Consider the following 72,089-nt stretch of genomic DNA (forward strand, 5'->3'; position numbering starts at 1 on the left):
TCCAAAGGCTTCAGTCAACTACCCATACACACACACACACACATCTTTAATCCTATACTCAATCCCTTCTGCAGTCAAAGCTTAATTCCCATTGTCCACTTACTTGCAGCCTTCACCTGCATGTTAGCTCAAAATGACAAAGCACCAAGGACAACCAGTAACTATTGGATGTGCCCACCACAGCTTTCTCCAAACATGTAGGAAAACTTCTGGTTTTCTATTGTTAAGAAGACAGTGTAGAAGAGCTTCACTCTTTCAACTCTGAAACTGCATCTAGTTTTCCTTGCCACTCATATAGCATGTTTAACTCCCGTTGAATACTCCTTGTATCCAACCGCATCTCACGTCAGGGCAACAGCAACAGGAGTTGCAATGACCTTCCTGAACACTCTGTGCAGATGTCATTTTCAGAGGTCAGAACATGGTGAGCTGTTAGTAATGGCTTACATGGCGCATGCCCAGGCTGCAAACTAACAAATGTTGGCCAGTGCTTAATCATGCACGTGTGGGATTATTGAGTAATCACTATGTTGATAATATAAGAGAACTGAATCTATAGGAGTTCATTATCGGACTCAGATGGGGGCCCAAATTCCACACCCTCAATGCCCACCACCATTGAAGCAACTAGCAGCAAGATGGAATCCAGGACGCTTCCAAATTGTGCAAGTGAATATATATTTACAAGTGCCAAACATATATACAATATGTACACCCATGCCACCTTTGTGCCTTCAAAACTTCTTTATCTTTCTTTTTCTGTTATTATGTCTAGGTGCAGACCCGACATCCAGAGTTGAGCTGGAGGCAGCCTGCTGACTGCTATGCCCTGTTGCCTGTGATGACTTTGGCAGCCATCCTCTGGCGGCCCGAGGCCTAGAGGGCCCTGGCCTGCTGAGGGTCTCCTGCTCAGGTGCAGGTGCACCCTCCTTGGCCTGAGCTGCTAGAGGGGATTGGGTCACTGGCAGAGGGGAAGTGGAGTGACATTGTCTTGTCCTGGGCGGAAGATCTCGGGGAGCCTGGCTGGCGCTCCTCCTCCCTGTGGGTGCTGTCACGACTCACTGGGGACAGTGTGCTGCAATCAAGCCGCACTGTTTCCCCAAGACGCAACTAATGTGAAAAAGTTTGATCAAACCACCAGATTGCCCCAATTCTACTTAACTGTTTAATTTAGGTTAACAGAATACGAGCACCAGGTTTGTAAACTTAATAAGTACACGACTGTTAATTGAACAAACTGTCATTAACCAGTGGCAAAGGAAAGAAATATTAACTGCTAACTTCTAACTCTATAACCTAAACTCTACCCCTTCTTAAATCCCTACACACACACACACACACATACAAGACACACAACAACATGAATTTTAAGGGTGAAATAAAACAGTTCAATAGCACCAATTCAAGAGTACAGGATTTGTTGGGTTGATTTTGATCGATGTCACAGAATCACACAGAATCACAGTGCAGAAGAGGCCCTTTGACCCATCGAGTCTGCACCGACATGTGAGAAACACCTGACCTACCTACCTAATCCCATTTACCAGCACTTGGCCCATAGCCTTGAATGTTATGACATGCCAAGTGTGCATCCAGGTACTTTTTAAAGGCTGTGAGGCAACCCACCTCCACCACCCTCCCAGGCAGTGCATTCCAGACCGTCACCACCCTCTGGGTAAAAACATTTTTCCTCACATCCCCCACTAAACCTCCTGCCCTCCACCTTGAACTCATGCCCCCTTGTGACTGACCCTTCAACTAAGGGGAACAACTGCTCCCTATCCACCCTGTCCATGCCCCTCATAATCTTGTACACCTCGATCAGGTCGCCCCTCAATCTTCTCTGCTCCAACGAAAACAACCCAAGTCTATCCAACCTCTCTTCATAACTTAAATGTTTCATCCCAGGCAACATCCTGGTGAATCTCCTCTGCACCCCTTCCAGTGCAATCACATCCTTCCTATAATATGGCGACCAAAACTGCACACAGTACTCCAGCTGTGGCCTCACCAAGATTCTATACAACTCCACCATGACCTTCGTACTTTTGTAATCTATGCCTCGATTGATAAAGGCAAGTGTCCCATATGCCTTTCTTACCACCCCACTAACATGCCCTCTACCTTCAGAGATCTATGGACACACACACCAAGGTCCCTTAGTTCCTCAGAACTTCCTAGTGCCATGCCGTTCATTGAATACTTCCTTGTCAAATTACTCCTTCCAAAGTGTATCACCTCACACTTTTCAGGGTTAAATTCCATCTGCCACTTATCTGCCCATTTGACCATCCCGTCTATATCTTCCTGTAGCCCAAGACACTCAACCTCAGTTAACCACCCGGCCAATCTTTGTGTCATCCGCAAACTTACTAATCCTACCCCCCACATAGTCATCTATGTTATTTATATAAATGACGAATAATAGGGGACCCAGCACAGATCCCTGTGGTACGCCACCAGACACTGGCTTCCAGTCAGTAAAGCATCCTCCTGTCATCACCCTCTGCCTCCTACAACTAAGCCAATTTTAAATCCACCTTATCAAATTACCCTGTATCCCATGCGCCTTTTCCTTCTTTATAAGTCTCCCATGTGGGACCTTGTCAAAGGCTTTGCCTTGTCTTTCAGCTCTTGTTGATGACACGAGGTGGTCTTCCAGCACTTTGAGTATTTAGTTCACTGGTTGAGCATTTGCCTTTCAATGTCTCTAATGGTGATTTTCCACTTTGCCTCTTGACAGGGGTTTTCAGAGAGAGCAGGTTATAAAGATATGAGGAGAAAAAGCTAGCTAGCTATTAATGTGGAATTACTGGAATCTTACAAAGACAGGAGCAAGAGGTTTTAGATCTTTTCCCTTCCAGGCTAGGAGCTATTCTGCTGCATTGCTCTCGCATAAAACCTGGTCACCTGGTCAGGAGCTGTTGCCCTTGGTCCAAGACTCCTTTGTGGCACTATCCTGTCTTTCATGGCACACTCTGTTCCAGGACTGCAACATTGTATATATCTCTCACCCTGTTCCAGTGGACATGTCTATCAAACTGCAGCCATTGTAATTTTAATCCACAGTCCAACAGAAAATAAAATGATATGTTCCTTACAGTGCCCTCTGGCACCTCTCCCTGACTCCTTGAGGAGAAGGGGCACCTGGAGGGAGGTTGAGGGGCCCCACCCCCTCTTGCCAAGCTACTGCTGCACTGTACCCATGCTAGAGCAATGGAGTACAGGTCCGAGTGCATATCCAGCAGCTACTGTGCGTTCTGCTGGATCTGGGTCTCCAAGGCGGCCACCATCCTTTCCAAGGAGGCAGCCAGGTGCTCACATTGCTGGAGCCACGACAGCAGGCAAAAACGTGGACAGACTCCTCCAACCTTCGGTCCAGTCTGTGCATGCCCTCTGACATCTCTGCCTGATGTCCCCCTGCCTGTCTCTGCATCTCCATCAGGCCTCTTATGGCTGAATCCAGAGGCTTATCATCTGCATGGAGCTCAGCAGGGGTCTGGTCTCCGGCAGTCTTCCGAGTGTCAGGGACCTCAGCTGTCACTTCCTCCACCAGCTGTAGACCTGTGTCAGTGATGTGCTCACCATATTGTGACCCCAAGCCTACTCTTGAACGTGCACCCACTGAGATGAATTTATCTGCGCTGATGGAGGGTGCAGGCGAATGCCATGATGGTGCATCCTCTGAGACTTCCGAGGCATCCTCCTCGGAGGTGGGGTTGGGACTGGCTCGGTGGCTGGTCTCCCTTCTTTGCCTCCGGCATTTCTTGCCTGTACCTGGAATGCAGAAAGGTAAGATTTAATGAATGCTTTAACTAAGGAGCCTGCTAAGGCAATGTGTTACTCTGTGGGTGCATCTGACAACTGTAGACTGGAGGCATCTTCACTGGCCTCCTGCGGGAGTCCTATCTTGTCTTTAGTGCAGGCACAGTCCTGCTCCTCCCCAGCTAGCTTGGCAGCCTCCTCCTCAAAACGGGTGAGGACTCAAATGTCCTGCATGCCAACTCCAGGTCCCTCCTGTTGTGTGTGTTCTTGTTCCACAGATAGACAGAGGATTGACTGTCATCCCAATGGGTGCATGAGCAGTTTAGGAGCATGTGTGACTATGGCAGCTCCTAAGCCCTTCCCAGCAAGTGATTAACAAGCAGGATGTTCTGCAACTGATAGGATATTGAGAGCATGAAGTGGCTGGCACGCATTCGTGCACATGTCCCATCTGCTGCTGAGTCCTGCAACCCAAACTCCTGTCCGACATCCCTGTGCACACTTACACTGCCTGATGCCCTTATGAGTGTCACTTGGCACTTAGTATACGGTGCCACTTATAGTGGCGCAGTGTTGAAAATCGTTCATCTTCTTCCTGCACTGCCGGGCAGTTCCCCTGTGGGTCCCACAGGTGCTAACCTCCGCTGCAGCCTCTGCCCAGGCCGCCATGGTCAGACGGGAGGGCCTCCTGCTGCCATCCCTGGGAAACAGCAATTCCCACCTTTCCTGGATGGCCTGGAGGAGAGTCTGCAGGGAGGCTTCGCTAAACCATTTGGCCACCAATTGTTTGTTCTGCGACGTTCTGGCTGGCGCAGAATCCGGAGCTCCAGGCCGGCAGTGAGTGAATGGCTGTCCGGTTTCCCTTTAAATAAGGTGCCCGGACCTTCGACACCACGAGGTAACGACGGGGATGGTGACTTCCTGCCCGGCCCCTCCACGAGACTTGGTGAGCTCAGTGCCGATGCATAGGTAATGAGCTGAACAGCACAAGATTGCGCGTGGTCAGCTGTCCCGCCAACCCCCCCGCCCACCCACCCCCCTCCCCCTCCCACCCCCCTCCCCCCGCCCCCCCACCCCCCCACCCCCCCAGCGGAAATCACTCCCACTCCCGCACCCACAACCAAACTTAGGCTCCAGAACAGAAGATTCCAGCTATTGAGTAAAATCAGTCAAATCACAATGCAAGTGAACATACTGCAGTTCATAATAACTTTACTTTGAAATCTCACACAATGTTTCTAATGTATTTTCAATCTTAGCTTCATTAATTAAATTGCAAAAAAAAAACGTAATTCATGGCAGATTTTAGAAAATGATTAAAGTACTTTGTGTAGGTTAATTAAGCACATCCGGTGATTTGTGATGGATAACCGTAGTTTGCTTCCCAAAAAATCCAATGATATTTTTTATGAACAGCGTCAAAAGCAGAATTATCTTTTGCCAGTTCTTGATAATTAGCTATGTCGAGCGGTAAACTTCCTGATTTGATTTTGTTTGGTGTTCAGCCCGCTGATTAAACTTCAGATACACTAAAATTATATTTTACCACCCCTCCCAGAACAAAGTGGCATAGCACAACAACAAGTTATATGCGCTCACTATAAAAATCAATTGCAATACATTTCCAGACTTTTACAATAGAGATTTCTGTTTGGAAAGTTGCACTTACTTACACTGACATCCATTTATACTGAAACATGCTTAACCCCTTCTCGTTTGTGTTAACGGAGTTACCCGGTTTATGCCCAAAAGCACCATGCAGCCGCCCATCCAAACAAATGAAACTCTTTCGAGTTATCAACAGTCACAGATTGCAACTCTTTCGAGTACAATCACAGTTCTTGGTTTTCCGGGAGTGGGACATGAACCCACAACCCTTTGATTCAAAGGCGAGGGTGCTATGAACTGAGCCACAGCTGACACCTCTCCAAACAAATGAAGCTGGGCAAGTGGAAAGGGTATCAGTGGGGGAATACTTTGGTGCTAGAGACCATAGGCAGGATTTTTGCCTTTTGGATTAGGACCCTGAAACCAGGGTCAAATGGGGGTCATCACCCTGCACTGTGTGGAGGAAACAGTCACCCAGCAGTGATTTTCTTTGAATTGGCCAATTAGCGAACAGAGGGTGGGCTTGCAATCCAATTAAAGGGTGGCGGTTTGAGTCTCAAAGCTGGAGGGCCAATAGGACAGTGCATTTTGAGGCACCCTGTCTGCAAAAGGTGGCCTCAGCCTGCAGTCTGCAGACGCAGCTGTGTCCATGCAGCTGGGCAGGGCCTCAAAGCCTGCCTAGAATGTAGATTGCAATTGATTTTTATAGTGAGCGCATATAACTTGTTGTGTTATGCCGCTTTGTTCTGGGAGGTCATTTCCAGGCAGCTGACCTGCTCCCTGAAGCCTCTGAAAAGAATCAATTAAGGCCAATTAACTTATCTCAATTGGCTACCCACTGCTTGTAGCTCTTCCAATCCCCATCCTGCCTCCAGGAAAATGGCCTAGGCAGGGGGAGGGTGCGGATACGTCCATCAAACCAGCGTCGCAAATGTTTTCACCTGCCCGGCTCCAGACATGTCCCCGAGTGGAGGTGGAAGTTCAGCCCAATAATTCAGTTAGATTTGGTGTAGTTGTGGAAAGGGATAAAAATAGACCAAGAGTAAAACTTTTAAATTGAGGAAAGGCCACTTTTACTAGCCTGAGATATAATTTGGTAAAAGTGGACCAGAAGCAGCCACTTGAAGGCAAATCAGAGCAGTGGGAGGGGCATTCAAAGAAGAGATTCAAAGAGGGTTCAGAACAAATAAATTCCCGCTAATAAAAAAGTATTGGACTCCTAAACCTAGATGCCCAGAGGCCTCTCACAGCCAGTGGGCGATGGAGGGACTGGAGTTCGCCATTGCCCCTGGGAAGGCCATTTTAATTTGATTTGTTAAGTTTCCTTTAAAAGTTTTGGCTTTGTTTTAGATCATCAATGGTGACGCTTTCAGAAGGGTGATCTGATTACCTTTTTTGATTTTAAACCTGTTATCATTGGTTGAATAAAAAGAGGTTGGATGCGAAGGCACACGCGGAGTAGGATAAGGTAAAAAAGAGAAGCTTATGTCCGATACCAAGAGCTCAACACTGCAGGAAGCCTACAGGAGAATAGAAAACACAGGGATGAAATTGAAAAAGAAATTAGGAAAGCAACGAGTAAACATGAAAAAATGTTGGCAAGTTAAATAACGGAAACCCCAAAGATATTTCAGAAATACATAAAGTGCAAAAGGATAAATAAGGAACGAGCAGAGCAGATTAGAGACCAAAAAGGTAAGGTGTAGAGGTGGAAGACATGGGCATAGTTCTTATAAATACCTCCCACCCCATGGGGGTGATAAGAAATGTGGGCACACTTTGAAAATCGTGCTTCCAGACGGCGCATCAGTTTCCCGGCACCTGCTATTTTCAAAGAGAGGGCGGGGACGAGGGAGAGGCGGGGACGAGGGAGAGGCGGGGATGAGGGAGAGGCGGGGACGAGGGAGAGGGCGGGGACGAGGGAGAGGGCGGGGACGAGGGAGAGGCGGGAACTCGCTCACCTCCAATTAACTACCTGTTAAGCTCCTTGTTTGTGTTAACGGGCTGGGGAGGGCTGGAAGGCAATTTGCAAATTTCAGATTGCCAAACCGAACATTGCACAGCTGCTGGTTGCAATGCGGGGAACAATCAAGTCATGTTGAAGAAACATTGGGCAGAATCGTCCCAATAAGTGCAGTAGCGGGCGTGATAATGGTGTTTTACCTGCCGACCGACATGGCGGGTTTTTGCGCCTTATCGTCCGCTTCCCACCTCATTAATTATGCAGCCACAGGAAACACGCCATCTCGCTGGCAGGCGGGCTCTCAATCTGTGAATCGCCCGTCAAGCTGTTACCTCACCGCTTCCTCACTCTGGGTGCCATATCTAAACTGCAGCCGCCCACTCAGTTCTCAATGCTTGCAGCCCAGGACTGCTCCAGTGAAGACATGGCCCTGAAAGCCAAGAAGAGTTCAGTGACGTATCACTGGAATGGCTTTTGGAGGCCCGCTGTGATGTCCTCCACCCCTGCTCTGGCCCCAGAAGGTCCAACAATCTCACCACTTCGGCTTGGGAGGTGGTGGCAGTGGTGGTCAGTGCCAACGCTGCACAGAAGAGGTTGAACATCCAGTGCAGAAAGAGGATGAATATTCTCATCCGTGCTGCCAGGGTAAGGCAACCATCTCATCACTCTAAACTCACACATTCACTGGCAGCTCACTCACTGCCAGCTCAAGCGACATCACCACTCACTCTCTCACACACACCCTCGCATCTCCATCTGGCCTCATCTCCTCTGGAGACTGCCTCCTCAGCCCTCACCATCTTGAGGCCACTTGCACAGATCAACATGTGCCCTCATACACACGCTGGAATACCCTCATTTCCCATTACAGCCTTCACCCTGCAGCATCTTCCCTTGCCTGAGGCCACTTCTCCCCCTTGCCCATGCAGCAATTGAAAAGCCACCCCTGCCTTACGGCTGTTAGGGTAGGTAGAAACCTGTCCATGAGCTCCCTAAAAGTGATGTGGTGCTGCCTGCAAAGCCTGGCACTGATGACCACGTGTGCTGCCCTAAGCAAGGTAGGCAAACAAACCTTGAAGTCCTGAGTGAAGTGCAGCCCGCCAGGTGCATGTCGACTTGTGAAAAACGTCGGCGTGCCTGGATGATCCAACGTGGGGAGATATTTCCGGTGAGCAGGGCTTGTAATGAGATGCTAAAGTATTGAAGTTAGGTTCCCTACATGAGGCGGTGGGAAACATAGGCTGCCATTGAAGAGTGGAGCAGACAATCGCAAACTGGTTTCACGATGGCGTAAAAGCGATTTTTGGCCTTCTCGCCATATTGTCCGTTCATGCCGCCAAACAAACCCGCCACCAATGTGAGTGGAAAATTCCACCCATTATTGGCAATAAGCGTGTTATGTCTTCTGGTTCCCTTAGCTAGAAATAATCACACTTTAGACTCAAAATGCTGGAGCTTCATTGGGTGTATTTCTTACTGCTCTCCATGTGGCTGGTGGACTGATAGATTGTTACTCAGAGCATGACTGCAGCTAGTGCAGCAGTGTATGTGGCACCCCAGGATATACATTCACATCACACTTAGTTCCTAGCTCTTTACAAATAACATAGGGTTATTGTGTCAGATCAAGCGTTGTACTTTTTCATTTACCGTTTGGCCATTTCTCTGCACCATGAGGCTGCTAGCCCTCAGATCTCCTGCACCTTGGCTGAGCTCGGAGCCACTCACTGGACGCTGAACTCACCGTCGGCCTACTCAGGGAATCAGCGTTTGAAGATAATATCAGAAAAACGACGTAGACGCCGCTTAGGGTCAAGACCCAAAAATGAACCTGGCACCTGCTTCCCGCTCCCGGATTGAAAATCAAGACCCTTGCGTCTGTATTCATGAAAATGGAGACAAAGCAGACATTGTAGTTAAGGAGGAGGAATGTGAAATATTGGATAGGATTAACATAGGGCGGAAACATTAAGGTGTTTAGAATCATTAAGAGTGAACAAATCACTAGGCCCGAATGAAATGTATCACAGGGCTTCGAAGAGAAGAAAGGTCTTAGTTATCCAGGGTCATGGGGAATGGATGTGTTAGTTATCCAGGGTACCCCAGTGGGGAGGTGTCAGTTATTTAAGGTCCAGGGGCAAGGAGGTATTAGTTATCCAGGATCCTGGGTGGGGAGGTGTCAGTTATCCAGGGTAAAGGGGGGGGGGCAAGTGTCTGTTATCTAGGTTCCAGGGGCAAGGAGGTATCAGGTATCCAGGGTCTGGGGCAGGGAGGTGTTAGTTATCCAGAGTTGGGGGCAGGGAGGTGTTAGTTATCCAGGTTCAGGGGCGGGAAGGTGTTAGTTATCCAGGGTCTGGGGGCAGGGAGGGGTTAATTATCAAGGGTGGGGAGGGTGGGGGGGGTGGGGTAAGTGTTAGTTATCCAGTGTCTGGGGCGGGTTAAGTGTTAGTTATGCAGTGTCCGGGGCTGGGTAAGTGTTGGTTATCCAGGTTCGGGGGGGGGCGGGGTAAATGTTCATTATCCAAGGTCGGTGGGGGGGGTAAGTGTTAGTTATCCAGGGTCAGGGGCGAGGTAAGTGTTAGTTATCCAGGGTCGGGGGCGGGGTAAGTGTTAGTTATTCAGGGTCAGGGGGGCAGGGTAAGTGTTAGTTATCCAGGGTCCGGGGCGGGGGTAAGTGTTAGTTATCCAGTGTCTGGGGCGGGGTAAGTGTTAGTTATCCAGTGTCTGGGGCAGGGGGTAAGTGTTAGTTATCCAGGGTCCGGGGCGGGGTAAGTGTTAGTTATCCACTGTCTGGGGCGGAGTAAATGTTAGTGATCCAGGGTCAGGGGCGGAGTAAGTGTTAGTTATCCAGGGTCCGGGGCGGGGTAAGTGTTAGTTATCCAGGGTCCGGGGCGGGGTAAGTGTTAGTTATCCAGGGTCCGGGGCGGGGTAAGTGTTAGTTATCCAGGATTCGGGGCGGGGTAAGTGTTAGTTATCCAGGGTCCGGGGCGGAGTCACTTTCGGCGGGCATTTTGTCGGCGCTTTTCTCTCTCTCTGTGTGTGTGTGAGGCCGGTGTCCGCGTTCGGGGTCTCGCTTCTCGGGGACGGTTGTCGGCGGCCACTTTCCTTTGGTAAGAGCCCGCATTGATGCCGGTGCTGATCTGTGTCTAACATGTAGTCTCGGCCGAAGGCTCAGTCCAGGCCTGTGGCCTCCTTTAAACCGGTCAGAATTGTCTCTGTTTAAAACCGGCAGATTATCCAATACCATATCCTGAAATTTCACTCAAATAAGCCGCAGGTTCCAGGTTTTAACCCATACAACAGAATTATTCCCAGTGAGTGGGGGCTTTTATTTTTTTTGTGCCTCTTCTCATGAGCTCCTGGTTATAAAGTTGGATTTTAAAGGTCAGTATTTTCAGTTGGGGCCTCGACCCTGTCAATGGGGGAATCATAAATTCAGCTGGAAATCTTGTGGTTCAAACACTAACATTTTATGTCAGGATTTCTAACCCCCCCCCCCCCCGTTCAGAATAACACTTAAATCTCCCCCCCTCTCTGCCCATAACGTGCACCGAAAATCTGGGAAATAATTTGGACAACCTTGGTTTCCTTGGGTGAGATGTTTAAACTTCAGGACCGCCTGGTTGCTGAGGTTCATTGTAAAGGATCCCCAAATGGATTGAACTTGGGGGGTGGGGGGATTGTCCTGGTGCCTCGGCCAACATTCGTCCCTCAATCCGCACCGGCAAAAGCAGACTATCTGGCCATTCACTTAAAAGAAAGACTTGCATTTATATAGCACCTTTCACGGTCTGCTGTCCCAAAGCGCTTTACGGGGCTAATGAGCTACTTTTTGAGGTGCAGCCACTGTCCTAACGTAGGAAACACTGCAGCTGACTTCCGCGCAGCAACCTTCCCAAAACAGCATTGTGATAATGAGCAGATAATCTGTTTTACTGATGTCGGATGAGGGATAACTACTGGGCAGGACGGGCGGGGAGCAACTCCCCTGCTCTTCTTTGAAATAATGCCCTAGGATCTTTTAAATCCCCCCCCCCCACCGTGTGGGCCTCAGTTTAAGGTCTCATTCAAAAGATGACACCTCTTGACATTGCAGCACTCCCACAGTGCACCTCCCTTTAAGAAATACATTCCGGCTTTCGGTCATCCAGGCTAGTTTTAGCTTGCGCTAGCTTCTCATGATTTTGTGGTTGCGCACCGCAATCGGTTAAACGAGCCAACAGCATGATGTGTGCCTGCTGTAGAAACAACAGGCACAGGTTAGTTGTGCATTGCGGTCCCTGTGCCCATTTTCTGGAGTTTATTGAATTTTGCTTAAATGGAACAACTCGGAAATTTGTAGATGAGATAAAAATATTCCAGGTGAACTAAGTTGATTGGCCGCGTGTGTGTGTAAGACGCCATTTAATGTGATAAGTCACTTGTTATGCTCTTAGGATTAGGAGATTTTTCCTGTCTATGCCATTCAGGGGTACCTGTCAAATTAACTGACCAAGAAAGAAATCTGGGAGTAGCTGGTCACAGCAAATTGAAGTGGATGTGTTCCGCCCAGGAGTTGCAGTTCTGACAAGGGCAACATGGGGTAAATATCTTTCCCATGATGCCCAGCAGGGCGATGTCCTGATAGTCGCTGTGGTCACCCTTGTTCTTGTACAGCGTCACAATCTTTGCATCATGCGTTCTGGGGCACTGCCCCCTCCCTCCTGCAGATGCCGGTTTCCTATGCTTGAATTCAGGCGGTCTAGCATCAGCACCTGGAGCTTTGCACATGGTAGGCAAGTCAGTAGCTTTGCTAAGCTTCTCCACCGTGGGTTCGTACCCAGCTCTGCCATGACAGGCGGGCTTGCTCTATGACCATGTTCTTCCTAGAGTACGGTTCAAGGTAGTGTTCCACCCATCTCTCCAACTGTTTATTCCAGTTGGTGATGGCCTCTCCTGCTGTTGTTTTCTTTGCTGGTGGACCTGTTGCATTTTGATCCCTTCATACATGCCCTTAGCATTTCCTATGTCAAAAGACACCTGGGTATTCTGGCAAAGTTGTAGTCATTGGTGCACCGCCTAGCAGTCTGTTGGACTTTACTTTGAGTGGCCCTTGGTGCATTCAAGAGTCTTCTCATTCTTTTGTAATTAATGAGGGTGGATCGCTTGGCTTCAGTGATAAGATTCCATCAGACTGATGTTAGCCTTGAACCATTTTCCCGCTCTTACTTTGCATATGTTGAGAGTGTGATATTGTAGATGGTGTCTAAAGTGTGTTCCATTTTGCCTCTGCGCTGTTTGGGAATGCCAGAGAGGGCCTGTTTAATCGAGTCAAGGAACTGCAGGTTTTATCTGGATAGGCAGTATGGTGAACTTTGATACAAGGGCGGCATTACTGCTTTGAATGAAAAGCTTTCAAGGGTTGCCTCCTAACCCTGGGAACGATCTGTATCACAGTCAGCACTGTGGTAGCTGCACATGGTAATGCTGCTCAGAGGGCCATGTCTGATGATGATCAGATCCAACTGGTGCCAATGCCTTGATCTTGGATGCATCCAGGACACCTTCCGGCATAGTTTAATCTGAGAAAAGGCGTTAGTTACTCAAAGCTCAGGTAGTCTCTGTCCTTTCTCATGCCATGATGTTTGGGGCAAGATTATGGTCTGCACCGAGTCTTGTGTTGAAATTCGCCAATAGATTTAGACTGTGGATTTTGCTGATAGCAGTATCAAGTTCCTCTTAGAACTGGTCTTTCGCCTCTGTAAAGGAACATAGCATTGGAGCATAGATACTCATGAGGTTAACTGGAGCACAGGCACTCTTGGAGTTAACTGGCCCTGCTCGAGTGAGAAGCGGATGGAGAAAATATGTCCTGAACCATTTGTCGGGGGGGGTGGGATGTGGTGGTTCTATCATTTAGACTTTATGACCTCCTTTGCTGGAAAGTAGGCTCCGTTTCACAGGAAATGTGTGATGCCAAAATCATCACACTATAAACAAAGGCAACAGAGGAGACTGCAACAACTACAGGGACACCTCACACCTTAGTGTCATGGGGAAGGCCTTTGCTAGGGTCATACTTAAAAAAGCTCCATCTACTTGTAGACTGAGTGCAGCCAGAAGCACTGTGCGGTTTCTGTGCCAACGTATTTGCTATGGACATGATCCCCATATGCCAGCTACAAGAGGAGTGTAGGGAACAGGGCATACCCCTTTACCATCCTTTGGTAGATCACACAATGGCATTCTGTGCTAACAACAGAGCAGGGCATGCAAGGTTTGGGAAAATTGGCTGTCCACCAAAGCTCCTCAGTCTCATCCACTCCTTCCATGACAACATGTGCTGCACTGTGCAGTTGATGGCTCCACTAGAGACAGTGTCAGACTGAGGAATGGAGTGTATCCTCGCTCCCACTCTGTTTGGCATCATCTTCTCCATGCTGCCTTCCCTGTAGATATGGAAGGAATCGACTTACACACTAGGTCAGACAGCAAGTCTACAATCCATCAAGACTGAAAGTGAAGACAAAAACACATCGCGTCCTGATTACTGAACTCCTCTACGCTGATGATCCTGTGCTAGTTGCCCACAGGGAAACTCAGCTACAAAGACTCATGGACCACCTTTCCCATGCCTATAACTTGCCTCCCTGACTATAAGCATCAAGAAAACCACAATCATGGGACAAGGTGTTGCGTCTCTGCCCCTGATCACACGAACTAACATGAGAAAAGAAGCTCAACAATTTCCATCCTCGCTGTCTGTGGTGCATCATGAGTATATCCTGGCAAGGCAAAATCACGAATGTGGCAGTCCTCTCAAAAACAGAGCTACTAAGTTTGTTATCATTCATCAAACAGAAGTGGCTTCACTGACTTGGGCACATCCACAGCATAGAAGATGGTTGCATAGCCAAGGAATTTCTGTATGGTGAGGTAAAAGCTCCACTTCAAGGATGCTTGTAAGCGTGACATGAAAGCCCTAAACCGTCCTTGGCCTGCTGCATTGTTCCAGTGAAGCTCAGCGCAAACTGGAGGAACAGCACCTCATCTTCCGACTAGGCACTTTACAGCCTTCCGGACTGAATATTGAGTTCAACAATTTTAGATCATGAACTCTCTCCTCCATCCCCACCCCCTTTTCGACCCCCCTTTTTTCCAATAATTTATATAGATTTTTCTTTTCCCACCTATTTCCATTATTTTTAAATGTATTTCCATCCATTGTTTTATCTCTGCCTTTTAGCCTATTTCGATCCCTTCCCTCCACCCCACCCCCACTAGGGCTATCTGTACCTTTATTATCACATTCCTTAGATAATATCACCACCTTCAACACCTCTTTGTCCTTTTGTCTATGACATCTTCTGGTTATCTCCACCTATCACTGGCCCTCTATCCAGCTCTACCTGTCTCTCCCCCCCCCCCCCCCCCCCCCCACCTTAAACCAGCTTATATTTCACCTCTTTTCTATTTTTCCTTAGTTCTGTTGAAGAGTCATATGGACTCGAAACGTTAACTGTGTTCCTCTCCGCAGATGCTGTCAGACCTGCTGGGTTTTTCCAGGTATTTTTGTTTTTGTTATGAAAGCCCTAAACATTGATTATCGGACTTGGGAGTTACTAATTGGCAACAAAGGAAAATGGCAAGACCTCCTGTGGGCTGGTGTGCATCACCATGATGACCAGAGCTACAGCGGATTGGCAACAAGTGCCAACACCAAAAGCAACAACACACAACAGCACCTGGTAGCTTCATGTCCAGCACTTGCAGTCTCTTCAGCCAACAGCAAAGGTGTGCCATATGAAGAGACCTGATCTGAAACGGATTTTTGCTGTATGTCCATCACTTTTCGTAGATGGAAGAATGCTGACGAGTCAGGTTCATCACCGAGAGTAGCAAGTTTCTTCCAGCGAGGCCTACACCCTGCTCTCACATTTCCACTAAACCTTTCCCCTGCCAGATGAACATGTAATGTTTTCTTTGTGATTTGTTCTCAGCGAGCCTTGTCTCTTGCAGGGAAGCCATGTCAGTGTTCAGCCTATCAAGCTCCATGTTGATAACAGCTGCCTTGCGCATGTTATTGACCAGCGGCAAGTCGTCTTATCAATCCTGTGCACACAGTCCTGATGTTCCAGCTTGCCAGTTGAAGAGTTGACATCTTTTTGTTTGTTTTCGTTTATTTGCCTGGTGTGATGGATTCGGACCACTTGTTGAGCAGATACTCTAAGTTCCAAGCACCCATTCAGGCAGATAGACGGTGGCGGGTTAGCACCTTACTAGGTGGGCAGTGGCTGAACAGTGGGACACGGAACCCCCCCCCAACCATTGGATATAGCCCGTAGCACCTGTTTTCCCCGCCAGTCGATTTGAGCTTATCACTCATAACTGCTGTCTCCTGTGTTGTGTTAATGCCCTACAGCAAAACTGGAGTGTCCCCTCCAAGGCACAAGCCCTGGGCAAGGTTTATGGAGACCCTGGGCTGCTAGAACGCCAGAGTCCCCCACTTGAACTTCATGGTTGAGTCCAATGGAAGGCAAAGCATTATGTTTGGTACTGGTTTGGTTGCAGGAGTTGCCGGAAAGATGACATATTTAGACATCTACTCACCTTTGGACTACACTCCAGAATTTTTTGTTGGAGCCTATTCCCTTAGCCTTCTACTCTCCAAAGGTCTCTGCAAGACAGTGGAGCTATTTGCCCATAACTGGTTCATGAGTGCCAGGGTGTGTCCACATGTCAGCAAGCCTGCACACTGCATGTCTGAGGGCCAAACCTCAGAGTTCCTCAAGCATTAGTCTGGGGCCAAGAAGGACCCAGTTTGTGTGTGTTGTATGCGGAGGCACAGCTTTGGTCTTGCCAATAGAGAGGCTGTGTACTGACCAGGAGAATGTTGCACATTTAGAATGGCTGCTAGCCAGTGGTGTAGGCTGAAAATGAGAAGCAAACTAGCACGTAGAAGCAGGAAGCATGCTAATTGTCTTCACTTACATGCTAGATGCATCACATTGATCTGTTTCGGGGACACAAAAATCAAGGCTGGGAGAGAGTAGGGCAGTGGGATTGGTTTGGGATTGCTCTAGCAATGAACTGATCGACATGATGGGCGAAATGACCTCTCTTGTTACTGAAAATTTCTATAATTCTAAAATTGGGAATACTTTGGTCCCTGTGTGTGGCATAGCATGCTGTTTTGAAGATGGTAGCAAGGAGAGTGACCAGGATAGTACTGTAGGTTGGAGAATCTAGTAATGAAGATAGGTTGTAACGGTTTAATTGTCCTTTCAAAGCCTACGTTTCTTCAAAATATGATTTGAAATTCGTACAATGATTGTTTTTGTTTGTACTGTTCAAATAGCATATTATCACTTGCAAAGAGATGGCCTGGATAGAGATGCCATGAGGCATTTCTTTTCACAGAGTCATCACGCTCATTGGAGTCACTACATTCCTTTAAAACTGAAATTAACAAGTTTATTTCCATTGACGGCTCAAAACTGCAAGATAGCTGTGACTATAATATCTTGGGGACAACTAGTTGCTTGGAGCTCACTACTTTCCTTAGGGATTTGAAGAGGAATTTTCCACTTTTTCTGAAGTTGCTGACAGGCTTTTTTCTGTCATCCTCAAGGTAGTATGCTTAAGGGGTGGGGATATGATGTACCAAGTAACAGGTTGACAGGATGAGCGTATCTTATCCATTTTGCACGTTCATATATAAACTCAGGTTATTCTAAGCCCATACCGTCATCGGAACTGAGGCTTGTTGTCCTCATCACCCATGTCTTTGTTAAACTTCACTAGTTTGCTTTTATTTGAGAATGCATTTGAAGATTCATTTGCACCTTAATACTCCCTCTGTCCCTCCTCTCTCTCCCTTCCCCTCTCACACACTCGCTCTTTCTTTCCCTCCCCCCACCCAGCTTGGTTGCCCACTCTTCTCACTCAATATCTCTGGTACCCTACTTAAGTTGTTCCACTGCGACTCTGCTCCAATCCATACTTCTCTTTCATTCTATCCATGTCTCTGCCGTGTTACAGCTCTTTCTATGTAATGTAAGTTGTTATGTAATCTGTACACTTTCACAAAACTAATGTGTGGGATTTGCTGCAACCTATAATCTGGCAGAGGTCTGCTGATCTGTGATTTGACTCCCAGTTAAATCCATTCATTTAAAATGTATAATGCTGGCAGAATTACCAATTATTTTGGAGAAGAATGAATGAAGATGCAAACTGTAATGCAGCTCTCCTATGGATGCCAATTTATGCCTCTCTGACCCTTGCCTTCAGATCGAAGAAGGAATCCCTGTGATGCATTTTTAGGATTTTTACCTTTGCATTAGCTCTGTGATGATTTAAAGCTTCTCCCTGTACCAGTGCTGTTCAGAGGTGTGCGAAAAGTATGATGGATCAATCATCGGAAAGATTAACTCCCCTTTGCATTACTCCCTCTTGTAGCTTCCCCTTCCCTTTTGCTTGTGCTGATGGATTAAAAACTATCCAGAGTTTTTCTTCTGGAACAATGTGAGCTGAACCAGCACTCTACCACTCCAAGCAAAAGCAGAGAGGCATGCTGGTGCCCTGTATTGCTGCACTGCCACAAGGGGTTTTATTTAGTGTTTGATTAAAAACATCTTTTGACAAAGAGTAGATGAAGACAAGTTTATTTTTTTTAATAACTTGTTTAAGAAGTCCTTTTTCTTTTCTTTGGCCCACATCCAACATAATTCTTTGCCAATCAAAATGAAGAGATGGTATAGGAAGACTGAAGTCATGTGTTGAGGTTGTGCAACATTTTTGTTTGTTTTTCTTTTCTCTGACAGAAAACTTCTCATGGGTTTAGAGGCTTTGGACTGTTGCCCAAGGTATGTGAAGAACTGTTACACTGCTGTCCCTTTGAAGGCTGTTTGGTTGTTTTAAATCTTGGTTTGGTTCACAACAAATACTGTGATTAGGATTTAGAGGACATTTCAACTTTTGCACCAGAAGAAAATGGGGTTGGTCTATCGCTTGGCCATTTATCCCTATATATTTTTGCAATATGCCCCAAACCGTGGGTTGGGTGACACAATGTACAAACTAAACAATACGTGCATTGCATTGTAATGCTAGGGGTGTTGAATCAGTACTAGCAAATTGTTGCAGTTGAGTCTCTGTATTTTTCATTGGCTCCCCAAGCGCAGACCTGTTTGCCAAGACTGTCAGAAATAAGGGTCTCACCCAGATCCTCAGCCAGGAGAGGCAACATACGGCCTGTCTCTTTGTAACTGTTTGGAAGAAAGTCAGCTGTACTCTTTCTCACTTGGGGAGTGATATGTTCTTATGGAGTCACTTTGGCACAGAAGGCTATTTGGCCCATAGAGTCCATGCTGGCTTTCTAGGGCAATTCAGTCAATCCCATTTCTCTTCTTCCCCCCCCCCCCCCCCATCTCTATCCCTGTAGCTGTGCAGGTTTATTTCCCTCAAACACCTGTCTAATTTCCTTTTGAAGCCATTCGTCGTCTCCGCTTCCACCACCCTCATAGAGTGTTCCAGGTCATTACCATTCACTGTGTGAATCAGTTCTTGCTTACATTTCCCCTGCATCTCGCCCGAAGCCTTAAATCTGTGTCTCCTAGTCCTTATACCAACAACCAATGGAACATAATTTCTTTGTCTAATTTATCTAAGCCTATTATAATCTTTATACACTTATTATCAATTCGCCCCTTCATTATCTTTGCTCCAGGGAAATAACCCAATTTTCTTCAAGCTAACCTTGTAGCTAAGATCCCCTAACCCTGGATCCATTCTGGTAACTCTCAACTGCACCCTCTCAAGGACCCTTACATTCACCCTGAAGTGTGGTGACCACAACTAGATGCAGTACTCTAGTTGTGGCTTAACCAGAGCTATTTATAGGTTCAGCATAACTTTTCTGTTTTTGTACTCAATGCTTCTACTTTTATGAAGCCCAAGATCCTATATGCTTTGCTGACTGCTCTCTCAATATGTCCTGCCACCTTCAAAGATCTATGCACATGAACCCCCCTGGCCCCTCTGTCCCTGCACTTTTTAGAAATGTGCCGTTTAGCCTGTATTTCCTTTTTCTATCCTTTCTGCCAAATATGCATCACCATGCACTGCTCTGTTTTAAACTCCTTCTGCCACTTGTCTGCCCATTCTGCTAGCCTATCTGTGTTCTGTTGCATTCGATTGATATCACCATATATATCCAAAAAAATCAGTGGTCCTAGCACTGACTCTTGGGTAACACCACGGCCTATTATCCTCCAGTCTGGGGGAAAAAAACATTTACTATAACTTGCTATTTTCTGTCCTTAAGCCAATTTTTTATCCAAACTTACACTGATCCTTCTATTTCATGAGCCATAGTTTTGTTAACCAGCCTTTTATGTGGTACTTCGTTAAATACTTAAAGTCCATATAGATAAAGTCTTTATTGCTTTCCCTTCATCGACCTTCTCTGTTACTGCATCGAATAATCCCATTAGATTTGTCAAGCATGACCTGCCTTTTTCAAATCCATTTGGCTACCTTTAAATTAACTCAAATCTCTCCAAGCGTTTGTTGATTTACCTCCCTCCCCCCCTCCTCTTGATTATTGATGGCTGAAGAGATCAATCTCTGAGAAGCAGGTACTGCCATAAGTGTCACATATTATTGTTTCTAAAACCTTACCCACCACTGATGTTAAACTGATTAGCATGTTGTAACTAGATATGTCCTTATATCCTTTTCTAAATAAGGGTGTCACATTTGTCACTCTAATCCTCTGACGCCTCCCCTGTATCTAGGAAAATTAAGAGATTATGACAAGCTCTTCTGCTATCACCACTCCCACTTCCTTTAGCAACCTGGGATGCAAGCCATCTGGACCAGGTGGCTTATCCACTCTTAAGCATAGCAAGACTTTTCGGTACATCCTGCCTATCAATTTTCACCCTGTCCATTACCTGCACCATTTCTCCTTCCACCAACATTTTGTCAGCATCTTCCTTACTAAGCACCACTACAAAGTACTGCCAATGGAGAGGAGGAATGAAAATAATGTTTTTTAAAAATCCTAAAAATCTAAAATATTAGCGATGAGGTGACTGAGAGTCAGTTTGTGCCTGGGTTTGCATGCAGCTTAGGTGGGTGTGATATAAGCCTTCACTTTCACTGTCAGGATGTCCTTAATTGGCGATTTCGATCAGAGTCCAAAATGCTGGCAGTGCAAGAGGTGAAATTCACTCAGGAGGGACTTGCTTTTCTGAAGTTGGCATTGAGACAGATTAAGGCAGCAATAAGAGAGATTTACTTTGATTTTTGTGCTGCATCTCCCCATTTCAGTGTTTCATACTGATACTTGATGGTAAAAGGCTACAATTTAACTACATTATAGCTTTCACTTTAGGGCTTTCCTGCTTCAATTCATTTCATTTCAGCCTCTGTAATGAGGACTAGAATAAACTGACATTGAAATTGCCTGATAGTTGGCTTTGCCAGCCAATTACTTTTCTAGTTGAATATTTTTAGAACATATCAAAAATTTGGATGTGTTAACCTGTTGTTTTTATAACACTTCCTGGTTAAATGCGCCTGCTGTATCTTTTAGATTACTCTGCTAATGTCACATTGACTGAACTTCAGCTATACAATTAAATTTCCCAGCCACTCTAATGGAAACTGTAACTAATAAAACTGTAAGACTACCATGTAGGTTATTCCAGAGAACTGCCTGTGTTTGAGTCCAATTGAGGGCGTGTTTGGTATCTGGGGTGAGGGAAGCACATATGGAGGAAGTACTTTCTAAATTGAATAGCTTTTGCTGGAGTCAACCAAAGTGTATTCCATGAGTCGATATCCCATGTATTGCAGGCAAATGAGTGGAATTTTCCTTTTGGGGAGATGGGCAAGTCTTAAGGTTTTATGCATTCCTTACAGGAATAGCTGTAAGAATGGACATTCTTTTATGCTACTGAGACATATATTTACCCTGAGACTCATCTAACCCTCAAGAAACAAAGTTGAGTGGGTTATATAGATTTGCAAAAACCTCTTCGTTTACTTACAGGGCTAAATATTCTTAGGAAATATTAGCATTCTTTCTTGTTTTTTCCTTGGAAGTCTTCTATCAAGTTTAGATTGGGAAAGATGCATTCCGGTAGCAGGGCAAATGGGGTGATGGTATACTAAACCTAGCTGAGAATGAAAAGGAAAGACCATGAATTCCGTAATAAAGGCAGCAAATTCTGCTTGCACACGTCATGTCAGTCTGCATCTGAAGAAAAAAAAGAGGATGGGTGGGTATTGTGGGCCATCGTCAGAGTTGGTTTACGCCTGAAGTGTTAACCAATCTTTTGTCTCCTGGATGCTAACTTACCTGTTTGTTTCCAGCCTTTCCCGCTTTTGCAAGTGGTGTCGGTTGGCATCAAGCACTCAGTTTGGGTATAACAGAAAGTAAAGCGTTCTCTACTTTGCTGCAAAACTATGCCTTGGCTTCAACTCAGAGTGACATTTTCCATTTCAGTCATCAGTCACCTTGTGGCTTCTCTTGAGTAAGATTGCCAAATTAGGAGTAGGTTTGAGTTGTGGGTTTCTGCGCACTAATTAGTGAGTTGAGATTAACCAATACCATTTCATCCCATCAGTGCAGTTTAGATCTGATTTTAATTATTTTATTATCCTGTTCATCATACCTCAGGGACTATGTGGAGCCACGCAGTTTTCATTGCTAAGAAGGTGCAGGATTATTGGGATCATAGGTTCAATAGCTCTTTTGAATGTATACTTATAACAGGCAGAGCAATGCTACCCAGCTGGAGTGCTTAACAGTCCGAAGGAACTCTTGGCAAGGACTGATTTGAAATTCACATTCATACGTGGTAGACATTACACAAGTAATGAGCAGCCTTGGGAGTTGAAGTTGCAATGATCTGGTAGGGAGCTAGATATTCCACTGGGTCTGATCATAATACTAATGCCATTCAGTGGTGCATAAAGTTTGCACCTTTTTTAATTCCCCTTCCATTAAGGAAAGCTTTCCTGTGGAAGATTGAGAATATTATACTAAAAATCAAAATGACATCAGTACAATCAACACAATTTTAACCAGTTTAAATTTAGGCTTGCTGCTGTTTCCAGTCTCACTTTTTAAAAAAACTAATTAGTGAGGGGGAAGGGCAGCAGTTGATGCCATATTGAGCTTCCTCTGCTATGTGAGACTTTCCTCTTGGGCACCGTAACATAATTCTAGCTGCATAAAAAGTCCACGCCGTGCTGCAGAATAAATGACTTCCAGCCAGACACTCTGCAAATTGTGCACCAAGGGCAAACTAAACCACCACAGAAAATCTAAATTGTCCAGGGAAAGAGCTAGGTGGGGTGGGGTGGGAGGAGAGGAGTGGGACAAATTGAATTGTTCTTTCAGAGACACAGGATATCTGCATTGGGCCCAATGGCCTCCTTGTGTGCTGAAAATTTGTAAGATTCTACTGGGCTTTGAAAGAATAATTCCGCCCTCCTGTAAAATTTGTTTCTGTATTGTTATGTTAGTTTCTAATTGTTGATATGCTGTGTTTTTACAGGGAAATACCATGACGGCAGCTTTGGAAAACTTGTCAAAAGATGTTTTCAATTTGAATCAAAATAATCAAATGAAGAATGATTCTGGTAAAGAAAATGAAGGTGGTTACAAACTTTCAAGTAAGTTCGTTGCAATATCGATAGAATGCATTTGCTTCTCTCTCAAGATATGCTGATGCTTTTAAATTAAATTGATTACATTAAAGCAAAATGTCAGTTTGTGGGTTGTGCAGAACTTCAGAGCAACATTTAAAGCTAAAAAGATCACAGTAATTTCCTGTTGGATGTGCTCAATCTTGTGCAGCTAACAACCAGAGCAACTAAGTGGGCAAGAATGTAGACAACCTGGTGACTGTCATCAGTGGTCAGTCAGCACTCCTTGACCGTGAGGGCTAAGTTACTACAGGGTCAAATGCCAGGAGTCTCCTACTAAATGCAGGAGCCTTCATAAATTGAATTGTTCCATCTAGTAGCCAGTCTGAGAAATGGTGAAAAGTTCCTTGCGAGCAGGGTTGGGCTCACTTATGTCTTGAAATATATGACTATCTGTTTTTGACCACTGTTAACTAGCCTGCAATCTGCCAAAAGAAGGCAAAAAACATAGCTAGCACACCACTGCACATTTTGGCTTATTAGAGCTACATTCTGCCTGAGACAAAACATATGCTGTTCATCTCAGATAAAATGTATACATGTTATTTTTCACACCAGACTTTTACTTTACATCAGTGTAGTTATTTGAAAAGTTTTTAAGCTTCTACATATTTTGTCAAGGGCTGTGGTACTTGTTTAGATCGACTGCAGAGAGAGCATAAACAGCACTAACTTGTAAACTTGGAATTCGTATTGTGTTTGTTTTTATGTTGTTTGTTCTACAGATAGTGACTGTAAGAATATAAAGGTAAAAGCTAAACTAATTATCTGAAAACTGATGAATAGGTTATGCAAAGAAAAACCTGAGAATCATTTGCAAGTATGTAATCTGTAAACTGTTCACAGTATCGAGTGTAGGTTTATGTTTGGGTAACCACACATTAGCGAGCTACTTATCTAAAATATCTAGGGCAAAGGCAGGCAACGCATGGGAAAACAACCACCTGCAAGTTCTCATCCAGGTCATTTGCCATCCTGACTTGGAACAATATTGCCATTCCTTCACTTTGGTCAAACTTGGTTCAAGTCCTCAGACTCCCTTCCCAACAACGTTTTGGGTGTACCTAAGCACACAGACTATGTACATACTATGCAGATGTTCAAGAAGCTCACCACCACCTCGAGGGTAATTAGGGATGGCTAATAAATGGCCTTGCCAGTGATGCCCGCATCTCTCAAATGAATAAAAAATAAAATCATGCTTCAATCTCATGGACATGATGGCCTGAAACAATGAAGAAAATAATTTTCATTTTAATTCTCAAGTTAGCCGCTTACAGCCACATTCAAGCTGGCAAGTAGCACCTCATGTTGGTTTACACAATGTATGTGCATATAGAATAAAGTTGTCTTCAGTTAAGGTGAAAAACAACTTTAAATTTTGAAGGCATTTTATTGATAAGACATGAACTCAGTGGGGCCAATTATTGTTTCACCAATTCACATGGTTGTAAGCTAGGTTAAACTATCCCACTACTAGCTGATTGCTTGAATTGACTTGAGCACATTTTGTGACGGGTTTGCCAAAGAGCTGAGGCAGAGTTAAAGGATGGGAAGGCAATGGCAGAGTGTGGTGGGGTTGGGCGGGTGGTGGTGTGGGTGTAATTATTTGTGCTATTTTAAATGAGTTGCAGTGGCCTCTTTAAGAATTGCTGTTTAAGCCACATGTGCCTCTACATTGTGCTGTGCATGCTCTGCCCATTGGTACAGAGAGCATTAGCATCCTACAATCAGCGTAAGGCCCTGATTTCAAAATTGATAAAGGTTTTCAGCTGTTACCGGCAGCAGTGCTGACTGCCTGATTCAAGGCCAGCTCGCAACACTGTTGGGCTACCGAAGAGTTCGAGATTTTTTTAAAATTGTGCCACCTTATTCCAATTTAAGACATAGGAACAGCAGTAAGCTATTCAGCCCCACCAACCTTTTTCACTACTTTCTTCTGCGGTGTGTAACTCACCTCCTGACTTCTCAAAGCCTGTCCGCCATCTACAAGGCACAAGTCAGGAGTGTGATGGAATACCACTGGCCTGGATGAGTGCAGCTCCGACAGCACTCAAGAAGCTTGACACTATGCAGAACAAGGCTGCCCACTTAATCAGCACCCCATCCACCACCTTAAACATTCACATCCTCCACTGCTGATGCACAGTGGCAGCAGTGTGCATCATCTACAAGATGCATTGCAGCAACTTGCCAAGGACCCTTCAACAGTCCTTTCCAAACTTCTGACCCCTACCTAGAAGGATAAGGGCAGCATGTGAGCACCACCGCCTGCAAGTTCCCTTCTAAGCCACATTCCATTCTGACTTGGAGCTGTATTGTTGCTGGGTCAAAATCCTGGAACTCCCTCCCTAATAGAAGTGTGGGTGTATCTTCACCGGACTGAAGCTTTTCAGGAAGGTGACTCACCACTTTCTCTGTGACAGTTGCGGATGAGTGATAAATTCTGGCCTAGCACTGATGCTCATATCCCACAAATGAATTTTTAAAAACCTGCCTTTTCCCATATCCTGTACAAGCATGAATGGGCAGTACACAGATGAAAATTGCTGCCATTATCTTTGGTTGGGAATGTTGGATTACAAGCAGATATTCGTGAGTTTGAACCTGTTCCTGAACAATAGTTTAATCTCATGTTGCCATTGGATAATATTGGTGAACTCCTTGATAGGATACTAGATTGATCATTGTGATTGTCCCTTCTTGATAAATGTGGAAAATTACAGCACCTTTTGGGTTGACAGTTGTATTACAACCTGGAGTCTAGACTGCTTTGACTTTCTAACTGAAAGTTAACACACCCTGATTCTGTGCTGTAATCATTCTATGGTTCTATGATCATGCATACCTGAGGAACCTTGGAAGTAGTAAGTGGGTGGTAGAAGTGAGCAGTCTTGTTGCGCAGTTAACGTCTGTTAGCCAAAGTGTATAATTGCTTGTCATAGTCCTGCCTGCCCTATGGATTCATCTAGGAAAGTTGGCTGAATTTGGTCAGACTGTTGTGTGAAATGAATGCATTGCCTTTTTAACTGCACTGATATTCCAATTTACCATACATTCAGTGATGTTGATACATGTCACAGAACTGTCTTCAGGGCAGCTGGCCTTCTTACTGTCACGGAATCAGAAGACTAGCGCTTTGTGTAAAGTCTGCGAATGGGCTTTTTAACCATTCTGAAAAAGCTTCAGGCTAACAAATATTTAAAGAAAAAATTGTGAAATGTTTAAACTTCTTACATAGGGTAGTATATTAAAGAATATTGCAATGACAATTTAATTGCTTTTTTTGTAGCGGAGATTAAAATGGATATTGACAGACTCTATGCAGTAGTGCCTCAGCTATCCAAAATTTTTTTCATCGAGGATAAAATTGGTGAAGGTAAGTTTAAACATTTTAATTGCAAATACTTATAAACAATAAACTCCCTCACTTTTTGATCTTGATCTTTATATCTTTTGATATTGCTCTCTGGCATGCCACAATGCAAATACTCTTCTGTTTAGCTCCTAACCAAGCCTTTTATGGGAACTGTTTCAGAGATCACTTGTGATGTAAGTCTACATCAGGATTTTAGTTGAAGAGTTATGGGCTGATTTATTGGATTCTGGCAAGCATATCGAAAAACAGACCTGCGTCGCATGATTCTTTAATATATCATGTCATACTTTAGAATAGATAATTTAATAGAATTTCAACATGCATTTTTGGCAGTGTATCATAAGCAGAGCAGATGCATTCATAGTGAGATTTCTTTTCAGGCCATAAATCATCATTAACTTTTTTAAAACTTAGAGTCAATATCTAAATATACTGGTGCTTTCTTTTCTTCCTGCCCAATAATTGTTCCTGTAAAGCATATGACAGTCAGGCAAGAGCCTTCTATTGCAATACTGATGACGTGCAGTGTGGGTGTATCATTTCCGGACTAATATTTTCTCAAACTTGCATTGTAAACAATTTTACCAAAGGTCACCCAAACTGCAGACTCCTACCCCAAAACATTGCTCAGTTAAGCTGTGACCTCGCTCCTACCACTTTGGAAATCCTTAGCATTGCCTTCAACTTCTACGGTTTCTTCACTGGTTTCCACACTTTATAAAATTTAGCTAGCTCAGAACTCTGTGGCCCAAGTGCTTTCCCACTGAAATGTCCTCTGCAAGTCATCAGCAAGCTCCAGTGGCTCTATGTGTCCCTGCAATTTCAAGATTGTCATCCTGGCCGTCAACTCTCTGGGTAGCCTTGTTCCACATTATGTAGAAAATCATCTTCAGGGCATATCCCACCATCTCAGTATAGATTGCTGCTTGCTTTCTACTTGCTTTGTTCAACTATCGGAGGCCTACTATCTCTTCATTAACCACTGAGCTTGCTACCTTTTGTTCTTATTTTCAAAGCCTTTTTCTCTCCCCCTTGCAAAAGAGGTTCCTTCATTTTTTTGTTCCTCTTCCTCCTTAATGCAGAGAATATGTGGTTTAAATGGTTAAAATTACAACCAAGCAATTCAACTGTAGAACACGTGAATTGATGGTCATTGTGGGTTCAGATTTTTTTTATGTTCAAAATTCATTTACAGAAGCTTTTTTTGTTGTAGCAGGATGCCAAAATACATTTTTTAAATTGTATTTTTGTCTCTTTAGAAAAATAAGATGAAAAACCAGAAGTAATTTAAACTTTACTGACATCACATTGGAATAAAAGTGTGGAAATGTTTGTGGTCTCTTGAGCTCCTGTCTTAGTTTCTGAAATTCTCGGACTGTTCAGTAATAAAAGTACAAAGCTGTTTTTGTTCTGTTTGTGAGTGCATCATAGTGTAGGCTACCTGGATTCATGGATAGAGCTGGAGGATTAATAAATATCTACCAGACCCAAGAATGTGTAACCACCTTAAATGTCCTCCATAAAGTATTTTGTTGGATTCAAAATGCCTTGGGATGTTCTGAGGCACCATAGAAATCCAAGTTGCTTCCTTTCTTCATTTTTTCTTCCTTTATATTATAGAATAACAATTTATACATTCATTTTGCTTTTGTGTTTTTCTGGATGTTTTCCCTGATGCCCAGACCAATATTTATCCTTCAATGTTATATTTAAAATATTATCTGGCCTTTATCGCATGCTTATTTTAGGATCTTGCTGTCTACAAAATTGGCTGTCCAATTTTATGCATTGCAACAGTGACTATACTTCCGAAATACTTCATTGTCCATAAAACACTTCAGGATTCCTGAGATTGTGAAAGATGCTATATCAATTTAAGTTCCTTCTTCCTTTTACTAATGGGATGCATATTGTCAGTTGCTGCTGTAAATTTCTCCTTGTTGCGACTGCAGCAGCTACTGAGCTTTGGTTTTCAGGTCTACTATCAGATGCTAAAAGGAGTTTTTTAAATTTTTGTTTTCTTTAAATTTGATTGTGAGCCAGAACACAGTTTCTGATAGTATCAGTTAACAGCAAGAGTTTTAATTAAAGAAAAATAGAATAGTCTTGCCCTTCTAGCGGATATTTGATCTTTGGTATTTCAGGAATGTTCCAAATATCTTTTTTTAGTGTAGGCTTCATGATATGATTTGCACCAATACAGAGTAGAAATGACTGCTTTTATCAAAATCCACCTGCTTTTGCTGTATATATTTCTGGAAAGCTGAAACACAACCAGCTCGTTTGGCTCCAAGCACTGTAAACTATACTGTTCAAGAACTCGTGTTTTTATGGCATGCAAATATGTGGCACATTACTTCTAGTGCTTCTGCTATATATAATTCTGAATACCTTTTATATTTTATTTAGAGTGTTTCACCTATAGGCATCTGATTGTGTAATTGCAAAAATGATATCAGGGTAATTCAACAAGATGTAGTTATTTCAGAAAAAACCTCCAGTTTTTGTTTTTTGAGATTTATTATTTCCGTTCTTTCTCAGGTACATTCAGTTCTGTTTATTTGGCCACTGCTCAATTGAAGTCGGGAATAGTGGAGAAGTTTGCACTTAAACATCTAATTCCCACGAGCCATCCAGTGCGAATTGCTGCTGAACTTCAATGTCTGACAGTTGCTGGGTCAGTATCAACACCTATATTTTACTGTTACTTCATCATCTACCAGCTATTATATGATGTGCAGAAGCTAATGACACAGTTTCATTTGCTTGTCAGTTCTCTGAATAGCAGCCACTTAACAAGTTCTCTGTCTGCCTAATTCTTTGCATCCAATTAGCAATAATATGCTTTTACAGGAATGTAAACAAAACAGTAAAATGGAAAATGCATAACATCAGTTACATTTTAAACAAAGATATTAAGGTACCTTTGCTTTGATTCATTGAAAATATAATGATTGCATTAGTGCAATTCTGTTCTCTGCTTCCCACTTGTAGAAAGTGTTTTGACTGCAGATTTGACAAAGTTATCACTAAAGCTCCATGTATGTGGCTCTCAACTGCTGTGTTAGTTTAAAAATGTTTGGAATGCAAAGTAGTATATTACAATCTGAGTTACATTCACTATAAACAAGCACACTTGATTTGTTCTATATTTTCAAATAGCTACTGTAAAGATACTATGTCCTAACCCAAATTTTCCTCCTTTTTATAAGTATGTTATCAAGCTGCCTGTTGCAAGAAATAGAGTCCTAGACTAGAAACAAAACTGACAAATTGTCACATCACAAGATGAGAATTTTTTCTTTTTCTCCTAATTTCCCTCCATGCCCTCTTGAAGGAGGCGATTTGTACTTGGGTACAATTTCAATAACACTACTCTGTCTGATTAGCCATTCTTGCTGTATAGTCCTGGACAGTGTATCCTAAGAGGGAATTTGACTATTGAAGCCAAATCCAATACTTGGATAATGTATCTTTTAGTAAGGGTCATTGAATAGTAGCCGAGACTACGGACTCTTGGCTGCTGCCCCTTTCACTCCATATCCTTGGGATGACAACAAGATGAATTGTACTGACCAAAGTGCTGCAGCAGGGATCGGCCAACTTACCACTGGCAAAGGAATTAATCCTGGTAGCACCTTTGGTCTGTTGTTGAGTGGCGCATAATGTGCATTTACTCGGCTGTCATGTGAACCCAATCTCTCTTTAAAACCTTTAAATCTAATTTAATTTTAAGTGTGGTTTTAGTGTATTACTCCATAATGTGGCAAGATGTAGATTGACAGCTACAGTCCTCTGACTCTAGAGAGCATTTGATCTCTTCTTGATGGATAATTTAATGTGGTCTTGCCACTAAGTGGCACTGGTGAAGCCCTGCCAACTTGGTAATGATGTATATTATAGGCTGAAAAGAGAGAGAGCGAAGAGAAAATATTGCTGAGTAGCCTTCAAATCGGATTTTATTTTTGAAATGCTGTTTGAAGTCTTCATTCCATCATTGTATAAGAGGTCAAGGTGGATTCAAAGTCTGCCAGTAATTTTTAAAAAGATTTCTGTGTGATTATAATTTATGTCAGTACAGGTCACGACCTGAAAGATTAACTCTATTTTTCTCCACCTTTTGCAAGATCTGCTAAATATTTCCAACATTTTGTTTTTATTTCAGATTTCCAGCATCCGTAATATTTTGCTTTTGTATTGATCTTTGAATTTTGATTTATGCTTCATATCAGGGGAGGGCACCATACAATTCATCCTTCACAGATAAAGTGCGGCTTGAGAGCGGGGCCGAGGGTGGCAGGGGTGGGGGGTGTTGGTAAGAGGCTGAGAGCAGGGGTTGGGGTGGGAGGCTGATGGTAAGGGAGGGGCAGTTGGTGGTGGAGGCTGAGAATAGGGATTTGGGCCCTGACAGCCACTTGTCTCCACTTTAGCTCTTCCACATCCAAGCAAGATGGAGAAATCCAGGTAGGAGGAGGGCGTGGGTGAATGAGTGGGGATGTGGGGGAAGGCTTGGGTGAGTGAGTGGGGGCTGTATGAAGAGGGAGGGAGCATGAGTGTGTGCAATAGTAATAAAAATGTGTCTGTAAAGGTTATCTGGGTCTTTCAGCTCTTGAGTGTCTGGAGATTATCGTATGCAGCTCTTAAGGTTCAGAAAGTTTGGCCATCCCTGCTTTATAAAATCCTTTCCAACTTTAAAACAAGCCGCAGTTTTTAAAAAAATATTAGCAATTAGGTTTGTTGTATACAGGGTTTTATTTGTAATGCCTGGCTAGTGGGGAGATGGTGGCCGAGTGGTAATGACACTGGACTAGTAACTCAGAAACATGGGTTCAAATCCCACCGTGCAGCAGTAAATACTCAGTAAATAAATCTGGAATGGTCACGATTACTCAACATTGATTGTCGTAAAAACTTCCCCTAATGTCCTTTAGGGAAGGAAATCTGCCATCCTTACCCGATCCGGCCTAATGTGGTTGACTCTTAACTGCCCTCTGAAACCTAGCAAGGTGAGTTCAAGGGCAATTAGAGATGGGCAACAAATGCTGGCCTTGCCAGCGATGCCTACATTCTATGAAAGAATAAAGAAAAGATTTTTGGATTTGGATTTAAAAGATCTATGCAACCTATGGTAATTTTTTTCCATCTATTTATTCCATATATTCTCCATATCTCGTTATTGGTGGTCTCCGCCATGCTGCCCAATATCCTCAGATGGGAAAGCATAATTCTACAAATGCCTGCAACACACCAGCTACTAGAACGTGTGGGAAAAGTGGCTCTCCAGTCAGTGCCCCTTGTGAGACATGATAGTGTGAACCAGTCACCTGCTACTTGGTGGCGCAACAAGGTTGCTTCTACTTAAAAATTATTTTGGGCTATTTATCGGTCACATTTTAAAAAATATTTTGGAGGCACTGTAGTGTCGAATAGTAGTGTTGGGCGGTGATGATCTAAAATGTTGGCATTAATATCAAGAGGCTCTCTGATAATCTGGTTAAAATAACCCTATAGTTGCCCTTCGTCATTTGATGGTGCTGCTGCAGACCCCAATGATATCAACAAACACTTCTATTTTTGTCTGAGCGTTATTTAATCAACTCTGTTGCTGTTAAACACGAGTTGAAGCTGGAGGCAGATCTGAGTGAAAGATGTGACTAGTTGTCCTTCACTTAAGCTGCCTGCCCTCAATTTTTAAAAAAATCTACCAGACTCTCATGCGAACATCGCTGATTCTAATTTGTAATCAATGGCACATTTAGACAGAACATACGGATTCTGTTGATAAGAATTTATCTTGTGTCTGGAACAAAGTTGTCATTCTTAATGAGAAACCTTGGAGTGAGTTAGAGCAGATGTGCTGCTGAGGTTGCCTTGATGTACTGAGGTAACCTATCTGAAAGGAGGAGGGCTGCTTTTTTATTTAGATTACATGGCTATTTTATGCCACATTAAGTACTTTTCTATGAATATGATATTATGACAGATGACTGTTTAGTTTTTTTTATTATTATAATAGAACAAGTGCATGTAATTTTATATTGTGTTCCCACAGAAATATTTTTCAATATTTAACACACTTTGGACCTTAACGATAACAAACTATTTCTTAACTCTGTTGTAGCTCATTGTGTAGCTGACTTCTTCAGTATTAGTGTTTGATTTGGTCCATTCAAACTTATCTGCGTCTCCAAATCAATCTGTGTTTACCCCAAGTATTCTAACCTTAAGAGTATTTTATTTGATATTTTGTGGTGACTTAGTATCTTTTTTATTGTGTTTCTTGTGAGTTGTGCTATCATTATGAAGTATTTAATAAGTGAAATTTGGTGTAAGAGGCTTTGTAAATGCAATATGCAGTTAATGCTGGTGTGCCCTTGACGGTTTTAAAATAAATAATTTTTTTTAAAGTCAGTTTATATTGAGCAGCACACTATTATTGAATTTAAGTATTCAGAAATATTGGTATTTTAAAATCAAAAGAATTAGTGGATCTTCCTTTACCCTGTAAATACAGGCGTAGCTTATTGTATATTGCCAAATTTTGACTCCCGCTGTTAATTAATAAATGCATGCAATAAATAAGTTATTGCACAATATAATTTAATTTTATGGATAAAATAGACTTCCTGTGTTATTTATATTTATTCCAGGGGTCAAGACAATGTAATGGGAGTTAAGTACTGCTTGAGGAAGGATGATCATGTGGTTATTGTCATGCCATATCTAGAACACGAGTCCTTTTTGGTAAGTTTATTTTTAATTCAAATTACACTTGATACCACAATATCCAGAATTAACTTAAAAATGGGAAACTGTTCTGGAAATGGTTTTATTTTAAATGAAATAAGTTCTTTTTCAGGATCTTCTGAGCTCTATGAAATTGGAAGATGTACGGGAGTATATGTATAACTTACTAAAAGCCTTGAGACGCATTCACCACTTTGGCATCATTCATCGTGACATCAAGCCAAGCAACTTCCTGTACAATGGGCGTCTGAAAAAGTATGTATTATGTATAACATAATGCCTATGTTATGATGTAATTAAAGCGTATAATTTGGCTAAGGTAAAGATACACGTAGTATAATTTCATGCCATTTGCTTCTGTTAGCTATTTTGTTAAAAGTATGTGCTAATGGAAGTGAATTTTGGTTTGTTTTGATCCTAGAGCAATCCTAAAAAGCAATTGGATACTGTTCCTTATTACAATGCACAGCTACGACAAATAAGTACTTTATAAGACTAGAAACCTTTATTTTATAAAACATTTGTCATAGTGCTTGTGGTTTTATTTTTATTATTCAAATGTTTGCGTCTTAATGCTTAATGGGGTTTTTAAACTTATTGCAGTTTTATATATTGTCATGGTAACAACCTTCACATGCCTGTTTTATTCGGCTGAAAGAATGAATACTGTAGACAGCTGAATGCTCATGAATGAAATTCCAGCTTCCTCAACAAACATAGTTAATTTAGCACTTCTGTTAAGCAAGTATTGGTGTGCCATCATTTTGGCCAAGAGGAGAGTTGATTTTAAGAATTTCCTAATTCCTTTGACTAATCTCTGTTGTTTCCATTATATAACAGGTATGCATTAGTGGACTTTGGTTTAGCCCAGGGTACACCTGACACTAAAATAGAACTCCTTAAAGTTGTAAAGACCGAGGACCAACAGGGAAGTTGCTCAAAGAATAAACCAATGACAAGCTCCGGAAATAAAGTTCCTAACGCCGCAACAATGAATAAACCTCTGGCTCAATACCCTGCTGGCAAACAGCCCATTAAAAGGCCCTGGCCCCTCTCTCAAGCTAAACATGGAAAGGTTCTGTCTTACCTTACTTTCACATTTATCTTTGTAATAGTTTGTATTAGAAATATGAAGGAAAATAACAATGCTGGCAGATTCAATTATTGTGTGTAAAATTTCTTCAGTCTTTTGTTTAAAGGATATTGCTGGCAGGCTACTTTTAACACTGTTGGTAATCTAATATAGGAATGTTGGAGTGCTCATTAAGTGCTGTTAAGAAGTGTAACTGCTTTAAGCCTTGAAGATAATTCAACTTGCAGTAACAACTACTTCACAATTGCAAGATAAATATGGATGAAGATGGCCATTTGACTTGCCTTAACACCTCGTGCATGTAGAACCTAAGGTCATAATAGAATACAATAAATAGGAGCAGGAGTGGACCATACGCCCCCTTGAGTCCGCTTTGCCATTCAATAGGACCAAGGCTGTTGTTTTGCCTTAACTCCACTTTCCTGCCTGCTCTCCATATCCCTTGATTCCATGAGAGACCAAAATACAGGAACTTGGTAATGTACAGGATTGGGAAAGACCTTCTGTACAGTCCCATATCTAGGGCAATTTTCTCATACTTCTCTCTATCAACTTTTCTTCAGCTATACTGTATAGTACAAAAATCAGCCCTTATGGTCTTACATTGGTGCTCCATTCCATGCATTCACCACCCTTGGTGTAAAGTAGTTAAATCTAAACTGCCTTTCCACCTGGAGTGCTGTGCAGAGTTTTGTCTCCTTGCTTAAGGATGGATGTACTTGCATTGGAAGCAGTTAAGAAAAGGTTCACTAGGCTGATTTCTGGGATGAAGGGGTTGCCTTATGAGGAAATGTTGAGCAGGTTGGGCCTATACTCATTGAAGAATGAGAGGTGACCTTATTGAAATGTAAGATTCTGAGGGGCTTGACAGGGTAGATTCTGGGAGGATGTATCCTTTCATGGGAGATTCTAGAACTGGGGGGCACAGTTTCAGAATAAAGGGTCTCCCATTTAAGATGGAGATGAGGATGAATTTCTTCTCTGAGGGTCATTAATCTTTGGAATTCTCTTCCATGGAGATCATTGGAGGCTGGATCATTGAATATATTAAAAGCTGAGTTAGATTTTTGATTGACAAAGGAGTTGAAAGTTATGGGGAACAGGCAGGAAAGTGGAGTTAAGGCTGCAATCAGATCAGTTAGGATCTTGTCAAATGGTAGAGCAGGCTGAATGACCTACTCCTGTTCCTATTTCTTATGATGATATGATCCTCTTCGACAAAAATATGTAGCCTTGAATTTAGAATCTGTATCCGTTAAATATATCGAGGTTTATCTTGTTGCTGCATACCCTTAAGAATCTTGAATAGTTAGAATGCCTGAATCTTCTCTTCAGGGTAAACAATTGCAGCTTCTCCTTGTTGCTTGGGTGTCTACAAAAAAGCTATTGTGACAGCATTTGACTATCTTTTAAATGCTGCAATGTTTTTGCCTTTACTTCCTTGCCAGAGCTCCATTTCAAATTTTTAATCATTACTTGCATGAAGGAAAATTTCCTAACATTGGGCCTACATGTGGAAATTTGAAGCTGGACTACTATCAGCCACTTACATGACAGCTTGACAGAATGTTCTGTATTTATCCTTTCTATACCGTTTAGTGAGTTACAAACCTCCACTTTGGCACAGTCTCCTTTCAATCACCACCTTTGAAGACTGTAGAATTCGGGTTCCTCAAGTCTTTCCTTATAACACTCTGATACTAAGGAATGGCCTGATGGCTCATTTCTATTCTTTCCAGGCCTCATAGCTTAGTTGTAGAAACTGGACTCTGTTTTCAAGATGTGGTTGTACCAGATCACTGCAGTCTGCTAAAAGACCAAGGGCAGAATCTTCGACTTGGCGAGTGGGGGCGGGGCCCGCTCGCAGAGGCATAAAATGACACGCGGCGACATCAGGCAAGGGTTCCGACGTCACCACCCACCAAATTGCCAAAGGCCTATTGAGGCCAGTTAACTATCAATTAAATCAATAAACTGAGCTGCCCGTCCAAACTTAAGGTTGGCGGGCAGGCGAAGAGCCCAGCCGGGCTTCAAATTTTTCATGGAACCTCATCCACGAGCGGGATGAGGTTTCATGAAGGTTTTTAAAGGTTTGAAAAATTTTTAAATAAAATTCATAGACATTTCCCAGCTCATGTGACAGTTTCACATGAGGGGACATGTCCTAAAAATTTTTTTTGCCTTTAGTAAATTTTTTCAAACTTAAATTAAATCTCCCTGAGGCAGCTCTGTGCCTCGGAGATTTCTAAGCTCTTCCGCGTGCATATGAATAGCCCGCCCACATAAAATGGTGGCGCGCAGCTGATCGCAGGTGGCAATCTGCTGTGCGCACCCCCACTCCCGCACCACCACCACCGGACGGGGGAGAAAACTTTCCCCCAAGTTCTCTTTCCTGTCATCCTTAGCTCATTCAACTCCTCCTCCCATCTGTGTAGTACTTTACACTTGTTGTTGCTCTGAGCATTTTATCAGTTTTAATGATTTTTTGACTTCTTCCTTCCAGTTTAAAGTCACCTGTAAATTGAAAAATCTGTATTGTTTCCCAACTCCAATTTGATTGGAATCTCTGAGCTGCATTGAGGATTGGTAGTCCCACTCTCTTCTTCTCCATCCCATCTTTATCAACAATTATCACTGCTGCATATGATTCAGATCTTGTCATGATTGGTTTGTGATTACATTATTTAGTATCAGTTTGCTATTTGATTTTAAATGGGTTCGTTTTGTTTATAGTAAGGAAGTTATAAGTATGCAACACTTAGTGTTAAGGATTATAAAGGGTTTTGTTAAAGTGAATGAAGAGAAATTGCCTCTACTGGAGGGAGATTTGACAACCAGAGGACACAGATTTTATATAATTGGCGGAAGAGGCAGAGGAAGATGAAAATAGTTTTTATACAGTGAGTTTTTATGATCGGCAATGCATTCCTGAAAGGGTGGTAGAAGCAGATTGAACAGTAACATTGAAAAGAAAATAGATTGTATACATTGGTGGAAGGCAATCATTTGCAGAGGGGGTGTTGGGCCTAATCGGACAGTTCTTTTACAGAACCTACACAGATACAATGGGTGGAATGGCCTCCTCCTGTGCTGTGTAGTTTCAGGTACTAATAGGGTGCTGTGAATTGGCTTAACACAATACACAGTTTAATGGTATTGAAGACTTTATCTTATTTTGAGGTATTAATATTTCCAACAAGAGGATATGATTTGGTTTGTATATATGTCATTTTACATGTCATATCTGACAGAGCACTCAAATAGTTTTTAAAATTTTTATTGTAGGGAGATTCATTAGTTCCACGTTCTGTATTTGGGGAAAGAAATTTGAATGTTCGTAGCACTGGAGTTCTTGAAGGTACGAGTAGTAAGGTAAGAAGACCACAGCAGGGAGTTATTAACCCATTGCACACACAGTTGATATTTACAGTTGTACACAGCTTGGGATCACCACCATGCAGCAATTTCATTAGCTGAGGTCACTTTTTTGTTTGTGACCTCAGTGACGTAGGTGTTTTATGTAGCTTTACACCTGATTTTTTTCTCTACATATCATTTTTGATAGCAAAAAGTCACCAGACTGATGATAACATTTTTGGATTTAAATCTCATGCATTTTTTTTACTGCTGCAGTCTCTTAATTCACCACAGCAACAAAATCTTCATCCATCTGGAATTGGTCACAATAGAATTAATTCCTGCAATGTTGCCTGCGGCATTTTAAAGTTTTCCTGTGACTGTTACAACAACTTTAAACTTTTTAGTTGTTATTAGATGATCTTCCATTGCGCTGCACAGGGGTAACCTGAGGTCTGGAGCATGGTTATGGTGCATAGTGTTAGAGTTATGTTTAATGTAGCTTATCCATTTTAAGAATATGGCTGAAATTCTCCTTTTAGACAAGTGGCCTAAATAGTCACATTCTTGGGTCAGGTGAAAGCTAATTGCAAAGGAAAGGGTTTTTTTGTAACTACCTGTCTCTGCCATTATGGATAAACCAGGTTATCAAAGTCAGAATAAAGAGCCAGTAGTGGCTGGTTTTCTTTCTCTTTATACTTTTGATACAGACCCATGCTAGGCAGCAATATTCATACATCAATATAAATATGTTTGTACATAAATAAAAGCATTTATATGACAAGTCTAATTTTTTTAAATGGATATAACCCTATTGAATTCAATTAGTAGTACATCTTCTAAATGTTTCAATTCTAATTAATAGCTGATAATGTGATTGTTGTTCTCTTGGTTCATTTACATATGTGTATGAGAACATTTGAAAAGACAGATGGGGGGGGGAAAAGCAGCTATCCTATCAAGACTGTCCCAAACAGTCAGAAAACATTTAAGGCATCATGGCCTAGAGTTTTCTCCAATGTGACCAAATCGTCTGACCTTAGTAAAATTGTGCTTACATTTCCACACGAGTTATACAAGCAAGAACGCAATATGTTTCATGAATCAAATAAATCAAGCCAGCATAATGACTCAGTGGTTTATAGTACTCCATTCTTTGTTCTCATAATGTGAATCCATACTAGATTCATAAAACGCTATAAAATAGTGGAATGTGTGTAAAATAAAATTTTAATTAAATAAATTTGAAATAGCTATCTTTAAATAGTTGCAACTGACTGGAAGTTTAATATTGCATCTCCATAAAAAGCTAACTTTCGTATTAGTTTTTAAAATAGGCACTAGAGCCATATTTAGCATAGCACTTAGTCCCTCAGCCTCGGATGACTTGCTTCCACTCCAGTTTGATGAGTTCTGAGATGGCTGATAAGTCCAATGCGCAAATCTGTGCACTCTGGAACATGCAGGGCAGGTGGTGCTTGAAGGGTCAGGTAGGTGAGGTGTTTGGAGGTTTGTGTGCTCTCTCTGACACCATGACTTGGCTCCTGCATGCTGCCAGCAAAGTCTCTAGATGTGTTTGGATCCTTCCCGAATAAACCTTCTCCATTTTGGTCGATCACAAGCCAGGGACTCCCATGAATCAGTGGGGATGTTGAATTTTTTTCGGGGATGCTTTGAGGACAACCCAAAAGCAACCCCTTTCAGTCATGACCTTGCAGCCAACCTCTCGACCTCCTGTCACCAAGAGCTACAGTGTACTCATGGTGCTTGGTTGACCGTAAAGTCCATAACGAGCACCTGTGAAGTGGTCCTTGGTGTGTCGACTTGAAAACGCTATGAATGGTTTGATGAAAACGGCCAAGAGATACAAGAACTACTCAAGTGTAGGTGCAAAACCATCGCTTACTGTAGCATGTGGACAGATTGGCCTGCTATGTCAGACATTGATTTAGATGTTTGTTGCATCTGCAAATAGGTCACATTTTTTCTCAAGTTAGTTTTTTTTTGTTTTGCAGCTGGTGAAACCTGCAAAGAATGCAGATATAACATCCAGAAAAATAATAGTGGCAAAACGTAAGATAACATCATCAAAGGGTACGACAAGTGGTTTAGGCCGGAGGCCTGCCATCTGTCCATCAGACCTGACTTGTGATTGTTACATGACAGATAGGATTTGCAGTGTTTGTCTCTCAAGGTACAGTGAACAATTTAAGGGACTGAACTTTGTGAAGAAACATAAGATTTTTAAATACGTTATTTTGTTAAAGCTCTTAAGTGTTTATTTACATTATAATTCAAAAAAATCAAAGTTCTTTAGATTTTTAAGGAAAAGAAATATAAATTGTATAAATATAAAGGAAAAGAATAATAAATTGTACAATTATGCATTGAGATTTGCATGTTTGGGAAGCAGTGCATGATAAGGGCAGAAACTTCTGCCTAGCACTTGAATCAAGTGTTTTCAGCTCTGGTAGAGTAAGGGCTAGATTCATATTAAGCTTCCCTCTATTTTTTTTATCAGCATACTTTGATGTGAGCCTTTGATGCCTCTGACACACCAGTGGGATGGTTTCCCCGCTTTATGATCTTACTATCTTTATGACGTGCAGCTTGGTACTGATTCTGGGCAGTTGTGTGTTGTGTACTCAACCCCACAATGAACTGGTTAGACACTGCTGGCAGTCCCTCAGTTTTAAAGTTTTCATGCTTGTTCACAAATACTTCCATGGCCTCATCCTTCTCTATCTCTAGCATTCTCCAGTCCTGCAACCCTGCAAGATCTCTGCGCTCCTCCAAATGTAGTCCCTTTTGCATCCCCATCTTTAATCAGTCCAGCAATAGTGGTTGTATCTAGACCTCAGGCTCTGGAAATTACTCCATAAATCATTGTTATCTGTGTCTCCTCCATCAATCTCTGTCTCTCCCCAATCTCGTGCATGTGTGCGCTTTCTGTCTGTTCTCTTCCTCTTATGGTCATCTCTCCTAACATCTGCTTTGGCTTGGCATCCATTTTTGTCTGATTGTGCCTATGAAGCAATTGAGATGTTGTTCTGTATTAAGCCACTCTATAAATGTGCTGAGTTATAGCTAAATCCAATCAGACTGATGGGATGAAAGACTCTAGTTTTGTTGGATGTAAGATTCTTGTATGAAATGAGCTGGCTTAAATCAGTCCAGAGCCTTAAGGGCCTAAAGCCGCTGCCCAAAACTGCACCTAATCAGCACTAAATTACCAACGTTACTCAGGCCACAGACTGGCTGATTTGGGAATTGGAAAATGCCATTGATGAAGTTCGTGATGTTATTCTGAAGCACAGTCTACATTTATCCAGTCTGTCCCTGACTTTGGGTTGTTTGTGTTAACTCTGGCTGCCTGGAGTAGGAGAGAGCTCCCTTCTCTAGCAAATAAATTGCCAAAAAGTTGAATAGGAGTGCGAATGAAACTATATCTGAATTAATACAAACAGCATGTGTTGTTAGAAGTTGATGATGAATGCTCCCACAAAATGGGAGGAGCTCATGACTTATTTGTCACTAAGATTAGACCATCTGATCTGCTGGCTCTGCCACTTCCATCCCTACCACTAGATGGCCAGGCCAGACAGCCCTCCCTCTGCCCTAGCCTTGAACTTATATTGTTCTGTCATTTCTGTCCTAGCCACCCACCGCCTCTCCTATACTCTCTCCAAGCTAATTGTGTCCATGAGACTCAACTCCTGTTCCCTCAACCCCATTCCCACTAAGCTGCTGACTACTCAGCTTCCCCTCCTGGTCCCCATGTTACCTGATATTGTTAATTCTCTTCAGGTACTGTCCTTTTCCTGCAAATCTGCCATTGCCACCCCTTAACCCCACCTGCTTTGGAAAATACTGCCTCTTCTCCAACCTCCCTTCTCCAAAATGTATTGTTGTCTTCCAAACCCATGCCCACCTTCCCTGGAACTCTAGATTTGAATCCATCCAATCAAGTGTCCCCCCCCCCCCCACGTCAGAGCTCTTTTCAAAGTCACAAAAGGAAATTATCGCTCCTCACCCTTCTTGCATCGTCTGCAGCCTTCGACAAGGTTGACCACACCATCCTCTTCCAATGCCTCTCCACCATTGCCCAGCTAAGTGGGCCCATGCTCAGTTGGTCCCATTCTTACCTATCTAATCATAACCAGAGAACCACCTGCAAAATGGCTTCTGTTCCTTTTCCTGCACCATTTTCTGTAGTGTCCTCCAAGGATCAATCCTTGGCACCCTGCTTTTTCTCAGCTACATGTTGCCCGTTGCTGGAAAGCCAGTGGTAGTTTTCATGTGTATGCTGACGATATCTAGCTCTACTGCAACACCGCCTCTCTTGACTCCATCACTAAATTATCAGACTTCTTGGTCTGACATCCAGAAGCGGACAAGCAGAAATTTCCTCCAATTGAATATTAGGATGACTGAAGACATTGCCTTCTATCCCTGCTATAAACTCCATTTCCTAGCTACTGACCCCATCTCTCTCCCTGGCAACTGTCTGATGCTGAACTAGAATGTTCACAATCATGGCCTTGTATTTGATCCTGAAAAGAGCTTCCAACCACATATCCACACCATCAATAAGACTATTTCCATCTCTAACATTGCCTGACCCCTACCACAGCTCATCTGCTGCTGAAACCCTCCTCCACGCCTTTGTTGCCTCTTGCCTTGACTTCCAACCTCTGGCAAGTCTTTCACATTCATAAACTTGAGGTCATCCAAAACTGCCCATGTCCTAACAAGTACAAAGTCCCATTCATTCATCACTCCTATGCCTGCTGACCTATAATGGCTCCTTGTAAAGTAATGCCTTTTTTAAAAAAAATTCTCATTCTTGTTTTCAAATCTCTTGACCCTCTCTATCTCTGTCATTTCCATCCTCAAAGTCTTCAGATATCTGTATTTCTCTAATTCTAACCTCTTGATTGGTCGATGTGCCTTCAGCTACCAAGGCTGTAAGCTCTGGAATTCCCTCCATAAACTTCTCTGCCTCTTTCCTCTTTTAAAAGATGCTTCTTAAAACTCACTTCTTTGACCAAGCATGTGGTCATCTGCCCTAACATCTCCTATGTGGCTCAGTGTCATTTTCCTTTATAACACACAAAGCGCCCTTGTGTGTTTTGCTATGTTTAAGGTGCTGTATAAGCTGCTTATTGGTGCAGTATAGGTGAAGTAATGCACCCTTGCATGTTTTTGTCTGATTCTTGGTGGAGAAAAGAGATGCCCTAGAAGGTGGGGGGAGGGGTGATTAGCTGTGGTGGGTGTGCACATATGGTAAATTCAGATTGACTTCATGCTTGAACATTTTTGTGGAGTAGCTTCAGTTCCGCTATGACACGTACCAGTCATGGAGTTAAATGCCCATGCCATAGATGAACATGATATTTACTGAAAAGCCATCTGAAATTCAAAATCAGATTCCAAATCTTCCATTAAATTGTAGCAACTCAATCATCTAAATCAAGATCAGATGTAAGAAAGTTCACCATTTCTTTCAAAATATAATAGAAAATCTATGCCCAATAGGATAGATGACCCTGTTCTCAAAATAAAGATCCTTATTCAAAGAACTAACTATTTTTCCTGGCATGTGACGTTTTACTGTCCCACACCAACTAGTGTTATCCTACCCACAAGGAAAGCAATGTGTCTTATGCTTACCCAGATTAGGGGATGCAAGTCAGTGATCTTGAATGAATCTTGAGGATGGGCATTAAGCCCTAGTGAATGAACCAAAGTATTTAGTTGGTCAGCCATTTCTTTGTTCCCCATTATAAATTTCCCTGTTTGTGACTGTAAGGGACCTACATTTGTCTTTACCAATCTTTTTCTCTTCACATACCTATAGAAACTTTTACAGTCAGTTTTTATGTTCCCTGCAAGCTTACCCTTCTTAATCCATCCCTTGGTCCTCCTTTGCTGAATTCTAAAGTGCTCCCAATCCTCAGGTCTTTTTTTTAGCCAATTTGTATGCCTCTTCCTTGGATCTAATACTATCTCTAATTTCCCTTGTAAGCCATTGTTTGGCCACCTTTCCTGTTTTATTTTTGCGCCAGACAGGAATAAATAATTGTTGCAGTTCACCCCTGCGCCCTTTGAATGTTTGCCATTGCCTATCCACTGTCATCCCTTTAAGTAACGTTTCCCAATCCACCATAGCCAACTCACACCTCATAACATTGACTTGACTTGTGCCATCAATTTAAATGTTCAGAAGTTATTCTCTACATAAAAGATAGCATGGCAATATCCATCTTAAATAGCTTAAGTAGTTTAATTCCTCTGACTTGTATGCTTTTGGACTGCACTGAGTCCAAGAGTGAGAGGGAGATTTTCTGCCTAGGCTGTCTGCAGTATTCCTTTACTGGATGAATGTAGAATTGTCAACCAGCTGTGCAGTCCATCCTCTGCAAGATTCTGAACGAAGCAGCATCTCAAGGACCTCCCTATGTTGCTGTATCTCTACACTAGTTCTGTGCAAGTCTTGCAGTGTCACCTTGTGCCCCTCGCATTTTCTATTGTATTTAACAAGTCTAGATGAACGGCTGCTGGCTGTAGTCCCAGGATGCCTTTAAAATTAAAAAATATGAAAGTACAAGCAAGGCAGTCTGACTAAAGTAGCACAAGAAAAACAGAAATTTAAATGACAATTCTGAGTTGTATAAGACCTATTTGATTTATATGTTGAACGGAAATTATTGCCAATATGTCTCATTTGTTTCATTGGTGATTGTTTACATGTAATGAGATAACATCTTTATCATTAGACGCCAGCAAGTTGCCCCAAGAGCAGGTACTCCAGGATTCAGAGCACCAGAAGTCTTAATGAAGTGCCCACATCAGACTTCAGGTACAGAAGGGTTAAAGCAATTTTTGTTTGGCTTATGAAATGGAAATCAAACTTGTACAATGTTCTGGTGGTTACTCTTAAAGCTTTCTTTAAGAAAAGACAATCTACATCTGGAGAAAATATATTTCTTGTGTGCAGGTCATAAAGCAACTGTGGAGACCTAGTGTGCTGAATTCACTGTCTTGAATGGACCAATTGAGCTGATTTATTGGGGGTTGTAACTTTGGCCAGGTGTGAGCTAAACAAGGTTCAGCATCCTCTTTGAGTCTAATTGCTGGCACTCAGGTTCTCAAAGAGCTGGCTAGGAGATATTTGTAGCCTTTCCTGAAATCTGGATTTTGTACACAGATGGTCAGTTCATGAATTCAAAGGATCCATCTGTGTTAAAATACATGACTACATTCTCTTGCTACATGTTTCTAATGAAACCCCTGGACTCACTATAGCCTTGTTTGGTCATCTCCCAAAATGCCCCACACAAGATAGAACATCAGAAAGGTGGATTGGTATTCCAGTGCATTTTGTTATGGAGGAGAATGAAGATGTATCACATGTTTTTCCCTTGAGCTGTAGGTTCCCAGGTCTATCCTTGGTGCCGGAGATGGGCAGCAAGTCTTAAGTTGAGACTTTTAAACAGGAATAGAAAATAAGCAGTGAGCCACCTCAGGCTACCTTCAACAGTGGACTGGCAAATTTCTGAGGCTAGTTCATATAAATGTTCACTTACATAGGGATGATATATACTTCTGATGTTTTTGAATTCTTCAACTATTTGCATTCAGAGTTTTATTTTTGTACGAATTTTTAAAAGGTCTTGGAGCTGAATAATAAAATTAACAGAAATAACAATTAGATTATTGTACAGCAAGAAGCACAACAAACATATCAAAATATTGTTATGATCCTGTAGAGACCAATGATGTTTAAAAATAAATTTGAACTTCCAGTTAATAGCTGAAAAGGATGGCACAACAAGATTTCACGTTTTAGGATTTTTACTGTAACAAATGACCAAAAGTACTATTGACTAAACACTACTTTTTGTGGGCACCTTGTACCTTAAACTACAGAAAGGAACGTTTCCCTTTTATACTTATCACATATCACGCACTCCATGGAGTTGGGAGTCCTCAGCAAACAGTTCATAGTTACTCCCAGCTTCCAATGGGTTCGCATTTCCCATCCCACAGAGCAGTAACCGCCCCAGGCACTTCCATTAGTTTTAGGCAGGTTTCCTAAATCCACTACAAGCAGTAAAATCTGTCCTGATGATTCTTTTCAGAATTCTTAGATGGCTGTGGGGTATGTCCCTTTGACTAGAGACTGTCCCCCTGCTGCATCTGGCTGTGGTGGTTGGCAAAGCCAAGCAGCCTCTTCACTCTGCTGACCCCACAAAAACTGCTGCCTGCCTGTGATATTCATTGATTAGTGGGGAAGCCTGTAACCTAATCTCAAAAATGGCTTCCTCTACACTCTTTCCTTGTTTCCTGCCCCCTCCCCCCGGCAACATGAAGCACATTAGCCCTGCATGCAGCTAGAACTGCTATTAGTTATTCTTGACCCTAACTCTCTTTCTTCTTGGAAGTAAATGGACAGTTTTCAGCACAGCTGTTGACAATTTATTACTTTTGACACCTTTCTGGGACTTTGGGAAACTCAAGAGTCTATCCACCGTGAACTCGGAGACTGCTGCCATTGTCTCCAACTGTGAACACCTTACCCAGCAACACAATCTACGCCTTCCTTTGATCTTGACAGCCCCACCCAATGGTGGCACAATAGTCTGTATTAATCTAATTTTCAGATTATGAACTGAAAAAAGACACATTTTTCTGGTGTGATATCAACGAATAATCCTAGGTGCTGAATATGGGAACTCTACATACCGCCTAGGGATAGTATAGGGATGTTAAATGATGCTCATTATAATATACAAGCAAAATGCATTTTGACAAGCCAAGTTGATGACTAGAATCTTGAATAGCCTGTGTTAATCTAAATTCCTGTATATTTGGTGCTGTATCTACAGACCTTTAGTATCTACCCTTCCATCTGAAAGAGAGTGCTTGGTTTGTAGGGAACTTTCTGATAGGTAGAAATGGATATAACCGTAAACCAATTGCACCAAACATTAATTCCGTTAGTGCAGCTGAATCAATCTTCAACTATTTCATGTTTTCCTTTCAAAGCTGTGTAAAATATTTCTGCAAATGAGTAAATTAAATGAGTAGGTCGCTTGATCGTTGGACAGAAAATGAGGGACAGATTGAAGACCTAACATCGGTGTTCCTGATGTGGGATATGGAGTCTGTTAAAAATTATGTATGTGTTAATGCTCAGCATATTCAAAAATATGCAGTTTTATATTTTGCTGCTGGAAATGTAAAATTCAGTCACAAGTTACTGATCTACTTAAGGTTTGTAGAAAATAGTGAGCTCTTGCATACAATCTGCTGCAACATTTCTGAAGGCATAATGTCTATGTTTGGATGCATATGAGAAATAGGATGCTTTTATTCTTGGCTTTTGTGCAAAAACCCAAAATGTGCTTTGTTTCGTAGCCATTGACATGTGGTCCGCAGGCGTCGTCTTTCTCTCCTTGTTGAGTGCCCGATACCCATTTTTCAAAGCCAGTGATGATTTAACTGCTTTGGCACAGATCATGACTATCCGCGGAACGAAGGAAACCATTCAGGCTGCTAAATCATTTGGTATGGAATATATAAAGTCCTTTAAAAATCGATAAATATGTTTTGTCTGTCTCCAATGTTTCTAGTTTCTTAATACTGGCTATATTTATTAACTTCATGAGAGTGCTTTGTCAAAGACAATGTTCAAGCATACTTGTGCATGCCACAGATTTTTTAAAAATTCTTTGAATATCTTCCAGTATGTATGTACACTGAAGATTATTCTCTCTATGTAGGAACAATGCAAAACCTCACTATCAAGGTAATTTAAAGAACATAAGAAATAGGAACAGGAGTAGACCATTCGGCCCCTCGAGCCTGCTCCGCCATTCAGTAAGATCATGGCTGATCATCTTGTATTTCGATTTCCACACTCCCATCTAACCCTGATAACCCTTGATTCCCTTGCCTAACAAGGATCTATATACCTCTGCCTTAAAAATACTCAATGACCCTGCCTCCACCACCTGAGGCGGAGAATTCCAAAGTTGCGCAACTCTCAGAGAAAAAAATTCTCCTCGTCTCTGTCTTAAAAGGGCAACCCCTAATTTTAAAACAATCCCCCCCTAGTTCTGGACTCACCCAAAAGAGGAAACATCCTTTTGACGTCCACCTTGTCAAAGCCGTTCAGGATCTTGTATGCTTCAATCAAATCACCCCTCACTCTTCTAAACTTCAGTGGAAACTATCCCAGTCTGCCCAACCTTTCCTCATGAGGCAACCCGCTCATTCCCCTCCTTTGAACCTCCTCCAATGCACTTACATCCTTCTTTAAATAAGGAGACCAAAACTGCACACAGTATTCGAGGTGCAGTCTCACAAATGCCCTGGTATTGGTGGGAGTCACACACACAATTATGTCTTCCATTTTGATGTTCTATGTGTTGTTTTACAAGTGGAATTACATAGATTGGTCAGTATAATATATAAGCAAAAAACATTTTGACAAGCCAAGTTGATTACTAGAAGTGGTATCTGTCATAGTCTGTGTTAATCTAATTTCCAGTATATAAACTGATATTAAGACACACATTTTTCTGGGGTGATATTAGAAAATAATCCTAAATGCTGAATATGGGAACTGCATACCACCATAGGGATGTAAAATGAAGAGAAAGTTGTAAAAATGCAGACTAGTCTATTAACGAAAATAATTAGGGGAAGAGAAAGATTTGAAATCAATTTGGAGGAAAAAGGAAGAAAGCAAGGTTAGTTAATTAAATGTTGGGGTGGGGTGGGGGAAAAGAAAAGAAATCAAAAGCAACAGTTCATAAAAGGTACAAAGACTAGAAATGAAAGGGAATGAATTTGAATAAAAAGGTAAAATTAGTATGGTGTAATATAAAGAACTGGAAATAAAGTGTTAGTATAATAAAATATCCAGGGGCCCCAATTTTTAAGTAATGAGCAGTATAGTACTGAATCATATATATTGCTCTTTGTAACACAGAAGCATTTAAGGGATAAGTACATGAGGAAGAAAGGAATAAAAGGATATGTTGATGTTGTGAGATGAAGTAAAAATAGTAGTAGGAGGCTCGTGTGGAGCATAAACATAGGCTGAGTGGGTCAGTTTCTGTGCTGTAAGTTCTTATAAAATGTACAAATGTCCCAGATTTGAATCTCTGTTCTCTAAGTTAGCCTATTTCAGCCAGGATGACTGAGGATGTTTGAGTCGATTCCAGTAAACTCTTGCTTGAGGGAGAAAGCTAGTAAGATTTACATAGCTGATTGTTGCTTAACCTGTGGATGTGAGGCAAGCACAGGATCGAACCTGGCCTTGATGCCTGTGGTTGAGAAGCTTGCCAACTTTGCTGTCTTTACATATGTACAAAAAAATAGATTCAGTGCTTATGAAACTCTATCCCTGCATCAGTCTCCATATTCAAGAATGATTAATGGAACAACATGGAAGGATAATAGGATTAATATTCTACCAACAAAAATTAGGAATACAGTGACAAAACAGGTTGAAGTTTCACGCAACATCACAAATATTGTGATGTGGGTTGTATTATACTACTGAAGGACAGATTGCGGCTATGTTTCTATGGGAACTGGCTGATTGGAGAAAGGGACTTCTCTAAAACGCAAAGGGGAAATGAGATTTGGCATTGGCCACGCTTGTACGTCTATCAGCAACTCAACGCAAGGCAGCTGAGGCGGAGGAAGACCTGAAGTGTGAAGAAAATAATCTGGAAAATAGAGCAAATTACTTCATTTGGGAGAGGAACAATAACTGGCAATGTGTAAAAACAAGAAATTAGTATTTGAAGTCACACTGAACTTGATCTGTAATTCAAAAACCTAAATTAGACTTCTTAAATTTATTTGGCAGTTCTGAAATAATATGAATATGTAGAATTTTATAAGAGTCCATGACTAATAAGTTTGACTATAAGATGCTCTGCATCACAGCTTTTAATATTGTAAAACTGACCAGACATGTTTCTAGTGTAGCCAAAAATCTTAATACTTAAACATGCAGGGATATTTGTGTGAGACAGTACATAATTGGCTGGAAAACTCAAAAATATGTTGTGTTTTAGAACACAGAAAAGTGTCCATTTTTTTTTCCCTGTGTTCATTTAACAGAAATGTCAGTATGTGCCCTTTTTATATTTTGAGTTTTCAATAATGAGCATATGTGTTCCAAACATTAATCCCTTGAGACTATTGTACACAAATGACCCGAGCTGATGTTGGTTCATTTTGTGCAATATGCTAAATGTACCTTTTATTTAAAGTGCCTGTACAGAATATTTTTAATGCAATTTAGCTATGTTTTTACTTCATGTAATATGGGGTTCATTTAGGTTTTGTTGCAGACAGACATGTCTTGTTTATTAAAATGTTCCAAGGAGTGGCTGGCCTTTGAGTTAACACACTCCCTTTTCAAATCCATACTGATGAGTTTTCTCATTGCCAGATGTAATAGTCCTGTCTGAAATGACTTTTGCCCAGTTTGATGCAGCTCCTTGTGGGTACATTGACATGTTTTGTTAATTACACAATTTTAAGGCATTGCCAGTATGTGAAGCACAGTGCCTACAGGCTTTTTCATTGCCAGATGTACTAATTGAAAGGACTTTCAGATCATTTAAAACAGTTCCAAATGGGTGAAATCTTGCAGTAGAATAGAAATGATAAGCAGAGAGGTTATGTTGAGCTTATGTTATGCTTATGTTAAAAGGATTTACAAGGATGATACCAGAACTGAGAGGGTCTAGCTTTCATTAAAGACTGGACATGTCGGGTTCTTTTCTCTGGAAAAGAAAAGGCTGGCGAAGGTCTTTAAAATTAAGGGAAGGGGTTTGATCAGATAGGAGCAAATGTAGGAAAGTCCAAAACTAAAGGACAAAAATATAAGATAGTCACCAATAAATTCAATAAGGAATTCTGGAGAAATTTCTTCACATAGAAAGGATGGGAATGTGAAACTTTCTATCATATGGAGTATTTGAGGCAAACAATGTGGATGCATTTAAGAGGCAGCTAATTAAGTACATAAGAAAGAAAGGAATAGAACGATATACTGGATAACAGGGAGCAGAAAATGTTAGAATAACTTCACAAAGGTGTTGAGCCGCATTCATGTCTCTTTACAGATAATGAGTTCACTTAGTGAGAGCTTAGGCTCGAGCTATACGCTTGATCTTAAGGCTTTAGACTGCTGCAGAGGCTGAATGCTCAAGCCTTTCTGTGAACGTGTATACGTAGATCTCAACTGTGGTCTACTTTGAGCCTTTCTGTGAACGTGTATACGTAGATCTCAACTGTGGTCTACTTTGTTTTCGAGCAGAAATAGGAGTCACTTTCTGGCCTCAGTGAAACCTGTTTATCAACTGATCTCCTAGAAATGGCACACAATGGGGCAATGTGAGGAGAAAATCAGAATCTTTAATGGTGGAGGTGTGGAACCATCATGAATTCACCTGGCATATTGATATCCAGAGATTCTTGAGTAATTAATGTCATTGCTCTTGAAAAGACTAGTGTAGAAGAGCCAGAGGTTCAAGGGGTATGTGTGCTGATTTCCAATAATTACTTTACCTTGAAAGACTACATGTTCACCATTTCAACCCAACAGTTTGTGGCCAGATTAGGGCTCCAAATTTGGTGATGTCCACAAGTGTTATTTTTGGCTATATTTTATACCTTTAACAAGATGCACTGTAGGGAGCACCCTGTGGTTTATGAAAGACACTTGGAAAGTGTAGTCTTTTGTTCAACAGGAATCTGAGTAAAACAAATTTTGGATCATCTTAGCATGGAGTCTGTTTGTAAACTGGCCTGTTGAACCAACATGCAGAAAGTTCTCTGAAGGCCATCTGCAGATAGTGACCTGGAATGATATGCCTCTTTTGATTCACCATTTTACCCTTCCAGTACTCCAGGCTGGTCTGAAGATATGAGTCTTTCGGATCCTATCATTAATTTTTGTATATACTCTCATACTAATTGGTATGCTCAAATTTGTGTGTGAGAGTTGAAGATTCTTCTTTCTTACCTGCTGTGGCTTAGAGCTCTTTTGCTATTTTAAATTTGGAAATTTCTACATTCTTGACGTATCCCAGTGCTGGGTGTTATGGCATAGTGGATGATAAATGCTGATCTGCTCAACTCCCAGAGGGAAACTTGAAACAGCTGCCACAACTGTTTTGCAATTTGTATTTTATTTCGAGATGTGTACCTTGAATTCAGTAGTGGAGTCCACTGAGATTTAGAGGTTTTTTACAAAACTAAATTAAACATTTATTAATAAAAGAAAAGATTTTAAGCGCATACATAGGTCTACAAATTACTACTATAACAACTCCTAAATCCCCTAATTAATCTGGCTCCCAGTTACACCTCCATTAAAGCAACAGTAAAATAAATAGAACTAAACAGACCCAGGCAAAGCACACAATACCCTGGACAGTGATATTCAAAGTGAGTTTTCTTAGCTTCGGTTCCTGTAGACAGTAACTTGATGCACAGAGGCTGGAAGCTTTTCACAGTTGTTAGACCTTAGAATGCCTTACCCATTACATATAACCTCATCTCTTTTATACATGTTTCTCCCTTTTAATGCAAATCCATTATTCCCATATGTTTTTGCAACTTTACTTTTCTCATAATATAAATCTTTCATAGTGCTCATATTATCAGTAATCTTTGGGAAAAGTAAACACTGTTTGGCTTAGCTTCTTATGGCTAGGTGTAACGTCTTATCGTCTCTTTGAAATTCAAACTTCTCTAATTTATCTAAAAATGCAAATTTTCCTCACACCTCACATTCTAAAACTTCAGCCATGTTTACATATTTAACATTTCAAACCTAATTTCCCTTTTGATAACTCAAAAGCTCCAGACTAGCTGTCTCCAATTTAATTAAATTCTCCCCCCTCCACACAGAGAAACTAATCCAAACCCCACTGTTAACCTACCTTTACAATAAATCACAATACTGTGAATGTTATTATATTTTCATAACTTGGGATACAAGCAGAAATAGGCTTCAGATATAGAAAATTTGGAGGAAATCATCTGACCATTCAGCATGATTTTCATAGAGACCACACTTGACTTCTGCAATGGGTGCAGTTCATACTCCAGTGGTTAGAATATATATATCTTTTTACTGACACCAGTGGAAGTGTGCTTTGGTTCAGGTATAAATTTGGCAGTGTGCAATCAGCACAGTAGTCGTTGTGGGAGAGGAAGATGGGAATTATGTGAAATTTTAAAGGGATGTGGACAATTAAAAGAAATTTAACACCAGTGTGGCAAAAGAAGTATGAGAGTCGACTCAAAAAGCATCTCAATCTAGTGCCATCCTTTGCCAAAAATTGAAAGAGTTTAAGGAATTAATAAGTGGCAGGTCGAGAAGAGAAGGCGTGTGCATGCATCTGCAGAAAAGTAATAGAGCAGCCCAACACTTAACACCACCCCCCAACCCCCCCTCCCCACCCTACCACCTCACCCCACCACAAACCCCTTCTGGTGGAGCAGCATGAGGTACTTAGCAGCATGAGGGAGGTTGTCTCTGTGTCACCCAACAGCACCATTCTCATAAGTCAAAATGTTGTAGCATTCCTGCAGGAGAAGAGCTATATTTCCACAGCAACTCAATGTACTGTCACTGGATGGGTCAGCCCATCGCTATGTGGTAGCTGCAGGTGTCCTTGCAGGTGAAGGCATGGTTCAGTCTCCCTGTCTGTTGACACAGACATTGAGGACAGTTCCTCATGACCTTTGCCAGTCATGTGTGGCAAGGGTTTGTGGATATTTTGTGGTATCTTTACTATTGTGACTAATCAGTGCACAAGCATACTTCCTTACAGATGGAACCACTGAAAACATTGGGATGCTTCTAAGGATGCATCCACTATTATGCTTAGTTGTACTACTGGACCTTCTCCCTTTAGGAATAGGAGATGCTACGTGCACTAATCCTCTGCCAAAGAATACAGAATTCTTTTGTTACATTGGTCCCTTCCTTTCTTCCCAAAAAACAGAGGAGAATTCCCACTAGAAAACCCATTGTGCCCTGTGTGAAGGGGAAAATTGACAGCCCTAGCAATCCTGGACACCTGCTTTGTCTTGACTCGAACAGTCATTAAAGCAAATTAGGTAAAAAAAAAAAATAAGGGTGCATGATTCCCTCCTTGATTCACTTGCATTGAACTGTTTAAAATAAGTTGGAGCTTGCTGTGACCACCAGAGATGATGGTGGAAAATGGGATGGGTGCAATAGTGCACGAAGATGTAGTGTAAGGATTCTCCACCCACTTTACAGATCGAGTTTACCAAAGTGTAAAATTTAGGCTACCATGTCTGTAAGTAACTTCCCCTTCTCCAACCTGCCATAGATTGGCAGCAGTGATCTGTTTGTATATGGTGTTTGAACTTTTTGCAAGCATTGAAGACCAGATATCAGGATAGTAATTCATATTTCCAGCACTGCCAACCCTCCCCTTAAAGCACATATTATATTTTAACTTGAATTTTTTTTTAACTGTTGCAAGATCTATTAGGTTTTATATTTTCATTGTGTACAATGTATGCTGTCCATAAGTCAAAGATGAGAGTAAATTACACTAACATCATTTTTGTATTTTAGGTAAAGCTGTGTCATGTAGCAAGGAATGTCCAAAATTGGATTTGAGGACTCTGTGTGAAAGACTCCGCGGCACAGACTGCTCAAGTAAAAGAAAATCAAACCAAAAGAATGAGCCAAAGGAGTGTTCACGTATCACTGGCTGTGTGCCAGGTCCAGATATAAAGGATGATGAAAAGAAGGAAAAGACTGATTCCTTGACATACAAACAAGAGCTTCACAGCCAGCCAAGAAAGGTCAAGCAGGATATTCGGTGGGACTCTGACTTCAAAAGCACAGCTAGATCATCAGATATGAAAAGCTGGAATAGAGTTCCAGACTTAGCATATGACCTTCTAGACAAGCTTTTGGATTTGAACCCAGCAACTAGGTTAACTGCGGAAAAGGCTTTGAAGCATCCATTCTTTGAAGGCATATAACTCATTGGGATATCAAGTGAGGCATGTTGCATGTGTGGGATAAGCACAAAAATACATGATTTTTTAGTGACAGGTGCTATTTCAGTGGATTTTGTTGACATTCATTCAGAATTTTACACCAAAGCAAGTTAATCAGCCAAACTCCTCTTTCAATCCAGCCATGGAATTTCTTTTTTTCCCACATGTCCTTGACCACTGCCACTCCCCGACACCCATTCTCCAATCTGTTTAATTGCCAAACTGCCTCGTAAATAAATGTGCAAATCTAGGGATTTTATTATAAATAACTTTATATTCCTTCGTAACACTTCTGTGCTGCGCAGTAATCCACACACAAGCAAAGTAGGCAGGACATCGACTCATCTCAACCATGCTACCATAGAGCCCACCACCTGGATTGATGGATCCTGCACAAATCTGTGCAACTGTGGTTGAAGCCAACTTCAAGACTGCGCCTTGGGTGTGAAATTCATCTCGTCAGTTATTTTAATGAGAAAGTCAATGTGAATTTTTAAAAACAACTGGAGGAATCGCACTCATTGGAACTTGTGTACTTTCAGTTATGGCACCCTGTGCATTGCATTATCCAGCATTTTTTTGTTTTGCATTCTGTTTATGCCCTTTCAAAGTAGTCATTTTTTTTTTAAATGATGTGGCGGTCTTGCCTACCTCAGTTGCCATGGTATTTGTCAAGCACATTCCTTAGTCACATCAGTTATTGGCCCCACTAACGTTTATTGAAAGCAGCAGCGACTTAGTCTGACGCACAGTAAAATGCAGGATGAAATGGACAGTTTGGTAACTTGGGGTTGCAGAAGGGAGATCCAAGTAAATGCTCGTCTATTTCTCAACCTTTGGCACTTGCCTTTGTCTCAGATTTTAGGAGCATTCTAAAGATTTTTGTGCAATTACCTTGTATTTTTTTTAGTTGTGCCACTTCCATTTTATAACTTTTTTTGAGATTTTGGTTTGTAGTACTGATAAAAACTTAGCTGCCAAAACTGTTTTTATAATTTTATTCCAGACATCTGGCAAAACATTAAAATATATGAAAACGTTTCTTCCTTTTAATTCTTTATTGCATATGTTTTCAAAACATGCTGTATGTGCAGTTTCTGGCCCCAGTTTGATTACTCAGCTGCAAATAAAAGTGAATTGGAACAGAAACACTCATTTCTGCCAGCAACTGTTACTTTTTTTAATTACGAAAGGAACAGCTCTGTGGCTGGGACTTGAGGGAGGACACACCTCCAAAAAACTCAAATTGACACGATAGCCAACAAAAACTTCAAATGCTATCTTTCATTTTGTTAACCATACTTTAAATATATGCCAATCTGTTTTGTTTTGTGATTTTTTGTAAATGAACCACTGGCCCAAGTTTTATTGCATCTCTCCTCCTCCACTCTATAGTTGCTGAAAGTGCCTTCATCCATCCCTGCTCCTCTATAATACCACCTTTCCTAAATCCTCTTTACATCCCTTCCTCCCACTCTGCCTTTGAAAGCTCCAAAATTAAGTTTTCCATCACCTTTTCACATCCTCCGACTAAAGTCCAACAAATCCTTTCCCCGCTCAAAGTACCTGGATTGCTTTGTCTGCATCAAAGGGGCTATATAAATGCAAAATGTTTCATATTTTATATACAAACAGCAGTGAGTGATGTGCACTACTAGCTGCATTAATCTCAATCATCCTTGGTATATGAGTACAGTGTAATAACTACTTGATGTTGACAATATTTGTCGTTCATTATGGTTAGGGCCTCAAAAGTTGCGTAGTTCCAGTATTATGGCTCAGTTATAGATGTCAAAACAATGTTGGGGTTGTGACAGTATGAGTTAGATTGGAAAAAAAGTCTTATGCTGGAAGCCTAAGTATCATGAGATTGAAATTGACCACTACTTAATGGGGAAACTGATGTTAAGTCAATGGTATCTTGTGCTGAAGTAATTAATTTATAATAGGCATATGGCACCTTAAGACGCTTGGAACCTGTAATGCACCCCCAAAAAAAATCAGCTGCTGGAATTTAAAATTAACCTTTCAATAACATTTTCTGAAATAGACCTCAAAACTACAGAGAATTGTATCAGATATTGTCTGCAATTCACTGTATTGTAAAATCAATTTTAAAGTAACTACACCCTGGGAAACATGACATCCTAACACATGGTTTTGTATTTGTTAAAAGCAGGCTATTAACTGGCCTTTCAGAAAAAACAAAGCAGCACTGTTGATACCTTCTGGAGCTGGTCATGAGTGAGCATTGCAGCGTGAATGTATTTGACTCAATCAAATTTTCATAAGGAACAGGTGCAATCAAAGTGCATCCATTAGTTTTGCATCATAAATTTGGGCATGATGGTGGTGTCTGTACTTCTCATCTATCCAGGAATTGTAAAATGTTTTCTGAGAAAATCAATGTTATTTCTGGACCTGACCTTTTCCACCTGGGTTTTGGGCCAGGAATGCATCTGTTTTGCTCCAAGATTTGTCAGTGAAAGCCAGCTGGTCACTAGTATGTTTTTGTATTACATTTGTGGCTATTTGACATTGAAATGGAAGCTAAGCAGAGGTAGGGCTAGAAAATGTGTTTCTAGAGGGCGATACAGGCTGACTTACCCTATTTCCTGAACAGCCAGTGTTGTTGGAGACTATTCTGAATTTAATCTCTAGTAATTGACCATATATAGTGTGTAAGGCAGAGATAATAAGATTTAGGGTATATAGAATCTAGGGTCCAGCAAACACATTGGTACACATGGAATGCAAAAATGACTTCAAAAGATTGCACTTAAAGGAATTGAAAATAATTTCTGGTTATTTGGAGCAGAATAACGGTTGATACATCTGCAGAAGGAGAGTAGAATTTATTGATGCACTATTATTGAAGCTACAATCAATGAATTCTAGTTAAATTGAAATTGATTAAAAAGCAATACATCTGTATGAACATAGGACTTAGGAGCAGAAGTAGGCAATTTGGCCCTTCGAGTCTGCTCCGCCATTCAATAAGATCATGGCTCATCTGGTTGTGCTCTCAACTTCACTTTCTTGTCTGCCACCATAACCCTTGATACTCTTGTCTATCAAAAATCTGCCTTGAATAAGTTCAATGACTCAGCCTGCACTGCTCTCTGGGGAAGAGAATTCCACATTCTAATGACCCTCTGAGAAAATTCTCATCATCTCCATCTTAAAAAACAGACCTCTTATTCTGAAACTGTGTCCCCTTGCCCTAATCTCCCCCACAAGTTGAAATATCCTCCCAGTATCCACCCTATCAAATCCCCTCAGAATCTTGTATGTTTCAATAACTGCGGTGGGTAAAAGCCCAACCTGTCCAACCTTCCTTCATAAAGATAAGCCCTTCATCCCAGGAATGAGTCAAATGAACCCTTTCTGTACTGCTAACATAATTATATTTTTTTTCAAATAACAAGACCAGAATACTATGTACCAGTACATAGTATTCCAGCTGGCTAAATAGGTTTGCAAGGAGTCAAGTGCAAGATCTGTGAAACATAAAAGAAATTGTAGATGTGGACCAGATAAATTTGTCAGGGCCACCAACAGCAGGCTTATGATAAGTATAGACACGCACTTAAGTAATGTAATGCTGAAAACAAGTTCAGTAATGATAAAGGTGTTTCCAAATTGAGGATGGAGAGCGAAAGCATTGGTTTACTTAAAATGAGAAGCATTAAGAAATTTCAAAATCAAACATTTATTGCATATCCGTCTTCAGAGAAAAAGGAGGGAAAGTTGAGGTCGCATATGATACCTCCAAGCAATGTACTTTTGTTTCAAACAGATGTTCCTACTTCTTATGCATCCTCTTCAGGTCTGCTCCAACATTTGTTATGACCAGGTTGGGGGGAGTGTGCAGTTTGACTAACCCACTACTCCACAGGTCGCACAATTTGTTTAAAAGTTTGATTCGCTCACCAAAATGGCCAATTGTTTACCTTTGCTACTGTTACCCAGAGTAAAAGAGACTTTAACTGGGCTTCTTTCAATTAACAACAAACTTATTTGTTTTTTTTTATAAAACTAGCCTTGTCAAATCGAAAGACAAAACTTATTAACATACAGTATGAAACATGAAAGATTAGTCTTTCAAGATACCCTCAGTCACGTGCACACACACACACCAAAAAAAAGAGAAATTCTGCTAAAGGTTAAAAATCAATGGTTCAAGTGAAAAGGGAAGATGGTGGAGTCCTTGAAATGGTGTCCGGGTTATGTGGCTGGTCTCAGCACTGATCTGTGAAACAATCAATGACTCTTGCGCTACTTTTTAAGTGGTCTCGAGGAACACTTGCAGATACTCGATTCCAGCACGTAAAGCAACTTAGAAGCAGGTTACATTCACTTCTGGCTCTGGACTGCAAATAGGCTGCTATCTTCCTTGACAAACAGTTGGTCCTTCTTCTCAAAGCCAAACCAAAACCAAATTTTAAACAAAATTTTTCCAGTCCATTTTTTCCCCCCAGAGCCATAAGGTACCATGTGACCCTTTTTGTACGCTGTCTACCAGAGTGACGAGGCTTCCAGCTTCTTCACAACTGCTTAATTACCTTTTCTTGTAAATGCTTTTCTTGGAAGAGACATCTAATCAGAGTTCTTGCATTAATCCTTTAAGGAACAATGTCTTTTAAAACATAAATTCTTCCAGAATGTTCTTAGCCCTTGAAGATGAACCATTTTCTGTGATTAAAGTGTTCATCATACGTCCTTATTGGAGTTTTTAAGATACGTGTAAACAAATGTATAAGTTTGGTGATTTTCCTTTCTTCCACAGAATTAGTTTATGTTAATTGTTAGATATTTTATAGTACTAGATATTTCCAGGCCACTAGCAAAATAAGATGGTGACCAAAACATTGGTTCCTTTTCCTTCTTGTTAGTTTTTATTTGGTTGCTGTTTGCTGACGGCTGATTCTTGGCTGACAGTTTTCATATCTATGTGCTATGTTTTTATTGACGTTCTTTACCTGTTCAGTTGGACGTTGAGTCATTCAGGTGCAAGCGTGACATACTTCTCAGGTCTGACATCTCCAAGTGGGACAGATGGATGTTACGTGCAAGACTTTTTATGTGCTAACAATTCTTTCATGGCATTGCTCAGAACAAGTCTGAAGATAAGCTGTTTTGCAATCGTAACATAATATAACAATGCATTACAAAGCTATGAGTTAAATTCCAGGATTTTTTGGCATGTTATTTACTAGAGTTTCAAGGATTGATTTTGTCAATTTCCCTCTGAAAGTGCAACCTTGATGATTATTATGTTGCTCCAAAGTCCTTGAACATGCCATCATCTCCCAAACCTGTTCCCATCCCAGAACTTTCTTTGAAGTAACTCTTATCAAATTCACAAACTACGCTGTGTGTGACTATTACTGAAGTAAACTAACTCTTCATCCTTCTCAACCTATCTATAGTTTTTGGCACAGTTAGCTACGCCATCCTCCTCCACCATTATGCAGCTGGATGGGACTGCCTTGGACTAGTCTAATGGTAACAAAGGCATGGATGAGGGTTTCAGCAGCGGATGAGCTGAGGCAGGAGCAGAATCATGGAGGCGGGAAAAGGCAGTCTTAGTTACGCACAGAAGTGTAGTCAGAAACTCATCTCAAGATCAAATACAACGCCAAGGTTGTAAACCATCTGGTTCAGCCTCAGGCAATAAATGCTGGCCTAGCCAGCGACACCCACATCCCATGAACGAATAAATAAAAAGGACTAGGAAGGGGGATGGCATCAGTGGCTATGGAATGGGGTTTATAAGCCAGGGCCAAAGACAAGTTCTAGGCGGTCAGAGCTGAATGTGGAACAAACAGTCCGACAATGTAAAAACAGTGGAGGAACCATGGGGCGGTTGTGAGACAGAGCTGGGTATCGTCAGTGTACATGTGAAAACTAATGCTGTGTTTTCAGGTGATGTTGCCAAAGGGCAATATGTATATATGAGAAATAGGAGCGGGCCAAGGACAGATCTTTGAGGGACTCCAGACGTAGTGGTGCGGGGCAGGAAGAGAAGCCATTCCAGGCAATTCCCTGGCTATAATTAGGTAGATAAGAATGGAACTCAGCAAGTGCACTCATGGTCAGCATCCCACATTCTATGCTCCATAAACTTGAGGTCATCCAAAACTCTGTTGCTATGTCCTTACACCAAGTCCTGTTCACCTATCACCCTTGTGCTCACTGACCCACATTGACCCTGGTTAAGCAAAGAGCCTATTTTAAAATTCTCATCCTTGTTTGCAGATCTCACTAGCACCTCACCCCTCTCTATCTCAGTAATTTCCAGCATTACAATTCTACAAGATATATGTGCTCAGCTAATTCTGGCCTCTTGAGCATCCCCCATTTTAATCGCTCAACCATTGGTGGCCGTGCCTTTAGCTGCCAAAATCCTAAGGTCTGGAATTCCTTCCCTACACCACTCTGTCTCTCTATTTTGCTTTCCTCCATTAAGATACTCCTCAAAACCTACCTCTTTTGAGGTTTTTGGCCATTTGTCCTATTATCTCCTTACGTGACTCGATGTCAAGTTTTGCTTTATAAAGCTCCCGTTAAGCACCTTGGGATGTTTTATTATGTTAAAGGCACTGTATAAGTACAAGTTATTGCTTTATCTATGTGTTTAATTTTTATCAGTTAACTTCATTAAGGGCTGGGATATGTGGTCAGATGACTGGCATTGGGTTACCTGGTGACTGCTAGTGTTTGGTACTAGTGATGGGAACAATTGTGGGGTTTGGCAGCAAGGTACTCTGTGAACATTGGGGAAGATACAAAGGCCTTCCAACATTGGTGTTAATGTGGCAGAGCTGGGGAGAGTGCTGGAGCCTGAAACACTTGAGATCTCCAGATTGTGTCAGAAATAGGGGCACTCCTAGGGTTTGCTAGCACTAACTGTACAACATTGAGTTGGGGAACTATGTGCGTACACTAGGGGGAAGTTAACACTGGGAAGGTTGAGTGGGAGAACTGTGGGGTTGGGGGCTGTATTCTTGGAACCTGGGAACACTAGGGGAAAAGGTAGCAAAGATCCTAAGGGTAATGGCTCTAGCATTTCTTGGTCTGCGAGTGCTGGAAAATAGGCTTTGTACATGTATTTGGTAGCATGGGTTGCTGCTGCTGTGACCCATTGTGTCAGGAATCAAGCAATCATCAAATCTGGATACGGGCAAGCATTAGGTTGGTGGGGAAGACTGAGGACGAGGGTTTGGAGGAAGGAAATTGAGAGCTAAGAGAAAGTGAACAGCTCTCCCTACCACTGATTTCAAGATGCAGAGAATAGAAACAATAGGGAATTGAAAAAAATTGCACCACCCAGGACTGGATCGTATTCTTCCACCAAGAGGCTGACAAATTTCATAACCCCAACATGAATACTTATGGATTTACCATTCCATCCAAGGTCCCATCCTATTCAGCAACATCTAATGAAAAAGATAAAAGCAAAAAACTGCGGATGCTGGAAATCCAAAACAAAAACAAAAATACCTGGAAAAACTCAGCAGGTCTGACAACATCTGCGGAGAGGAACACAGTTAACGTTTCAAGTCCGTAATGAAAACTGGGTCTGTTGGAATTGGCTCTCTTCAATATAGAACCATCCACAGGTACACATTTGCCCTCTGGACAATGCTGTACAGCTATTCATCAGGAGGCAGAGAGTATCTTTGTGACTCTGAGGATACAATTTGGGTTATGCACTCATGGGGAAAGACTGGGAGCATGTGCTGAGATTTGTCCGTTTACCTTCCATTTGTTGTAGAATGAGGGAGGGTCAATTCAAAACCCTCTCCTGGACACACCTGATCCTGCACCTACCGAGGAGGTGGTGGCATAGTGGTATTGTCATTGGGCTAGTAATCCAGAGAGCCAGGGTAATGCTCTGGGTTCAAATCCCACCATGGCAGAATTTGAATTCAATAAAAAATAGGGAATTAAAAGCCTGATGATGACCCATGAAACCATTGTCCATTGTCAATTGTTGTAAAAACCCATCTGGTTCACTAATGCCCTTTAGGGAAGGAAACCTGCTGTCTTTACCTGTGACTCCAGACCCACAGCAATGCGGTTGACTCTTAAGTACGTTCTGAATGAGGACAGATGGGCAATAAATGCTGGCCAGCGATACCCACATCCCATGAACGAATTAAAAAAAAAACTTAAAACCTCTCTCTCTCCTAGGCAGCTGAATGATGAAAACAGGGGTCTCAACAACACTCCTGCACAAATTCTGGCCCTGCCATATTATCCAGCCCTTTTGGACAGGCAATCTAGGGATGACTAAATTAATCATTCTCTTGGAAAAATGGATACTTAATTTACTATCAGCAGGGATTCAAAGTGATGCCAAGCTCAACTGGATGATGCATCCCCCCACGTCTCCCGCTCCACTTCCACCCTGACTTTTTGCAGCACCACCTACAACAAACAAATGATCTCAGCACATGTGGCACAGCTGGCCGGCAGAGCAAGTGACGTTTAGGCTTTGCACGGAGTAGGAGAAACACCAGGAGATACGAGGCCCCTTCCTGTAGGACGGTCTCCAACTCATCCCAAACTCACAAAAGCAGGCTAGCTTCAGGGACACCTGTTGGGAAACAGTCCCACAGTTCACACTACTGAGATGGACCTGCTACAGCTGTGAACTGTTTGAGCATTTCAATCCTTCCTGTAACACTCCCGCTTTCCCCGAGTGAGGATGACCCATTCCCCTCCTAATGTGCACAACTGTTATCACTACACACGAGTCTCGCTATACGTAGCTGAAATGTACTACGGCATGTACTCGGTTTAGAAACCATGACGTGAGAGCATATCAACATCTCACATAAAATAATACTTCATTGTTTGTAATCATAAAGTTTGATGTTAATGCATATGAGTAAAGGTGCGCTGCAAGGAGGTGTGACATGATAAGAGGAGAAAGAAAAACATGTGTTTATACAGTGCCTTTTACAACCCACCAGACGCCGCAAAGCACTTTATAGCCAAATAAGTACTTTTGTAATATGGAAAATTAGGTATTTAATTTTAAGTAAGCTTTTGAATATATAAGTATCACTATTCATACAGTTCACAGAATCACAGAACTTTTCAGTGTAAAGGAGACCGCTTGGCCCATCATGTCTGCACTGGCTCTCCAAAAAAGCCATTTAAGGCTGTAAGATATAGGAGCAGAAGTAGACCATTCGGCCCATCAAGTCTGCTCCACCATTCAATGAGAACGTGGCTGATCTGATAATCCTCAACTCCACTTTCCTGCCTTTTCCCCATAACCTTTGATTCCCTTACTGATTATAAGGTTTACTTAATGCCATTCTCTCGCTTTTCCCCGTAACCCTACGTATTGTTCCTGTTTGAATAACAGTCTAATTCCCAAATGCCTCGAATGAACCTGCCTCTATCACACTCTCAGGCAGTGCATTCCAGGCGTTAACCACTCGCTGCGTGAAAAAGCTTTTTCTCATTATTGCTTTCGCCTCTTTTGCAAGCTATTTTAAATCTGAGCTTTCTGGTTCTCGATCCTTTCGCAAGTGGGAACAGTTTCTTCCCTATCTACCCTATCCAGACCCCTCACGGTTTTGGATACTTCTCACAGCTTTCTTTTCTCCAAGGAAAACAGTCCTAACTTCTCCAATCTATCTTCATAACTGAAGTTCATGCAGCAAAGCGACTTGCAGTGGTTTCCAGAAAGCTTCTTCATGGCAAACTACCAAACTTCCACATATGGTGGATAAACAAAACAAATTTATAGCAGGCATTGGTTTCCATGGGATCAACTTTAGCCCTCAGGCACAGATGTATCCTCTGCTATGGCTGCATGCAGCTGATGTGCAAGAGTTACAATCTACAGGCTGACACATATATTGTCTAGCAAGCAAGTCACACACTGTCAAAGGACATAGAGTCATGCACACACATTCAATGTTGCAGGATCTCCTGCCTATCTCCTTGACTCCTGTTGGCTGTGCATTCACACCACAGTGAATGGCTGCGTAAACAATCATGCAGGTGAACTAAAAACCAAGATGAGTCTGTCCCAAAAGCAGGGTGAAATTGAAAGTGTTGTGCTTTCGAGCATATAGTTACCACTCGTAGGATGTATTGGGACGTAGCAGGGTGTCAGGAAGAGAGTGGCTGCGCCACAAGATGAAAACGGCCTGCACCAGGCTTTTAGGAGAAAGCTAAAATTCCACTAGAGTTTAGGGACATCCTTTCTCCATGAACTGATGCGTTCTGGCAGCCATCAAGCTTCAAGGATATGATGCTCAATATCTATGCCTGTATGTCCTTCCAAACAGATCATCATCAGGCTCCTGGCTGAATTCTTTCTTTTTTTTTAAAAAAAAAGTGCTGCATTTTATCCTTCGAACAGCACGTTCTGTGCTGACCTGAGACATTATGGCAAGTGATTTTGAAGCAATGGAATATCTAACAGAACGGCAGATGGATGAAGCAATCACTTACTCCTAACATTGCCCGACAATGCTAGTGGGACTTAATCGTTTTAACCGCTTTGTTTCTAACTTGTGAGGAAATGATGGATTGGGCTTCTATCGCATTTGTGACCAAAGAATTAGCCAGATTTCAGGAAACGTTAGGATCTTTTAAAACATGCTTTCATTTTAACAATACACATGACATCAAATCCAGCACCGAATTAATGGAGATAAAAGCAAAATGCTGGAAAACTGAAACAAAAGACGAAAATGCTGGAAAAATGCTGCCGGTCTGGCAGCATCAGTTAACTCTGTTCCTCTCTCCGCAGATGCTGCCAAACCTGCTGAGTTTTTCCAGCATTTTCTGTGTTTATTGCCGAATGAACTGAATTCGTTGCAGAAAAAAAAAAATTGAGGTTGGGTGAAAAATTAAATTGAGACTAGGCAGGAGACACATTTCCACAGGTCCCATAGGCCACTTCTTCTTGACTGCTCTTAAGGGAACCAATTAAGTTCCCCGTGAGGCCACATAAAAAGGAGCTAATCTGACAAGGAAATGTAAGGTTTAATTATTTAATTTTTCTGGTGCTCATAACGCGCTGGGAACAACAGGGTGTGATATATGGTGTGAGGGGCCACAGGGACTGCAATTTTGGCTGCAGGTGGTCAGTGACATGCTCACTGCCCTTGAAGCATTGGGAGTTTGAGGTCATGTGATGAATTCTCCAGCAATAAATGCCAAGAAGAGTTGGCAACCTTACTGCCTGTACTCAAGTTACTGGCCAGCCACTTTGTGCCAAGTTCAGCACATTGGGTACAGGTAAGCCTCCAGGCCCCATGCCCAGAAACATCTGCTGAAATAAAGGCAAAATACAGCGGATGCTGGAAATCTGAAACAAAAACAAAAAATGCTGGAAAAATTCAGCAGATCCGACAGCAACTGCGGAGAGAAAGGCAGAGTTAACAGTTCGAGTCTGTATGACTCTTCTTCAGAGCATTTGCTTAAATTTGATTAATACACTTGCTTAAATTTTCCTTAAGTTTGAGAGGGGACCTGGTTGAGGTGTATATAATGTTAAAAGGTTTAGCAGGGTAGATACTGAGAAACTATTTCCTCTGGTGGGGCAGTTAAGAGCGCGGTGATACAAATTTTAAAAATTAGAACTAGGCTGTTCAGAGTGTAATCAGGGAGCACTTTTCACGCATAGGACAGTGAAAAACTAGAACGCTCTCCCCCAAAAGGACTGTGGATGTTGAAGGCCAATTGGAGCTTTTGAGATTGAGGGTGAAAGATGGTGTTGAGAGATGCAGAGCGAACGTGCAAAAATTGAGTTGAGGTGGAATTCAGCCAAGATCTAAATGAATGGCAAAGAAGGTCCAAGGGGCTGAAGGGCCTATCCACATTCCTATGGTACCTATCATCATAGCATCAGGCTCATCTTCTTAAGCTACCTCATTGAATGAATGACTGACTGAATGAATGAATAAGTAAACAGTACGTACATGAAGGATAAACATTTTATAAATAGGTTTTACCCTGAAATGTTGGAAATCTACTTTTCTGAAATTAAACTGAAGCTTTCCATTGTTTTTAGCTGTCCTTGAGTTTCTACTAAAATGACTGGAACTCCAAGAAAGAAAGTGTTTTGGCTTTCTACACTGTTTTCCTTGTACTCTAGTATGACTTGGACTTGGAACTAAGGATTGGTGGCACCTTTAATTGGATGAACTGTGCAAATGTGAGGGCACTGGGCTAACCACCTTTTAGTTTTATAGCCAATTTAGACAGTTCTTACAGGAAGGATACCACTTTGCACCATTACTTGCTGCCAGAACTTTAGTTCAGGGGTAGTCCTCTTATACGGAACTGAATTAAGTTTCTAGCATCTGGTAGTTTTGTACATTATCCAGTAACACGAAGTGGGGGGGTGGGAGTTACTATTTGACATTCTTTCTGCTGTAGAATTGTTCTTCATGTTTAGTACACTGTTCCAGTTCTTTGCTTTGCACTGCACTGTTGTTTTTAATTACTTACAAATGTTACGCTGGCCATATTTTCATTAACCAAGCCAATTTGGATTGGTGTCATTTTGAATTTGTCCCTTTTCCTTGAGCCTGGTCATCAGAATATTTAATTTTTAATTGTTTACGCATTCGACTTCTCACATGTTTCATTGGCTTAACGTGTCATTAGGGGTTTAAACTTATTTATATAATTCAGTTATATTTAGTTATTCGATCTAGAATATATATTCAAAATTTGGTGTATTATTTTTATTGGTCTTCCTGCAGATGTTGTCAATTCTCTATAAGTTATGACTTATATAATTTTATATGTTAAAGAAAGTGCTGTCCATGTGTGCATGTAAACCTGGAATAACCTTGAGTTTGCCAAGAGCTGTCACTGTTGACTGGCATTTATGTGGTGCTGCAGGCAACTCCAGTCTAATTTCTGATTGTTATCACTGACTGACTTAATAATGTTGCAGTAAATTCCAAAGAAAATGGGAAAATGGTAATTAGCCATCTAGGGAATTGTAATTGTTTATGTGGATGGCAGTTCACACAAGAGTTAGGGGATTGAAGAACTTAAACCCCCATAGTACTTTGTAATTGTGTGACAAAATTAATTAATTCAGCCAAGTGGTGGTGTGCTCTTGAGGGATTCAGAACAAGAGGGTTCCAGGTTTAATCTCTGGTCTGCACTGAGTGGTCTGACCGGGAAAACAACAGTGTCAGCAGATGCACATTCAGGATTGGAAAAGTTTCCCGTTCCAACCACTTTCCAATGGGCCATAATAAGCTGCAGGGCACAGAAGTGCTAACAAAGGAAAGGTTAAGCTAATCAATCCAGTACAAAGAAAGGGCACAGCAAGAGCGTAGCAGTGTGGTTGGGGGGGTGGGAGGGGCTGCTTTATAATGAATGTCATACTTCCCAACCCCAATCACACAGTGTGAAATACTATGAAAATCAACAATCAATACAGCGCTCAGATCAATAACTGTTCACTGGTGTCAGAGCCACACACAGTGCTTTGTTCCCTGGTACTCAACTCATTTAGGAAGCAAGAAATACACAAACTGTATCTTATAATAAAAACAGAAAATGCTGGAAAGACTCAGCAGGTTAGGCAGCATCCGTGGGGAGAGAAAAACAGACGTGTCAGGTCGATAACCTTTCGACAGAACTGGAAAATGTTATAGATGTAAGAGGTTTTAAACAAATACAGAGGCAGGGAAATGGGGGGGTAAAGGGGGAGTAGAAAATTACTGTTCTGTTTTTACTGACAGTAGGAACTGGTACTGATTCTGCTGCTCATTTAATCTCCACCCAAACAAAGACCTTCCTGTGTGTTCTTTTCCCTCTCTCCCCTCTCCCCTAATTGTTTAAACCTGTTACATCTGCAACTTTTTACAGTTCTGCTGAAAAGTCATTACCCTGAAATGTTAACTTTGTTTCTCTCCTCAAGAATGCTGTCAGACCGGCGGTATATCTCCAGTATTTTCTGTTCATATTTTGGCTTTATAGCTTCTGCAGTGTTTTGCCTTTGAACATTGTAATGTCTCCCAAGACATCCCGAAACACTTCACTGTGACTGAGACAAAGGGAAACATCCCCTCCTCGTCCTTCTTGACCTGTCTGCAACCTTTGACACTGTTGATCACACCATCTTCCTCCAACACCTCTCCACTGTCATCCATTTGGGAGATGCTGCTCTCACCTGGTTCTATTCTTAACTATCTAATCGTATCCAGGGAATCACTTGCAATGGTTTCTCTTCCTGCTCCTGCACTGTTACTTCTGGCGTCCCTCAAGGATCTGTCCTTGGACCTTTGCTATTTCTCATCTACATGCTGCCCCTCAGCCACACCATCCAAAAGCACGGTGCTAGTTTTCACATGTACACTGACAACACCCAGCTGTACCCCACCACCACTTTTCCTGACTCCGCTTCTGTTACTCAGTTGACTGTTCATCTGGTATCCAGTACTGGATGAGCAGAAATTTCCTCCAATTAATTTTTTAAAATTCATTCGTGGGATGTGGGCGTTGTTAGCTAGGTCAGCATTTATTGCCCATCCCTAATTGCCCTTGTTCAGAGGGCATTTAAGAGTCAACCACATTGATGTGGGTCTTATTGGGAAGACTGTTGTTTTTGGTCCTTGCTCCAAACTTTGCTTCCTAGTAAGCAACTCCATCAGAGGCTTGCTCTACGCTAACAATGCTGCTAGCATTCGGTACCAAGGAACAACTCCAACAGCAAATGGACAGACTCTCTCATGCTTGACGTGAGCTTGTTTGACCATTAGCATCAGGAAGACTAACGCCATTGTCCAGGATGTTGCCATCTATCAGCATTGACAATGTGGTGCTGGAGGTTGTTGATAGCTTCACATGTCTGGGCTCCACAATCACCAGCAATCTGTCCCTTGATGCTGAAATCAACACACGCATCACAAAAGCTGCAGCTGTTATGTCCGAGCTGAGTAAGAGAGTGTGAAACAACAGCAAGGTGACTGTGAGTCTACCAAGTCTGCATCTTCAGCTCACTCCCCTACAGTGCTGAAACCTGGAGAACATGTGCTCGGCAGGAGAAAAGGCTAAAAAAGTTTCCCCCTTCTTTGCTTCAGACATATCCTCGACACCTCTTGGCAGGAGAAGGTCACAAATTCAGAGGGCTTGGAGCGTGTCAATTCCATCAGCATACTCTCATTGCTCAGGCAACAATGTCTGTGATGGTTCGACCACGTTCATTGGATGGATGACGGCTGTAAACCCAAAGACCTTCTGTACGGTGAACTGGTCACTGGGTCACCAGCCCCTGGGCATCCATATCTCTGCTACCAGGACACCTGCAAGTGAGATATGAAGGTGGCAGACATTGCCGCTGACAAGTGACAGACAGTCACTGACAGGCGTGACCTCTGGAGTCTGGCTGTTTGGAAGCGATTGGAAGAGGTGAGCAGAAACGAAAAAGCGCAGCCGGTTGAGAAGAGAAAATAGAGGCCAGAAAATGGCACATCTTCTCAGCCCAGTGTCTTTCTCTGCAGCAAATCTGACAGAGGCTGCCATGCTAGAGTGGAGCTCCTGGGCCACACCAGCAATGTTTAACACAGAGTTCACCACCACAGCACAAACCATTGTCTTACAAGACAGGAGGCTGCCACTTCCAACTCCTCCTCTCCCTGGCAACAGTCTGAGATTCCTTCTCCTGAAGAAGAACAGTCACATTGGACTCGAAATGTTAATTCCGTTTCTCTCTCCACAGGTGCTGCCGGGCCTGAAGAGTTTTTCCAGCGCTTTGTTTTTATTTCAGATTTCCAGCATCTGATGTATTTTGCTTACATGAGATTGAGCCAGCCTGTTCACACACTTGATCCCAAGATGAGCTTCCAACCTCATATTTGCTCCATCAGTAAGATCACCTCTGTGGCATTGCCTAAGTTCACCCCATCCTCAGCTCATCTGCTGCTGTAACTCTCATTCCTGCCTTTGTCACCTCCAGCCTTGACTTTTCAGCGCACACCTGGCTGTTCTCCCACGTTGTTCCCTTCATAAACTTGAGGTCGTCCAAATTCTGCAGAGTTTTAACTCTGACAAGTCACCTGTCACCCCTGTGCCTACTGACCTAGCTCTGGGCAAGCAACATCTTGAATTTAAAATTCTCGTCTTGTTTTCAATTCCTTCTGTGGCCTGGCCCCTCCCTACTTCTCTAATCTCTTCCACAACCCTCTGTGATATCTATACTCCTCTTTCGCATTTCCCATTTTAATTGCTCCACCATTGGTGACCCTAACTTCAAGTGCTACTCCCTGTTTTCCACCTCCCCCTGCTTTCCTCCTCAAAGACATTCCTTACAATCTACTTGTTTGACAAATTTTTTTATTCACCTGGCCTAACAGCTCAGAACTTCTGTGGAGCAGCAATAATTGCCGGATTTTCATTCTGCTCCTTCTCACTTACCCAGTAGGTCGGGAGGTAGTCGGGAGGGGTAGTCGGGTGGTCGGAGCGGCGGGGTAGTCGGCGGGGTGAGAGGGTAGTTGGGGGGTGGGGGGGGGACACCTGTTTTCGGCAGGGGGCACATAAAATATGGACCTGAATTTCATGCCCCCCTTCGGGGGGTTTTTAGGTTGGGCGGTCAGGGAGGGAGGGGGGGTGGAGTTTGAAATTGAAGGAACGGGCTTCCCACTGGGTTCCCGCCCACCCCAAAGTCGTGGTGACTTTAAGCTGCAATGGGCAAGGCCTTGGATGAGCTGCCGCCCTATACCCAAAGTGAGGCCCTTAAGTGGCCAATTTCTCACCCAGCCTCAATGTTTAGGCTGGCGGGAGGATGTTCTGGGTGTGGAGGAAGCCTGAAAAAGATAATCTTAGGCCTCGGGCAGGGAGTGGGGTGCGGGGAGGCCTCAATCAGAGTCCCCCTTTCTAACCCTCAGGCGCCCCCTCCCCTTTAAGATCTGGTGGCTGCTGGGCCTCCCTCCCCAACCTGACCTCTCCCCAACACCCCATTCGCCCACTTCCCATACACCCCCAGGCCCTCCCTGCCTTGGGAACCCGAAAACCTACCTTGAAGTCCGGTCCTGGGACTTAAGCCTGAGTTTTTTGAATGGCGGGGTTTCCTTTCCCACCATCCAAAGAGTCAGTGGGGAACACATCCCCACTCACTGTGCCTGCTCCACGGACATTTCGCACTCGACTAGAGCATCAGTTTCTGCCCCTCGCTCGGGAGCAAGTCCCACCTTAGAGAGCTGCTGGTCAAACTGACAGAAGAGGAAGTGCTTGAAGATGCCAGAGTCTAAGTCCTGGGACTGGACAGCAAGGCAGGTTTTTGGGGTCCCAGGCCGGGGAGGCGCGGAAAGTGGGCAATTGGGGGAAAGGCCGGGGGGCATTGGAGGGAGGTCCAGTGTCCTCCAGACCTTAAG

General features: G+C 42.2%; 1 protein-coding gene across 5 annotated transcripts; it reads left to right on the forward strand.

Annotated features, from left to right (window-relative positions):
- The first annotated feature begins 10,313 nt into the window (after positions 1–10,313).
- On the forward strand, positions 10,314–55,752 carry cdc7 (cell division cycle 7 homolog (S. cerevisiae)). 5 transcript variants are annotated; one of them, XM_078560771.1, is made up of 13 exons: positions 10,321–10,446; positions 18,142–18,183; positions 22,891–23,008; positions 26,334–26,420; positions 28,962–29,097; positions 33,071–33,164; positions 33,280–33,422; positions 34,008–34,242; positions 37,546–37,632; positions 39,633–39,811; positions 44,397–44,479; positions 47,041–47,190; positions 54,278–55,752. In XM_078560771.1, the coding sequence occupies exons 3-13, from the start codon at positions 22,900–22,902 to the stop codon at positions 54,691–54,693; spliced, it is 1,719 nt and encodes a 572-aa protein (XP_078416897.1). In that variant the 5' UTR covers positions 10,321–10,446; positions 18,142–18,183; positions 22,891–22,899; the 3' UTR covers positions 54,694–55,752. The 5 variants fall into 5 exon arrangements, with proteins under 5 accessions (XP_078416898.1, XP_078416897.1, XP_078416899.1 ...); XM_078560772.1 differs by lacking the exon at positions 18,142–18,183 and having other exon boundaries at positions 10,314–10,446; XM_078560773.1 differs by lacking the exon at positions 37,546–37,632.
- The last annotated feature ends 16,337 nt before the right edge of the window (positions 55,753–72,089 follow it).

Source organism: Cetorhinus maximus, chromosome 17 (genome assembly GCF_964194155.1).
Source record: "Cetorhinus maximus chromosome 17, sCetMax3.hap1.1, whole genome shotgun sequence".
Taxonomy (NCBI): Eukaryota; Metazoa; Chordata; class Chondrichthyes; order Lamniformes; family Cetorhinidae; genus Cetorhinus; species Cetorhinus maximus.

What these genes read in the sequence shown, in the direction of transcription:
- cdc7 (XM_078560772.1), top strand. Translation starts at nt 22,900, where the DNA reads ATGACGGCAGCTTTGGAAAACTTGTCAAAAGATGTTTTCAATTTGAAT. An exon ending in CTCAAGCTAAACATGGAAAG is followed by an intron (nt 34,243 to 37,545) that starts GTTCTGTCTTAC and finishes TTTTTATTGTAG; the next exon opens with GGAGATTCATTAGTTCCACG. An exon ending in TCAGGCTGCTAAATCATTTG is followed by an intron (nt 47,191 to 54,277) that starts GTATGGAATATA and finishes TTTGTATTTTAG; the next exon opens with GTAAAGCTGTGTCATGTAGC.